Source organism: Rhamphochromis sp. 'chilingali', assembly GCF_963969265.1.
Source record: "Rhamphochromis sp. 'chilingali' genome assembly, chromosome: 12".
Classification (NCBI taxonomy): domain Eukaryota; kingdom Metazoa; phylum Chordata; class Actinopteri; order Cichliformes; family Cichlidae; genus Rhamphochromis; species Rhamphochromis sp. 'chilingali'.
The window spans coordinates 16,292,252-16,346,962 of NC_137939.1; the positions used below are offsets into that span (position 1 = coordinate 16,292,252).

Consider the following 54,711-nt stretch of genomic DNA (forward strand, 5'->3'; position numbering starts at 1 on the left):
GTCTGATAGTTGTTTTTTCAGGAGTGGGTACATAGTGGTGTATTTTGATGCAGGCCTCAGGTGGCAAATATAAAACAGTTATATAATCAGAAAAGCCTCTAATAAATAAAGGCACAATCACACAACCTGATACCAAAACTCCTGTTTATGAAAAATAAAGAGTCACAGAAAAAGATTTCATGACATGTCTGATATCAAACTCACACAACACTCCTTCTATCACTAGAAAAGCAAAACAGTTCTGGAGCTTTCATTTTAACCCCTTTGGCCATATTTATATACAAAACCTCAAAGACGCTCTACTGACTTTGTATCTATTTATTTGATGTCTTTTATCAGTTAATTTGAACTGAATAAAGCTATTTCAAGACATAACAGCACCTCCTGGCTCTGACTCTCCCGAGTGTTTTTGTTTTTTAACCATAAAAAAGAAAAGTTGTGTTGTTTTCACATCATCTGTATGGGTGTATGCAAGTCATTTGGGTGTAATAGTGTTATATGAAAGTTTTTAGGTCTGCAGGGTAAAGGTCAATGGTACCTCACGCCATCAGGGAATTTCGATTCCATGAAAGGGTGTACATGGTCTGCAACAACACTTAGCTAAGTAGTACTTTTCAAAGTAGCATCCACATGGTTTGGCAGAGCCCAAGGTTTTCCAGCAGAGAATTTGCCAAAGTATCACACTGCCTCCGCCAGCTTGCCTTCTTTATCTGGAGCATCCTGATGGTAGGTGTTCCACAGGTAAGTGGATCTGGCCAGCCACATGATGTAAAAGAAAATGTAATTCTTCAGTCCAGAACACCTTCTTCCATTGCTCCGTGGTCTAGTTCTGACGCTCACATTCCCATTGTTGATACTTTCAGCAGTGGACAGGGGTCAGCATGCGCACCCACATACACAACAAACTGCAAGTCACTGTGTTTTCTGACACCTTTCTATCAGAATCAGCATTACCTTTTTTGGCAAGTTGAACTACAGTAGCTTGTCTGTTGGATCAGACCACATGTGCCAAACATGCCTCCTCGCGCGCCAATGGTGATAGATACTGGCTACTGCAGGCTGGAAACACGCCACAAGAACTGCAATTTTGGAGATGCTCTGACCCAGTTGTCAAGCCATCACCATTTGGTCCTTGTTAAATGAGCTCAAATCCTTACACTTGCCCATTTTTCCTGCTTCTAACACATCAACTTTAAGGACAAAATGTTCACTTGCTCCCTAATATATCCCACCCACTAACAGGTGATGGCTTTAATCATAAAAGTCTAGTTGGTGAGTGGTTGGCAACCATTGGTGAAATGTGAGTATGCCAGATGGGCAGTGGTTGCTGCCTGTCTGTAGGTGACTATTCAGTGCTGCATCGAAAACCTTGTTCCGACTGCTTTAGTTGCTAGCAGATTAAGTAGTTGGCAAGCGTCTGCAGATAAGTTGGCATTTTCTGTGCAATCTACAGAAACCACAGCAAAGTGTTACACAAACAAGAATCAAAGAACCTTCAAAATAAAAGTTGTGCCTTAGTGCTGAAACCAGAACATTTCAAAAGCCAGTCTTTTCAGGTTCAATAGTTCTTGAAATCTGTTATGATGTGTAACATTATATTGTTCTTGACTGGATCCTACTTTGAAAACCAAACAAGCTTACACACTGAAACAGGTGGTGTAATGTGTGTAATGATGTGTGCTGTTAGGTCAGGAAAGGAAAGGTCATGCTGCCCATCAAGTGTTACTCTCTTTCTCCACCCTTTTATTTTTTTAAATAAAGAGAACAAGAAGAAATCCTGTTTTTCACATCACCACATTTCTAGAAACATTTCATGGAAACTAACCATCCACCATCATACACCCTCACTTATATTGTGATTGTGCTATGATCGCCTCACATTTAGCTCTTGGCTGCTCTTTGATGTGTGCTAAGTATAATCATTGCATCACTCTCATTCTTATCAACACTTATCCAGACGTTTAGCCTTGCCTCTTTAACTCAAAGGATGATGCAGGGAGGAATAAAATGAGGAGAAGAAAACAAAGATTCTCCTCGTGGGAACTGGTGCGGTAAGTGATACATCCTCCTCTGCACGTATGTGAGGAGAGAGGCAAGAGAAGGACTCCTCTCTTCTTGAAGCTGAGGTCATCCTAAATTAGTTAATTAAAGCAGTTTGTTGCCAAAACATTAGATCATCCCCCAGCTTGTTTTGTCATTAGCTGAACTTGTGTCCCTGCATTAGTCTCCTCTCAGTGGGAAGAACATGAAGGACAGTTTGTGTTTCCAGTGGGAGAGAGCTGCTAGTTGTAACCTTACTAATGTCCAACTTTCAACTCCCCCCGACTTTACGTTATTACAACCTATATTGTTTTGTTCTTGCATATAGTCACACTAGCGGTCATATAGCAATCCCGTCATTTTGATTCCATGTTAGTGTAGGATTAAGCATATTATCCCTTAAAATATATAGAATATAATGATATATTTGGGGATTGTACAGCTGCTTGATTACAGAGCCCTTAGAAAAACATTTCTATTTTCAGGCATGTTCGACATTTCTCATACATATTCCTTTTTTAATATATAGAATAGCATTGAAAAATGCGTATTTCCACAATTTTGCTCATGAATATAATGGAACACAACGGCTGCTGGAAAATCTGCTCTGCCTCTGCCTCAAAATTCGGTTCTGAGCCTGTTTTTTATTCTCGCGAGAGCAATGGGGTTACCAAGGTACCGGGCACGCAGCGTCCTCCAAAAATTGCAAATGCCTCCGGCTAGCCAATGAGGGGAGCTCGGACCGTACCAAAGTGGGAACCGGTTTAGGGGTGCTCCTTAAAGCTTTCTCAAAGAAACTTGGCAATATTAAAGGAACTCGGAATTTCACAACATGAAAGGGACAACAGTGTAAACGCATTATTACAGTGCTATTGGAGAGACTGCAAAGCTTTAAATGTGCCCTTTTACAAAAGCCCAAATGTAACCGTGTGTTCAGAGTTAATTAATGGATTCGTCCGCGCCAACATTGAAAGTTTCGTGAAAGTGAACTCCAATGCCGTTAGCTTGCTGTTGGTTTACTTGTGTTTAAATGCTTTGACACAGCTGTTTGAACGTCGAACTGTATTTGCTTTACTCAGTTGGTTTTGCAGGTGAGTAATCTTTTTGAACTGCTCATTTGTATAGGTTAATGTTACGCACCTGTATGAGGAATACACCTTTGCCACAGTGTATTGGCTAGTGGAGTCGCATCTAAGGAAGATGGACATCTTTTTGCATTGTGTTAAGGGGACCTTGAGATACGAATTAGTTTTACTATTGAAGATATTGACTGTGGATCTGTAGGTTCGCGATTGTAGAGTCTGAAATGGCCCACTGAGCTTGCAGCAGGCCTCAAATGTTGCGGAGAACACCATGCTGGAAAATGTGCTCTTTAACTGGAAACGTGCACAAAAGAAGTGTTGCATAAGAAGAGGAAGTCGTGTAAAAGGATGTGAGTCTGGTTTAAAGGTCATGCAGAGCTTCACTGTGCTCGGGATGTTGATGTATTGAAGCTCAGGTTTTTGCCAGGGGGGAGGAAAACGGTTCCCTTTTGTGTGTCAAAGGAGGAAGTTACGGCCCTAAATGCATTGCTGTTGAATTGGAGGTCCCTTCCTGTATTGACACTAGCAGCCTTCTCTTCAGCTGATTAATTTTTTTTTTTTTTTTAAACCTTTCAATCTATATAGTCTATTTTATCTAATCTATCTATGTCAAACGCATGTCTAGACAAAGTGAGTTGTTTTGTATGTGATGTAAGCTCTGAATCATGTTGGGTAATTTCTCTGTCCACTCCTCCAGGGTCAAAAGGTCAGCTGAGTTATCTTTAAGATACCACAATGGGACCTGATTACAAAATTCTGCGCGTGAGGTAGGCAGGTAAAAGATTGCAGTAATGGGCACGAGGTGAGGTAAATGCCTTGCAACACTTTTCACCTGGGGCGACAGTCACAAACGCACCCTTGTAATTTCCATTCTTAATAATTTCCAGGATAGGAATGTGTGTCTTGCAGCCTAGAAAAGTCACTCACTTGCCACTTTTTTGTTGTTGCTGTGGCTTGTAATTGAGCTAATGTAGATGGGACTGCTTCTTACATCTATACTGGAAAAACATTACTACTATTCAAACATGTTTATAGCAGTGGTGAAGCTCTGGCCTACTGGTATTCGCATTTGACTGCTGAAGAATTTGCAAAGACTTTGTTTCTGAAGAGAGGAAACATCAAATAGTAGCAGGAGTGTGGGTTAGTGTTGTCTGGAAAGAAGCTTATGGGGCTTTTAGACGGAGACCCACCACAGCCCGAGGGTGTATTTTCACTGTTTTTGAAGCAATAGACGAGATCCTGCTCTTCTAATGTGATTGGAAGATGTTGCGTTAACATTGATAACAGCCTTTTGTCTAGTTCAGAAACTTTGCATGCTACTTGGTACCAGCAGTGCCAAAATAGTGGTGGAAATGACAAGGGCTGTTTGGTTTTGTTTTAATTCATTGAAGAGCGTGTCACTGAATAGCACTCGCGAAAACCGTGCTTGTGTACAGTGGGGCAAAAAAGTATTTAGTCAGCCACCGATTGTGCAAGTTCCCCCACCTAAAATGATGACAGAGGTCAGTAATTTGCACCAGAGGTACACTTCAACTGTGAGAGACAGAATGTGAAAAAAAAAATCCATGAATCCACATGGTAGGATTTGTAAAGAATTTATTCGTAAATCAGGGTGGAAAATAAGTATTTGGTCAATAACAAAAATACAACTCAATACTTTGTAACACAACCTTTGTTGGCAATAACAGAGGTCAAACGTTTACTATAGGTCTTTACCAGGTTTGCACACACAGTAGCTGGTATTTTGGCCCATTCCTCCATGCAGATCTTCTCGAGAGCAGTGATGTTTTGGGGCTGTCGCCGAGCAACACGGACTTTCAACTCCCGCCACAGATTTTCTATGGGGTTGAGGTCTGGAGACTGGCTAGGCCACTCCAGGACTTTCAAATGCTTCTTACGGAGCCACTCCTTTGTTGCCCGGGCGGTGTGTTTTGGATCATTGTCATGTTGGAAGACCCAGCCTCGTTTCATCTTCAAAGTTCTCACTGATGGAAGGTGGTTTTGGCTCAAAATCTCACGATACATGGCCCCATTCATTCTGTCCTTAACACGGATCAGTCGTCCTGTCCCTTTGGCAGAAAAACAGCCCCATAGCATGATGTTTCCACCCCCATGCTTCACAGTAGGTATGGTGTTCTTGGGATGCAACTCAGTATTCTTCTTCCTCCAAACACGACGAGTTGAGTTTATACCAAAAAGTTCTACTTTGGTTTCATCTGACCACATGACATTCTCCCAATCCTCTGCTGTATCATCCATGTGCTCTCTGGCAAACTTCAGACGGGCCTGGACATGCACTGGCTTCAGCAGCGGAACACGTCTGGCACTGCGGGATTTGATTCCCTGCCGTTGTAGTGTGTTACTGATGGTGACCTTTGTTACTTTGGTCCCAGCTCTCTGCAGGTCATTCACCAGGTCCCCCCGTGTGGTTCTGGGATCTTTGCTCACCGTTCTCATGATCATTTTGACCCCACGGGATGAGATCTTGCGTGGAGCCCCAGATCGAGGGAGATTATCAGTGGTCTTGTATGTCTTCCATTTTCTGATGATTGCTCCCACAGTTGATTTTTTTCACACCAAGCTGCTTGCCTATTGTAGATTCACTCTTCCCAGTCTGGTGCAGGTCTACAATACTTTTCCTGGTGTCCTTCGAAAGCTCTTTGGTCTTGGCCATGGCGGAGTTTGGAGTGTGACTGTTTGAGGCTGTGGACAGGTGTCTTTTATACAGATGATGAGTTCAAACAGGTGCCATTCATACAGGTAACGAGTGGGGGACAGAAAAGCTTCTTACAGAAGACGTTACAGGTCTGTGAGAGCCAGAGATTTTCCTTGTTTGAGGTGACCAAATACTTATTTTCCACCCTGATTTACAAATAAATTCTTTACAAATCCTACCATGTGGATTCATGGATTTTTTTTTTCACATTCTGTCTCTCACAGTTGAAGTGTACCTCTGGTGCAAATTACTGACCTCTGTCATCATTTTAAGTGGGGGAACTTGCACAATTGGTGGCTGGCTAAATACTTTTTTGCCCCACTGTATAAGGGTGCATGGTTAGACGTAGCAATCCACTGTTTTCTTATGAACCTCCTCTCCCCTCTAAAGACGTGTTGACTCGGTCTTTTAGGTTATCTGATGCATCCTGAAGCAGAAGTGAATATCTAATATTGTAGATGACTGTAGTTATGATTTTGTGCTCGTATAAATAATATAAATGCTCGCTTTGAACTTCAGCAGGTTGTGTTGACCATGTTGACTTGGATAAATGGACTGGGCTGCAGCTATGTGATTGGTTGATTAGGTGTCTATGTTGGCGAACAATTAAACAGGTGTACCTAACAAAGTGGCCAGTTGCGTAGTAGCGTTTAACACGGGACTGTAAATCTTTATAAATCTGCTTTAAATGAGCAAGGTTTTTCTTGTTTAAAAAAAATTCTTTTTGCACAACATATTTCATAATATTTGCCCAAATATAAAAGACATGTTTGATCATCAAAATGTCAGGTGTGAAAAGATAAGACGATGGATATATTTGTCACAGTAAAGTATCAAACTCATGGACTTTAATGTAAGAGGAGGGGATGTATGTCATTCTGAACCAGCAGAAACCCAGAATGATGCTTTGCTGTCCCAGAATCTCTCAGAGCATCTTTTTAAGAACAAAAAAATCTTTCTTGTTGTTTACTTTTCAGTATTTTGGTCCTTCTGGTGGTGCCTCATCTTAATTTTAGCCTTTCTGGGAAGGGGGGGGAGCAATCCTTTTTAGTCAGTGACTGTAATGTCACAGTTTGTGCCCAACATAGCTGCCACACAGACACACACATGCTGGAACATCTCATCTGAAAAGTTACCCCAGATGGCACTCATAATAGTTTGGCTCACCGCTGGAGTCTAGTCGTGTTCCGTTTTCTCTCAGCTTATCCACACTGTTTATGTGGCAGCAAGCCTGTGATTAGCTGCAAAATATCATATTTTCCATTGAAACCTACACACAATCCATCACAACAAATAGCCACCAAAATAATAGTGTGGCTTAAGCTATGTAATGCTCCACTAGCTGTAGACTGTAATATAGCCAACAACAAGGGAAAATGTTTTTCTTTGCAGAGTGCACGCTGGGTTTCCGTGTGTGTATGTGTGTGTTTACATGTAAACACTCATCTTTGAGAGAAACTACAATGAGTTCTGTTTTAGTCGAGTTTAGCCGAGATTAACAAAGGGAGAGTTTGGAGTGGTGTGTTCGTAGGAGGCACAAAGACTCCCACTACGCTTGTTGCAACAGTCGGTATTATTCATCGTGTCACATGGACTGACTCAGAGGCTTGCGTTTTCACACTTGCTGCCTGGAAGCTGTCAGCGTTGCGTTGTTTTGCTGAGTTTGCCAAGTCCTGCTTGTTGTCTCTTTCTCTTCTTCTCCTCTTTTGTGTATTTGTAGCTTCCTGACTTGTCTCTGGCTCTCATCTGTTCCATGGTGCCACCTGTGTTTTGAATTTTATCTTCGTCCTGTCCTGCAGTTTATCTGCACTGACATGGCGATGAGGTCATCTTACACTGACACTGTTATTCAGACTGGGGAGGGTAATCTGCTCCATTTGGCCAGAGTATACAGCGCAGCCACAGCTACAGTTGGGCGTTATGCAACACTGTTCCACGAACTACTTTACGTTGGATGAACCAGATTAGTATCAGATTTATTTACTCACATGTCACTAAATATGATGTTCATTTTGATTGCAAGTAAATGGTAAATGGACTTGTGAAGGGCTTTTTGAGTCTAAGCCCTCAAAGCACTTTTTCATAGCACTTTCTAACGATCACACAGACTCCGTCGTCTGCTGAGTCACAGCCATCCAAATGTGCTGGCGATTAGAGGTCAAGCATCTTTTCTTGTGCCCATATATACAGTACTGTGCAAAAGTCTTGACCCACCCATTATTTCCTGATATTTTTGTTAAGAAAATGGGAAATGGGTGCAGAGTGTGCACTGGCTGAAATGCAGCCCCAGACAATAATAATAATAATAATAATAATATAATGGATTGGATTTATATAGCGCTTTTCAAGGCACCCAAAGCGCTTTACAATGCCACTATTCATTCACTCTCGCATTCACACACTTGTGGAGGCAAGCTACGGTTGTAGCCACAGCTGCCCTGGGGCAGACTGACAGAAGTGAGGCTGCCATATCGTGCCATCGGCCCCTCTGGCCATCACCAGTAGGCGGTAGGGTAAAGTGTCTTGCCCAAGGACACAACGACCAGGGTGGAGAGCCCGGGGATCGACCTGGGCTCTCTGTTAAAATGGTTGACAGAGCCTCAACCATTTTTCACTAATGGCTGTAGACACTGTTGTACATCTCTCATCTGCAATTAATGACAGTTTGAACCAAATATTTCATTATATTTCATTTGGATTGATCACCCAGAGTCCAGTCCTGGTCCTCAGAATGACCTCGTTTCTTGTTTTTTACGCACATGGCTTTCGGATACCGTTCACACTGTGTAACCATCTTTTCATAGATTCAACTAAAGAAATTTGAAATTTAGCTTCTTTGCTAAATTCTCTGTTGTGTAGACACAACACTGGTTTACCCCTTTAGTTATGTGTGTTTTTATGCTTGAATGACTCACGGGTCTGTGTTAAGTGGGTTAGCAAAGAAAGCATTCCTCTGAAAATGATCAGGTACAAAGTGTGGACTGAAAATGAGTGAAAAGAACAGCCAATGTTTAAACTTTGAAAGCCTTTCAGAAAAGCCTGGTTAACTATTGCTCAAGACCACTTTAAAAATGACAAAGTCCTCCTTGGAAGCAAAATAAATCAAATGAGGGGTGACTTAAAGTGTTTGCACAATACTGTACATTGAAATGAGTTTACTGAACTCATTCCTTGGCCATTAAAAGAAACCTATTCTGCTTGTTTTCAACTCCCGGACAGTTAAAAAATAATCCTTACTTATCAGTTCCTCTTTCAGAAACGAGCTCTGCTCCCTTTGAGGCAACTTTTTTTTTTCTGATTGGCTGTCCATTACAGTAGACTTGAAATGTAGCTATGCAGGACTGCTGTGTTCACAGGTGGGACTGCCTAAAGCAAAGGTGTCCAACTCCAGGCCTCAAGAGCCGGTGTCCTGCAGGTTATAGATATCATCCTGGGTCAACACACCTGAATCAAATGATTCAGGCCTCTGGAAAATTTCAAGACATGTTGATGAGGTAATTTAGCCATTTAATCAGCTGTGTTGGGTCAAGGACGCGTCTAAAACCTTCAGGACACCGGCCCTCGAGACCTGGAGTTGGACACCCCTAGCCCTAAAGCAAAACATGAGGAGCAGTCTGAAGTCTGAGCTTTTTATGCTTGCAGAGATTACATGCACTCACTGATCTTGATGAGCTTTTAGACATTGATCATGTTTTAATATTTTATATTAAATATATTTTATATATTCAGTAGGGGTGGGGAAAAAAATCGATATTGTGTAGTATCGTGATATTTTGTTTGTTGATAATGTATCGATACAGGGACAGCAGAAATCGATATTTTGTTACAAAAAAAGTTTTTGTGGACTGGAACTCTGACTTCAGAGCATGTTGATCCTTTTTCTGAGCAAGAATCCTGACATTCCTTCACTGTCCAAATGTGTTTAACTTTTTTTATGGCAGCAATAAACATGACAGTTTACTTATTTTAATTTAAGACATGTTTTATTTTAATTAAGTTTAAAACTTTTTTATTTAATGTAAAATTATATTTTGTTTTAATTTACTTTCAAATGCTTCAGTTGCTGAAGGGGCTGCATAGTTTTCACAAATTGCATAGTTCAGAATAGCTATAATTGTACCAGATGGTTGCATTCAGTTAAGTTGGCCTAGACTGTAATACAAACAATAAAACTGACTGAAATGAGAGAAAGAGAAAGACTTTGATATTAGATAAAATGAATATTGATAAAGTTTACCTTTATGTACAGAATCTGAATATCGCAAAATATTTTAAAAAAAATATTGCAATAATATCGTATTGTGCATTAAGTATTGTGATAATATCGTATCGTGGGATGTATGGTGATTCCCACCTCTAGTATTTAGTATATCTACGGAACAATTATAGGTCTACTTTAAGAAAGTCCTTCATTGCAATATTTTAATGTCATGAGATAAAAGCAGGAACTCGTAAGTGAAGGTTAATGTGAGGTTGTTGAATTTTTTATGGTCTAGTGGATATATTAACTTATTCAACAACCTTCATAAAGTGTTAATAGGGGAATATTTAAGATTCATTTCAGTGTACTGCAGCTGGCTATGGTGGTGAGGATCGGCTGAAGGCTTTAAGGACACTTGAGCCTAAAGCAAGTGGAGAATTGCTTTATGTGTCTCTACGATGGGCTTACTGGGCTGCAGTGACTCCCAGCTGCACTCACCAGAGGAGGAGCTGGTTATAATGCTTCATTATATAAGAAAATACTTGCAGAGATTGTTTAGTGTCTCCTTTCAGTTGCAGATTGATCATTCTTTTTTGTCTTTTCCAATTATTATTTTTGAATAGCTGAGCAAAGCAGATTTTCTGCCCCCAGTGTCTGAGAAGTGTTATTTAGAACCAAAGGCTCTAAAAACTGATCAAAAAAAACATTTTTACATGTTTATTTTTTTTTCGTGTTCATGCTGTTTTTTTGTTTGTTTTTTTACAGAGAGAATTCTTTGAATTTCCCAGTCAGGTTAAGCCCTCTCTGGTCCAAATATCCCAGATGGTAGGAGTCATGCGGCCGTACTTACAGTTTAGTCAAGTCTCCTCCTAAGAAATGAGGTCAGTGTGACTTCTGGTCCAGGCAATCTGTGCCTCTGTATCTCCTGACTTCTCGAGGTCAGCAGCTCGGGGCTCTCATGTTGGTGTAGTGACTAAGAGATGCTGTATAGCACAGAGAGGAACTTGACCTATTAAAAGGAAAACCCATGATTTTTTTTTAAATTTATTTTTTAATTGTTTTTAGTTTTATTTTCAGTGGAGTTGCTAGCTGAGCGAGCCTCCACAAGAGGAAAACAAGTTTCTGAAAGTGTTACTCGAGCATTTATTTACTAAAAAAGGTATTTTGTTCCCAGTATCTACAGTTAATGGTGTTTTTGTTTGGCGCTATTATATACAAGCAGCCTCCACACACGCGTGCACACGCACACACACAGAACCACATTTTGAGACTCAAAAAGGCCTTCAAACTTGTGAGGACCGGTGAGTGTGTCCTCACAAGTGACTCTTGGTTCTCACAAGTATAGTAGAATGCAGATTTCAGTCCTCACAAAGATAGCTAGACAGGAACACACACGCGCACACACACAGGGCCATTAATCATAGTTGGATCAGATACTGGGATCTAGACAGTTAACACTGAAGTAGTTGCAACGACAGAAGTAGAAATATCTGGTTTGGTGAGTCTGTGCTTAGCTTTGACGTGTCACTGACTGCTTGCTCATCAGTTCTTGGATTCTACACACATGACTGTGCCTGTTGGTGGGTGAGTGAGTGAGTGAGTGAGTGAGTGAGTGGATGGATGGATGGATGGATAGATAGTGTTCGCGCTTCTGTATTTTGTTTTATTTTGCGAGGATCTTCCATGTGCTCCACCCTGCTGACACAACTGACTGATGTCTGGATGCCACCCATCCTTTTCTTTATTCTCAGAGGTCTACGTTTCATCACTGCATGTGTGGGACACTGCCTCTTGCTTGTCATCGGTGCCTCTGGCTGTTTTGAGGTCATTATTTGGAAACGGGCTAATAGTTAACCATTATTTACCCTGCCCCCTCTACACAGGGGCTACTGACCTACTAACTAAATAAACAGCTTTTAACATGTCGCTATGCTATAGATCTCTGCTGCTGTGTCATGTTAGTATCACTTTTGCAATGCTGTCTTCATGTAGATGCAAATTGTTTGTAGTGTTGTACAGAGTCCATTTCATGAGGAAGGACCGATCGTGATTATCAGTTAGTTTTTGAGTTGGAAAGAAATGCATACGTGAGACGATAAATGGCAAAGAATTCAATGAGAAGTTGATATTTGAAGGGAAGTTTAAGAAAGTGTCAGATTTGACTGTTTATTCTATAAATGCAGTTTTATTCACTGGTGACTACTGAAAGTAAAGTTACTTAACATGGTGCTTTAAAATAAGTACATGCAGGTTGTCGGGTTATTTATGTCATATTGTTAGATTTGTGGTTATATTGTTAGGGGTAGCTTACCATAGTGGGAAAACATAGTTATTATCAGCATACGTGAGTAAGACGGGTAAATGAGCTATATTCTGGGAAACTGTTATCCACATGTTGTTTGAACAAAGCACACGGTCTTTTAAGGGCAATTTTGTTTCTGACTTCAAAACAAGTCAGAAAATGACTTTCCAACTCTGTAGGAGGGGCTCTCCTAAGAGCAAATAAATGCAGGTTTACTCCTGAGCTGCCTTTCCCAGCTCGCTGAAACAGTGTGCGGATTGATGTAAGCTTAAGTAAACGGTGTTCTTAATGAGCACAGATGTAATCTGGTACACAGTCATTAGTGTTCTTCCAACTAATTCCATAATGGACCTGTAGCATCCAGTTACTGTTGTTAAACAAGGCGTGATGCACCATTAGCAAAGTTATGTGCAGGGTTGTAGTGAGTAGCCTTGCTTTGAGGCACAGCATTGGTACGTGTTGTGTTGCTGGGTTTTTAGAGCTTGAGTGGTTGCAGGTCAAGTAAAAATGTAATTAACCAGCAAAGAATTCATAGCGGCATCATTCTTCTTTATGCTGCCATTTTTTTCTCTCTCTCTCGCTCTCTCTCTCTTTAAGAATTTGGGATCATAGCTTGACTCTGACATCACAGGATTTGCACTGAGGAGTTTGGATGTTAAAGGCCACTTGTTGGGTGAAAAGTGTAGTTTTAGTTTTGTAACACTCATATTGTTGCCGGAGCTTCAACCTTTTTTTTTCAGGTGTTCAGATATAAAAATTAGCTGCATTTATTTGTTTTGTTTACAATTTGTTTAAATAATTTGCTTAGGGATTATTAAAGGATTCTGATTTAGATTTTATATCGCACCAATATAGCTATTGAGGAGTATTTATGCCTGGGAAATGGTTGAATGTACAATTGTTTAAATAAATAACCAAACGATGGAAAAAGTATTCATGAGATGAACCTTTGAGGGAAGTGTAGAATCCAGTGTATACCTATTTCAACCAGTGACCAATCATATGTTTCCTTACTGTGTGTTTTGTATATGCTGGGGGTGAGGGAGGCAATCAGAAGAAAGTTCACTTGAGTACCTTTTAACACAATTCATGTGTCACAGTCACGGTCAAGTCCTGGAATTTAAAATGTGGATGTGCACGTGAACAGAACAGGACTGCTTTAAAATCTGCCTCCTGTGAATTCTCCTACTTAAACGGCATTACTGAATCTCTGGAGTACCTTTTTAATAGAGTAGAGTAGAAGTGGGCAGTATGAATAAAATCCTCTTCCTGGGTTAGTGGGGACGTACAATTTCATTTACAGCAGTGCCTGCAAAAATCTAATAAAACCTGAAATGTTCAATGAGTAACTGCCTCAGTAAGAACTGTGTGGTGAAGAGTCCTTGAGTATCATGTTGCTCTGTGTTGGTCAACACTTTAGGTGCATCCACACAGAAAGCAGTTTGCTCTTTGTGCAGCACTTTGTTGTGTATGGGGATGTCCATTTACCGCCCTGTCATATGTCAATCAATGGTAACCTTCGCTCTTTGGTAATTGCTTCAGTTTAACTTGGGACCTGCCCACTTAAATAACTGCTGGAAACATGAAGTTTAAAGTTGTCCAGTGTCACTGAAATTCTGTGGTCTCTGAATGCAAATGCCCTTCACTGTGCGAACTAGCAGGAGTATCTATAGAGAAACTTGGACCACAGGAACGTAACTTCTTGTGCTTTTCATCCAAGCTCTTACAGCAGTGCTTTTGAGAAGTTTTCTGTGAGTTATGTGAACACTCCTACTCTGTTACCTCAGTTTGATTCCTGCAGGATGACAGACACTGGGCCTGCTTGGACATGCCAGCATGTAACGGAAAGAGTAATGTGACATGTTAGCCCAGCAAGTCCCTGCATTTGTGAAGTGTATCTGGGTGTGTGCATCAAGTGACAGAGATTATAGTTGTGGTATGAGAGAAAGTGGGTGGAGCTGTAACTTTATCCCCCCTCACACTCTTTCGGTGGTCTCGGAATCAAAAAGTGTGTGTGTGTGTGTGTGTGTGTGTGTGTGTGTGTGTGTGTGTGTGGGGGGGGGACTTCCAGTGGGTTGTCAATATTGACTCAACATTGTATGAGAGCCTGTGTCTGCATCTGTGTATCATAGATCAGAGTATTTGCCAAATGAGAAGGCACCACACATTCACACTAATACATTTAATCCACCTGCCTCCTCTGAGTCTCAGAGCACAGTCATGTGTGTTAATGGAAGACGTTCAGGGAACGCTCTCTGACTGCTTTAGATACTTAGAGCACCATGTCTCTGTCTCAGTCATGAATTTAAATATATGAGAAAATTCCGCATTTGCAAAGAAGTATGATCCTGTCTTGGTGCTTCAGCATCCTTTTTACACGATATAGTCCTGTCCTTATAGGATCCTAATATAATTTCATAATAAAATCTGGTATTTAGTTTTACATCGTTGTTTAGGTTCAGAGTTACAGAGGTATCGTTCTGAAATATGTCAGCTCTAGATTTTATGGCTGGCTTGTAACTCCACTAAACCTTCTAAATGATCTTTTCTGTAAATGCTGGGATATTTGACCTGTCTCCCCAATGTGATGCTCAGTTGTGGGCAAAAGACCTGCAACTGACAAATAAAGGCTATCTCATCATCATCTCTCATCTCATCATTGATCATTATATTTGTTTGTTTGGGGGTTTTTTTTGGGCTTGAGATGGCTAATGATGTCAGTCTGAAGTAGCCAATTGCTGACTCTACCCTAAAATAGTAAACTTTTGTTGTTGTTTTTGCTCAGCTGATCTGCAGTTTTATGGTGTGGCAATCATAAAAATAAATGTAATGATTTAGCTTAACTTCCCAAATAAATGCACAGAAGTTATTAGCTAATGCTAGCAAGCTGGGTTAGCAATCTTGCTAGCATCAGTTAGTCAAATAAACTATACAGGTGCATTACAGAGAACTGGATAACTGCTTATATATAAAGTAATAATTCTCTTAAGCTGGGTATTTTAAAATGGGATCCCTCTGAGATTGACTCACCTTTTAAAGCCAAACTCAAGTGACCATGAAAGAAATTGCAGTTTTTGTCACATCTCTGGTTTCTTTTTTTTTCTGCCTGGAGGGTGTTCACAATTGCTTCTTGTTCACTAGCACTGCCTCTACTCTACTCTACTCTACTGGGTTTCGGTCATTTTTCCATTACATTTGAGAACCAACATAATGCGCGTGGGGTGTCGTTATATATACCTGCTGCTAAACCAATAGTAAACACCTCATTATTGGACCATGGTGTCAGTTTGTGTTTAGCCATTTCACTTGTTGTGGGTTTCAAAAATGGCGGGTTTGATTCTTGTGAAGGAGTTGCTGTCATGACTCATCCATTGATGTCACTCCCCCCTTCATCTCGACCTGCTTACGTCAAGTAGGTACTAAAAAGTACCTGGTACCTGTCCTACCACCTAATTGAAAACCCTAATGGTCTGGTCAAGCCGAGAAGGTAGTAGTGGGGAAAAGAGGCTAATATGTCATACTGGTCAGAGATCATGTAGCTCTACATGCGTCCTATCTAACCTACTCCCGTTGTGTTAATGCAGAGCCGTCGACAGCGTTTCCTCTGCAGCATGGAGTGAAAGTCCCCTCCTACTGCTGCTGCCTCAGAAGAATGACTGACCGCTGTGTTCATGTGTGTCGGACTCAGACCTGTGACTGTGAGCACCTGAATCTGTGTATGTGTTTGTTGGTCTGGTGCAGCCTGCCCTGACTGCTCCTTTAAACAAGCGCTGCTGTGTGTTCAGACTGTAATGAGCAAGAGCAGCTCAGCCACAGTGTGGAAGATGTTAACAAAAAAAAAATATTGAATGTAGAAGACAAGTAAGTTTTGCTTTTTTGTGTTCTTTAAATATAGTACACAGAGCTTTATATATAGTATTCCAGGAATCCTGTCGAGGTATTCCAGTAGTAAGGCTTCTCCTGAACTGCTGTTTTACTGCCTTCAGTGACAGGATATCCTCAGCCACACCTCTTTGATAATAATATTTGCTTTCTTGAATTCGCCCACTGTCTGTTAAGCCACTCCCCTTCCCGACTTTCTCACTTACTAGCATACATCGTTATCTCTGGATCTGTTGGAGAGGAAAAGGGTAATATTTCACTTGAAGAAAGCCACGAGTGTTTTTATTTGGACGTTGTCACAGATGGTAAATTAAATGGAACCCACCTGGAAAATTGTAGTCCTCTCAACTCTACCATTAAAATGGTTTGGAGGTTGACACCAAACAAAGCCCTTATGATTAGGGATGCCACGTTTCCATTTGGGATTAGATGCACATGTTGGCTTTGGGTACCGATACTGAACACTGACCTAGCACCTAATCATTTTTTTATTTTTTTTTATTAGTAAGTCAACATCAGGGTGGACTTTGCTTCAACTTTGCAAATAAATCCAGTAATATAAATGTACTAAATCTGTATTTAACATTTAGGAAAATGTCAAATCAAATTAGGCCTGAGATGGGCAATATTTATCTAAGGCACAAATCTAATTTAAGCTCTGCGTGAGAGTCATTACTCTGCTGCATGAAACTGTTATTTACAGTTTAGTTTCTCCTTTTCCGGACCCTCGCCCCCACCCGCCCTCCACCCGTCTGTAGAGCTGCAAAAAACGGCAGGAAGTGAAATAACAATAATTGAGTTGATGACAACACTTAAGTGTTACACAAACAAATGCCCTGCTAGTTTCTACCTTTATATAATGTCTCTCTGAATAAAGATAACAAGTGAAAGTAGATAAGAGATGGAGGCCAAGGCGTCTTCTTGCTGGAACTTTCCAGTCAAACCAACTTGGTGTGACCACAGTTGACCAACTTTACATTTAAGTAAAGGGAGACTGTGTCGCAGGCATTTTTGGGAGTACATTAGCTCTCCTGCTAGCTGCTGCTGTCCCATCAGCTGTTGTCACTCATATCTGCTGCAGCTTTTTAAGTCAAGATCAGAATTCTGTACAGTCCACATGTTAGATGAGTGCATCTCTGCTCCGGAGGGACTGGCCGTTTATCTCTACAGTGTTAAGATGAGATGATAAAATAGAATCCACAGAGTTAAGTTTAGATTTATTTATTTGCTCTGAAAAGTCTTCATGGGGACGAGAGGGTCAAGAGGTAAAAACTAGTAATTCAGTGTTTGCAAAGTAATCTGCTTGGAGTGCAACACATACAGTTTACATACTGCTTCCACTAGATGCTGATTACCGAAGTGTTTCAATGACCTACAATGTTTCTTTACCATTTTTTTTCCCCCCTGAGACTGATAATTCTGCTAAAGCTGTTAAAGAAACTGCTTTATTCTTCTCGGATTTTTCCCTTATAGTAACTGGCGATACCTCAGCATCCGGATGCGATACACAAAGCCCCATTACCTTTTCTGGTATTAACGGTGCCACGGTTCTGGGTAACTGACGGGACAATTTCAAAGAGTTAAAGTGTCAGGAAGGTTTGTGTCACTGCTTGGAAAAACTCAGGCTTCCTGTTCACATAGTGTTGGGTTTTTTTCCTCCTCCGGTCTTTTCCTGAGGTGGAGTCTTCCCTTGGATGTGGGAGGAGACGGGGGAGAGTCTTATAGCTTGAAGAGCAGAGACTCCCTCCAGGTTAGTGTTCATTTGGCTCATACACAAGTACTGGCTCACTGGCAACTTGCAGCAGCTGAGAACAGCTTTGCACGCTCGGAGCTGCTGCCTGCTTCCTTCAGCCTGACACGTTCAGTATTTCTTTTTGGGTTTCCTAGAGCCGGCTAACAGCTTAAAGAACGTAAGTAAACTTTGCTTTTTCTCCTGTTTGAGCACAGTCAGCAGTGTGTACACGTGGGGGTTGTTTATCTAAACGGAGGGGAGGGCTTGTTCCTCTGGCAGGTATCCACAGGACAGGTCACGCTTCAAAGTTGTCAGTTTATGGAACGATTTGGTTTTCTTTTCCCTGTTTTATTAAAATGACATTCAGTTCTGGATGAAATCCTGCATTATCACAGCGGGTGCTATTGTCTGTTTCTCTGTCGCTGCCGGTACTTCCTTGTCCTTGAGTTGGGTGCCAAACCTAAAAATACTGGTCTTGATTATAACTTTTGGCAGCTCTGCTCCAGGACTAATTTCATTCTCTCAGCTGTAAGGGGCTGCGAAGCTTCACGTGTACTGGCAGAGCCAACAATATACCCTCCCTAAAACTGAATTTAAATTCTTGTTGTAGAGCAACGTGTTGTGCTTACTGTTGTCACTCCAGAGGTGCTTCATTTTATCTCCCACATAATATCTCTCTTTAAACAAGTTGACTTTTCCCCACTCTTTTTTTCATGAATGATTTTTAGGCTTTCAGCACCAGTGTGAGAGCTAATCAAGGATTACACAAAGGGTTAAAGGCAGAAGAATGTGTCCTGTGTGAGTGTGTCTGTACATGTATGAGTAAAACACTCCTTGTATCCAAGCCAACTCTGAGGCCTAGCCACTGAGGCGACTCCAGTGACCGCTCTCCCTCCTGTGTGTGTGTGTGTGTGTGTGTGTGTGTGTGTGTGTGTGTGTGTGTGTGTGTCTCTCTTTATGGCAGCAGATGACTGTGCTTAACACAGCTGCATACTAAAAGGACATAACTACCATGTAATTGCATTAGTAGGTATATTTACTTTAATGCTTTAATACCCCAAGGTGTGAGTGTGCGTTGTCTAATAGATTAGCTCCAGCTGACTGAGGTGGGAGTAGTTGCCCCCAGCCACTGATGCAAACTCCGATCAGATGGGGGGTGGGTATATCATAGTGGATTCTGTAATCAGCAAAAAATCTTTGCTGGATCAGAGTTATTTTATCCTCTGGAGATGCAGCAATGGCAGAATGTCTTCAGGCATTGTAAAGTCAATGAGTGGTAGTCCTGCATGTTAGTACCCAGAATAGGAGGGAAAAGAATTGTCCAAGTTCTTACAGTTTGTTATATTTCTGGGGGGAAAATTATAATAAAAATGACAGTGCTGAATCTTTTTTCTGCATCATAAATTTAAGCCTTCACAGGCATATAAAGGTTGGCAGTGGGCACTTGTATAGGCTATGTTGTAGACCAGGGGTCCCCAATCCCGGTCCACGAGGGCCAGTGTCCCTGCAGGTTTTAGATGTGTCCTTGATCCATCACAGCTGATTCAAATGGATAAATGACCTCCTCACATGTCTTGAAGTTCTCCAGAGGCCTGGAGGCCTGGTAATGAACTAATCATGGGTGTGTTGACCCAGGGTGAGATCTAAAACCTACTGGGACACCGGCCCTCGTGGACTGGGGACCCCTGTTGTACACCCTACATACATTCTGTACAGAAGTCTGAAGTGGCTGTGGTGAGACTCATTGCACGTGTAAAGGAAATCAAGGGTCATTATAAATTCTGATGCTCTACCTCAAGCGGTTACAGTGTGCTTAAACTATATAAATCTCACAGATATTTAACATTTCGTGACGATTGGAGGGTGGCGCTCTGAGATTACAATTGAGCCGTGTAACTCTAATGAGCTCTAAAGTGAAAATAGAAGCACAGCACACAAGTAATTTACATACCACTGAAGGGTGTGAGCCTCATGGGACCCTCCTGAGGGGGGGTCATAGGTATAGTTTACCCCCCACTCAAGAGAGTCACACCAATAAGTGTGAAGTGCCTCTTGACAATATGTAGTTTAGGATCACAGTTGTTAACAAAATATGCATTTTCTATCAGTGGTTGAAAGGGTGAAAAATGGCTAATGATATGCAAATATCATGCAGTCTAATTTATATACCTACGTACCTTTTGCACTCGAGCTCAGGAATAGTTCTTAGTTTTAAAACCTAAACTTCATGGGTATCAGACCTTTAGCAAAAATACACTAGAACTCGGGCAGCAATTTTAATTACACTCTAATGAACTAATTGTGGTCAGAACTAGCTAAATCAATAAATCCATAAACTCAACAGTCTTGTTTGCACTGCTGCCTGCTAACGTCCGCCACCTCTGTTCAAATCAAATCAAATCACTTTTATTGTCACATCACATGTGCAGGTACATTGGTACAGCACATGTGAGTGAAATTCTTGTGTGCGAGCTTCACAAGCAACAGAGTTGTGCAAAATACAATAATGTAAACAAGCAAAATACAAGAATGGCTACATCTGAAACTAATAAATATATGTACAATATATAATAGTATATGCATTTCTGGATGTGTATACTAAATATTTTTCTGTGTGTGTGTGTGTGTGTGTGTGTGTGTGTGTGTGTGTGTGTGTGTGTACACATATTTTACAAATTAAATAGAGTAAACAATAAATAAAATATATAAAATATACAGAGTTGAGACATGTTCACCATATTACAGTGCAAATTCGGGTTAAGAGTTGAATTAGCTAAATTGTTATAATGCCTTAACTAACTTGGTTGTGTTGTTAACCTGACTCACTATAAGAATCTGTTTATGTTAATGTTGTGTCTGTATGCACTGTTTATGTAGTCTTCTATGTCTGGCACATCTTAACTTGATGTCAGCTTAAAAGGAAGTTGGAGTAAAAGGCAGATGTTTCATTTATATACCCGTTAGATGTTCTTATCATCTTCTTTGCATACACTTTACACACTGTTCTTACTACTTACTGCACTCAAATGATCCCTATATCTATTTTTTCCCTTTATTTTACAAATGTGGACACATCACAGATGTTCTGTATTTGTCTTCACAGCTTGGCTTAGTTTTCCCAAGGGAGGACTCAGCCACCTGCTCTCCTGTGATTACCTACTCAGTCAAAACTCTCTTCCTGACGTGAACACACAGGCACACAGACACAAGAGTTCATTGGTTTGACCTCCATTTTCCCCCCTCTGGTGTAATTGTACATGGATGTGTGCGTTTCCTGGGGCCACAGACACAGACAGATATGGGCAGAGGTGGAGGAGGGGGTTTAAGGGGAGACGGACGGACGGATTGACAGAAGCGGGGAGATCCAGGGGAAAAAAGACGAGCTGGATGCTATAATAACTGTCGGTTTATGGTTCAGTGGTTGTTTTTGCAGTCGACTCGACTTCTGTCCGTATAAAAACAGTTGCATAACCTTGTCCAGACACTTCAGTCATGCATGTCAGTCCATCCAGCCAGGAGCAGTTCTTCAGTTGGAAACAAGCAACGTGGCTGAAGCTGATAGCCGCTCAACAGAATAACAGCAAGGTCTGACGCTGTCACGACCAACTGTCTGTCTTCATTATCATTCTTTGGAGCTTCCTAAATCAGCCCTAAGGGGAGTGGTTGATAACTTTTTGAACCCTTCTTTTAAGCTCTCTATTGATTTTTAAAAACTGAGGCTGAGTGTCCCAGTGGGATAATGGGCAGGGGCTTGTGTTGCATTAGTTTCTGTCCAAGCTTGGTCTGATTCTCATCAGGTTATCGTTCATCTGGAAGCCACAGGGAGGACACCAGCTGAACCCTGCACTGAGATGAGAGATTTGTTAATACGATCCATCTTGCTTACTGTCCTGTTTCTTGACCTTTTGTTGAACTGGGTTTTGGTACAGATAAATTCAGGTCTGGTCCAAATAGATAAACTATAACTCTGTAGACCTTCCTTTGGCTTAACTTGCAAACAGGTTTGCACAGCAGGTGAATGATTTAGTTATAACTAAATCAGGGATAAGTGCGCTCAGTCATCTACAGAGCTAGGAGCAGAAAAAAAACTGCCTGAGCAGTCTGAAGCATGTGACTTTTGGCTCACTAGATCACTTACCCACTCACTGACTTCATTATTTGTTTCTATGAGCATGGAGCATTGTTTGTTTTGCTTTTTTCTTTTTTCCCCCTTCCTGAACACTTTGGATTGTAGTGCAGCATTTCCATGTGGGCTTCCTTGCAGTTGACAGTCGGGTGTTCACAGGCTTCAGGAGCAAATCGGGAAACTCCAAGTGTCCAGAAATAGATGAGCTAAGTTCACCGCGAAACAGGGTCAACCTGCGGGAATTGCCCACAGCCGAGGACGTTTGTTTGGTTTTCTCTTTCCCACTCACGTTCTGTTGTGAAATAAATCCCGGCTTCCTGCTCATCCCTCCAGTGGGTGAAGCAGCTGAGTAGTCACTGTTGATGAACTCACCACCTCTTTCCTTCCATGCTGGGGTAAAGCTGACAGGCTCAAAAACTGAAGGATTTGAATGGTATCGCATGGAGCTGCACTCTGGCTTTGAGTCAGCATCAGGAACTGTTTAAGACTCAGTATGATTCATTCTTATTGTGAGGCTCACCCTGGATAGGAGGTTGACACTATCTCTCTTAGTTGGGCTTTCTCTTGTTTTCTCTGCTATTATATATTTTCTAATCTTGCCTATTCTCACCTTTTCCTTTTTCCTCCTCCCCCACCCTCCTACTGCAACCCGTTTCCTCACGAGCTGCTACTTATTCAGTAACTTGCTAGAAAATATTGGCGAAGCAAATTGCTCCCATTCATGGGCTCTCTCTGTAATTACACTTAAGCCGGCGGCACGGTCAAGTCAGCTGTGGTAAAATGCCAGTCACTGTTTCCTTTCAGCTGCTTTACAACATTTGTGCGCGCAGACATTTTGGGCTTCTCTCTTTGATTTCAAACATTCTGTTATTCACCCCCCACAGTCACTCACACGCCATGAAACGCAGTCTCTCTCTCTCTCATGCAGACATCATAAACCATGTTGTTGGCCACTTATATGGTGGTTAGAAAACTGAACGTAAAAACAGTCCGATTCATAACAACTCAGCGGTTTGCATAGTTTTGTGATGATAATCACAATGCGCAAGTTTCCATTGAGGAATAGGAATATCATTCCTCGGCCCTTTGCCTTTTTGGAGACATCATCAACTGCAGTTACAGAACATGAACGGAAACCAAGAGGCAGAAAAGTTAAGAGAAACGAGACTGAGCGCTGCTGCAACGCTCAACTCGTGGACCGGTGGGGACGAGAGGCTTAATGGTGCCGTTTGCACACACATTAGTCCCATTAGCAGAGCGGCTTTTAGCCATCTGACCCCTTTCACTGGAGAAGATGAATGACAATAGCTGCTGTTTTTAAAGTAGTGACTATCCAGGCTCACAGTATTTGCATGTGGACGACTCTTCTCATTGGCAGGCTCAAAGGAAGGAGGGTAACTGGGTTAACATTTACATAGTTAAAGCAAATCTAATCTCCATGAAGAGGGAATTCATTTAGCAGCTTGACGATAATTGTTGTCAGTTGTTGGAACTCGTTCTCCTTCACTAACAATATCAATGCACAAACTGTTGAGCGCAGAATGATAACAAAAAGACTGAATAAAGGGTGGATCAGGGGATTAGAGTTATCAGCAGAGGTGGGTTTATGCTGGTGTGACAGGGATCTCCTGCCCCCTTTGTGTCTGTGGGATTTGTTCACACCAGTAATTGTGTATAAGTGTATGTTAGTCATTAGGAGTGATAGAAATCAATAACCACGCTTTAAAAAGACAAAATGTGTAGACTTTGGATCACAAGCTGTTTGGCTGGACATTTTGGGACACAGTGAAATAGAACAAATACTCCAGCAAAGGTTGGCAGTTCTTACAGAAATTAGTGTTTTTAAAGACATGAAAAGACTCTAAATCTGGAGCAAAGGAGGTGTGTTTTTTCCTCCTCTTGGCAGAGGGCTGTGTAAGTGTAATGACAAGGCCACAGCATACTAAAACCGAGGTGGCTGAGGTTTCTGTGACCTAACGTTTGTCTTCACCGTTTCTGTTAAAGCATTTTCTCTAAGATGAGTTTCTTTGAGTAGATTCAGGGACAAGAAATTCTATAATTACCTGAAACCTTTTAACCTTTTAGCTGTTAAACTACTAGTTAGTTTGTCGTGAGGATGATGAATGTAGGAAAACAACAATGTGAAAGAAAGAGATCCACATGCAGCAGCAGATCAGTGATGTTTTACATATGTTTTATGGCGAATTCCTCAACTTACACAGTCAGATGAAAGTGCTAATCAGCACAGTGACGGGGAGTGTGTGAGTGGCTCCAGGTGGGTTGTGGTCTTCAGTGTATTTACTGTTGTGCGCTGCAGGCATTTACATTAGCGGGTGGAGCGCCACCATGGTGTCACATAACTGGACGTGTTGTGCGTTAAAGCTTAACCGTGTTAAGTTGCATTGAGCGCTATGATAAGGATGAACATGTGGAAAAAATACAGTAGAGCTGCTTCCCTGCAGTGGTTTGAGCTTTTTTAGGACACCAAGACAAGTCTGTGCTGACGTCATCTCGTGACTTTGTCCGCTAATCCACCTCTCCTTTCTTTTCCTATTTCAAGCTCACTTCAAGCTTTCTCTGTATTGTGTTTTTCATGAAAGACTCTTTATTTTATTATTATTTTTTGTTCCATCCCCTGAATGCATATATTCCCAAAGGCTTTGTGCAGAAGCTTCAGGTCGTCTCACTCATGCTTGGGAATCTTTTTTTTTTTTTTTCTTTCTGTTTTTATTTTTGTGCTGCAAAAGTATTTAGTTTGAGTAGTTTGAGGTAGGCTATTTTAAACTCTTCTTTGGTCTGTTACAAGATGAAAGCTAAGCGTGTGTGTGCGTTTTTCTTTTTAAGTGTAAGCTGTCAGTTTTTCTCTCTCGTCTGCTGCTGGTCTGCTGTTTGTGGATGTGAGCGTGAAGAGGGAGTCAGACGGGGCGAGATGTTGGGGGGAAAAACAGGGTCACATGTTGAGGGAGACAGGGAAGGAAGACGGCTATAAAAAGATTAATTAAAAATGTGTGGATAGACGTGCTGGAGAAGAGGTGGAGGTGGGGGAGGGGACGCACCGTGCTGTCTATCTGGATGTGATGTAACCCTGGAGTGTAAGGCTGTAAATGATAACATGCAGCAGGGAAGAGGTGTGGAGGAGGGGGAGAGTGGGGTTGTTTTTTTTTTTTTTTTGTTTTTCTGTGGAATTGAAGGGGGAAATAAATGAACAGCATGTGTGTTAGCAGTGTTTTAAAGCCCTGAAACTGAGAGAAATAATCCACAAGTTAATTGTGCTCCGGCAGAGGAAAAACTTTGTCCCAGTTCTTTGTTTAAACTTTGTTCTTACACTATTTTTCTTTTCTTTCTTTCTTTTTTTTTTAAAAGCTGAATCAGGTTTGGTTTCGGTGATCTTCATCTACTTTGTCTTCATTAGGCTAAAATGCAAACACACAAACAGCCACACAAAGAGCTCAGCAGCAGGAACAGTTGTGCAGGCTTTCAGTGGTTTTTTTTTTGTTTTTTTTCTCACATGTTTTCATAGCACCCCACTGAGCTTGATGCAAGTCAATGTAAAAATTGCATCTGCGGTGCCCCTCTTTTCCCCCGCCGTCCCCTTTCTCTCCCCCCTTTCTCCCTTTCAAAGAATTTTCATTTGAATGAAAGCCCTGCCTCAGTTTTGTTGTGCTTGAAAGGCAGGGGGAGGGGCCCAATTGGTCAGGATCTCCTTTGAGCCTAGCCAATGCGAGCACACCTCTCGCCTCCCAGCCCGCCCCTTGTACCCCTCCGAGTCTCCCGGCGACATGCGATTGGCTGGCTGGGAGGAGCCAGACTCTGTATTAAAGCCTGTCCCGTCTGCTCCACTTCAGTGTTAAAGAGAGTCCCCGTCTGTCAGCCAGAGAAGTGTGCGTGCATGTGTGAAAAAGAGAGAGTATGTGTGGATGCGTTATGGTATTAAGCGGTGGAAAGAAAGTGGAGGTTTATCTGACTTGGACTTGTTTCTTTCTAACCCTCTCCAGGACTACAGGGCGCTCCTGCTGAGTTGCTGGCCGGCTTTTTGGATCTGATCACAACTGGACAGGCGGGCTGGGGCTAAACAGAGGATTGTAAAGAGGATCAGAGAGACTGTGGTGTTGTCTGAGTAACTGGCGACTGATCTACAAGACTTGCCTTTTGGATTTAAAGAAACAAAAAAAAAAGAAAAAGACTGACCCTGACCCACAGTCTCTCACTGTTCTGGATCACAGCTGAGTTAATAGAGGTGGTCTGCACAAGGCTGGTGTGGAGGATCTGACCCCAACTGACCCTGTCTCGCAAGTAGCCTTTCACTGAGCCCGGACTGGGAAAAGGGACAAATAAAAGTGCAAGAGAGGTGTCGTGGAGGACAGACGAAAGGCAGAGGAGCAGCACAGCGACCGGTAAGGAAGTTAAATGGGGTTCTGAGAGCACGGGTGTGAGAGGGGGAGGAGTGGGGAGAAAAAGAGTACAAAAGAGCCCTTTTTTTTGTTTCCCTTAAGCTTAGAGAGGATGTGTGGGAGCTCTAAAAGGATGTTCACTGACCATTAAAGCCAGGTGTTTGCCTGCCTCTCCTCCTGTCAGCTAGTGTCTGACCATGAAGCTGTAAAACTGTTTTCACATACAAGTGAATTATTTTATGTTCCAATTACTTGTAACTCATGGAAAATCTCTATTTTCTCTGTCCAGCTCGTGCAGAATGCCAGTGGAGACCCTGCGGCCCTCAGATGGCCGTCTGGCCGGGGTCCCCTTTACCTCTGCCATGCCTTTCAGGATACTCAATAAGGGTCCGGATTATTTCCGCCGACAGGCTGAGCCCGGGGCCCGCAAACTGAGCGCCGTGGAGCGCCTGGAGGCCGACAAGGCCAAGTATGTTAAAAGCCAGCAGGTGGCACTCACCCGCCAGGCCCCCATCCAGCCTCCAATCATCCGCAAGCCCCTCGTCCCTTCGGGGATGATGATCAACACCCCTCCAGCCCGGAAAGTTAACCGATCGCCGGCTGAGGGGGAGAACACTGCAGGCAGGCAGGGAGCAGGAGACAGGAGACGACCTGCTCTAAACTTGGATATTCTAAATAACCTAATCAATGACGTATGTGATGGACCATCACATTGTTCCCAGTCCTCTTCCTCCACCTCCCCTTCCTCGTCATCTCCGTCATCGGGAGCTAAGAGCATCAGTAGCAGTCTTTCAGGAGAGCAGGAGAGGAGCAGCCGACTCTCCAACAACCTCAAACCTTTGAATCACGCCCTCGCCAACTCATCGTCCACCTCCTCCTGCACCTCCTCTCCACTCAACAATCATCTTCGGACGGCGGCAGCAGAAGTGACTCGACGTCCACCCCCTGTGCCAGCTCGCGCACCCCGCTTTGGCGTTCCAGTTCCCTACAGCTCCCCTAACTCGGTGACAGTACGCAGGGTGGACGTTCGGCCTCATGCTGAGATACGGAAGCCCCAGAGAGCTCAGCTGCAGCCACAGCTCAGGCCCAGACAGACACCCCAGGGCCAAGTCGCACACCCCCAAGTCCCACCCCCGTCACCCCCTCCCCCCTCCCAGAATCAACCGCAACCCCTCCCTCAGTCATCCCAAGCCATCCCCGCTCCTTCAGCCTACCTGCCACCCAGTCCAATGCTAGTCCGAGCAGGCATGATCCCTCCAGCCTCACCCGCTTTCACCCGCATCTCAAACGCCAGCTCCAAAGGGTCTGCCCGCAAGCACCCATCACTGCACCGCTCCAAGTCGGACCTGAGCGACCGCTACTCCCGTGCCACAGCCGACCTGGAGCGTTTCTTTAACTACTGCGGGTTAGACCCCGAGGAGGTGGAGGGAATGGGCGGGGTGGAGCGCTTCACGAGGGCCAACTCAGACATTGTGTCAGTCTCCAAGCTCCGAAGCGTTAGCACGCCCAGCTCGGAGTGTGGGGACGACCGGGTCAGGGAGGACGAGGACGACGAAGACGACGGTCCGTCAAGGGCCAACGAGCGGGTCCCGTATGGCATCTCTGTCATCGAGAGGAACGCTCGAGTCATCAAGTGGCTGTATGGCATCCGACAGGCGAGAGATTCTAACAACGCCGTCTCTAACGTATAGACCGTCAGGGACTCGGACTCCTGTTTGTTCATCTTTTGCTGCCTTACGTTACAGATACGGATAATCCTGCAGTTGATGTGTTTCCTGTAAAGACTTTCTTTTTTGTTCTCGGAATTTCACATCGGATGTTTAGAACTGGGCTGCAAGTCAGTACTTGCAGCGGAAGATGCACCCCCCCCCCCCCCCCCCCCCCCCCCTTTTGTAGGTCTTGTATAACAATATTGGTATTGAAAGCAATAATAGTCAGAATGGTGAGGATGAAGGCAGAGGATGATTGCGATAGGGTCTCCTTATGTAAAGGTACTCTCTGTGTGTGTGTGTGCGTGTGTGTGTCTGTGTGTGTGTCTGTGTGTGTGCGTGTGTGTGTTTTGGCACAAAGGCAGACTGTCACTGAGCAAGCCAGGAAGAAAACCACGTTGATACTGTGAAACTTTTTCACACAAAAAGCTTCTACGATCATATTCCTGTTTTTTGTTTTTTTGTTTTCAAAAACCTTTTAGGCTGTTGGACTGTTATTATACACGTTTGTGTCAGCATGCAAGTGAATCATTTGTATACATTATATTTTAGGGTATGTCATCAAGCACACGTCTTCCTTGCACAGAAGTTCGCTGCACTGACTCACGTTCAGGTCAATTACAGTTAGTGCTGTCTGTATATCGGAGTGCAACGTCTTCTAATTGTGCGCATCCGCAACACTTTCTCACATCGTGGCTCACGCTGTGCTGGTGCAGCCCGAGAAATCAGTTTGCTGTGTATGTCCCTGCACGTATGAGAGCAAGTCATATGATGAAGGATGAGCTCACATGTAGACGGTTGAAGTAAGTGTAACATGACAAAGATATTTAGCCTCCAGGGTGGGAAAAAATTGGAGGGAAAAACGAAAAGATGGATGAAAGGAAGACTGAAAAGAGAATACTCATGGATCAAAAGAAAAGCTACCTTTGCTGTATGAATATGTCTGCGGCTCTGAAAGTGTCTCAGGAAGATGGCATACTAACAAAATGGACCAATATTTATTTGGAAAATGTAATTTAATGTATTTTTTAATATTGGATGACTTTGTGTACAGAATTCAATCTCTGTTCTTAAGTGCAATCTGATGGTGTTTACTAGAATCACAGTATATGTAGGATGACAGTTAAATCCAGGAAGGAGACAAATGCAAAGTGTGAATGTTGCACCTGTCTCTCTGTGGGGAGCACAGAAAGTGAGACTGTTGTGTATTTATTCAACTTCCTGTTTGTCTGGGAACAAGAGGTCTGTCTCCTCCCTCACCCTGTGTGAGTTCTCTCGAGTTCTCCTCTGCATCTACTGCCTTCGTAAGTTATCCAGCAGTGTGAGTGGCGGTCACGTTTCCTCAGACGAGAGGGCCGGAGAACACATGCAGTATGCTGTTGAGTCCATCACTCAATGCCCAAAGAATCTTCAAGAGATGAGAGATGGAAAATGCTTTACCATGGTGTATTCTGAGCAGTTAATAAAAAAAAAACCAAAATGTTCAATTACGTTACTCTTTGTGGTTTTTCTTTATTTCTCTCTAAATATTAAGGCAGATGGTGGTGCTTCCAGCGTATGGCTCCAAACAGTCACTCCTCTGATTTATTTGGTGTTTATGATAGGCTGCTGCCGAGTCCAGCTCAGTTCATTTGAAGCAGGTCTGCTTTAAATTATATTTCAACATGAATAATTGACACATGGCAATCTGACATCAGCACAAAATTGCTGAGCAAGTTGTAATCAGTAACATCAGGTTAGGAGCTACTGTTATGTTTTTACTCAAAAGTACTGAAACGGATATTTAGTGAGACGGAACAAACTGCAGTGTAGATAAAGTCTGACTTTCCTTCACTGTGCCATTTGTGACACCTTTTTCAGAGATCTGGACCTTTTAGGTCTTTAAACTGCTTTATTTAAGGGGAGGCAGTGTGAAAGGGGCCCATTTCTAGCAGCAGCTTTGCAATCAAAAGCTGAAAGTCCATCTAACTCCAGAATCTCTGCTTTTGGGGTTTGGAAGGTGACCGAAAAGCTTAGTGCTTTATGGATCAAAGGACACGTGCAGAGAAGTGGCTCATGCTGGAGTAGCCTGAAACACTCCTCAGTGATTCTGTTATTGTTTGATTCCACTGCAACTGACTTGAAATAAACATGCATGTGGTGCAAGATGTATGTTCTCGAGAGTTGTGCGCTTTAAAGACTAAGAACTCAGTTGTGGACTTGTTAGGGTATTTGTAATTGATAGATTTATTTTATCACATAAGTGTTTGATCCTAAAGCTGCAGAGAGAGTTTCCAGAACATATTAAATATACTCAACAATTCAGGCAAGATGCAGTGTCAAAGCCCTGAAGTGTAAGAATATTTTGTACTAATGATGAATAAACTTGCTTTAATATGTTTTGTAAGGAATAACATTTAGTTTCAACTCAACCATCCTGGGTTTTTGAACAGTCTGGGATCCAGTTCACTGTAAACTATAATTTCATCACCCCTCCAGACCAACTCTTCAGATCAAACACCACTTCAGATGAGTAGTTCTGGTTTCTTATGTCTGTGTTATGGCATTTTCAAACAGCTGGACTGAGGTTCTTGTTTCATGCCTGAAACCAGTCCTTTCAAACCCTGGTATGGTCTCATTCATTATGTCTGCCAAAACATAGCTTTGATTGACATTCTCTTGACTGGTTTTTAGTGTGTGGGTGGCTAGAGAGTTGAAGTGTGATGAAGTGGGGAACTTTGTTGCAAATGATAAATATTGCTGCCTGGAACCTGGGTTTGGGCATCACGACAGCAGCCTGCTTCATTTCCCAAGCAGCTCTGATGAACAGCAAGCAACACTGAGCTGGAAGGAGAGAAGTAGAAAATCTAACTGACCAATGGATCGCAAAAGTCAAGGGCTCAGAGATGGAAGAGCACCACAGAGAAGCCTGTGAATGGAGCTAAATAACAAGAAAGAAAATTGGGGTAAAGACTTGTGCGAGAATTGAATGGACTTCTGAGCATACGGTAACTTGGTCAAAACAGCTGGGTATTCCTTTAAATCGCAGTAAGTTAACTTACAATGGAAATGTTACTACCGAGGAATCGGGTAACGTTTCCAGCAACTAGTCATGTGTGTCATTATAGTGTAGAAGAAAGGTGAGCACCAACCAAATATGAAATGCAATCATAAAAACCTTTATTTTTTGCTGAATGACCAGAAGTGTTTTTGCAGAACTTTGGGAACCATATCATTGGATATAATGTCAACACTTGTTTGACATCTGCTTGAAATTCTGTTATTATTTGAGTCTTCATTTTGTAAGTATTTGGTTGTATCAGATGTTCTGTGATCTTATTTTCTGAAATAAGAGTGGGGCAAGTCTTAACTTAAACCGACTTTGACCTTTGAACAACAAATTCTGATCGGTTTATCTTGAATCCAGGTGATCATTCATGCTAAATTAGAGAAAACTAGCCCGAGGCTAACTTAGTCTACATTTGGTCAGCACATTGTTAGTTTTCAACAACCAGCTCTTTAAAATGAAAAACAAACCCATTGACCAATTGCTGTTGATACTGTATGACAGGCTTAGTTGACACCATCAGAATGTAATTATTTCAGTTGAACAGACATCTGAAATAAAAAATAAGATAGCCGATAGCCTTAATTAATGATGTGCCTAATGTTACAGAATGCCTATAAACACTGAAGTAATGCCACATTGTTACAAATGCTTCTTCCATCCCAATAATGTTAGTTATTTTAGCTAGTTATGCTAGCTTGGTTATGGTTTGCCCAGCTACTTTGTTGCTACTTACTTACAATATTAGCTAATAGTACTTTCAGTGATATAATATTAGCAAAATACAACTTGGTTTGTAGATGCCACAGGTCCAGTACGTACATCATATTCTGAAGAGGTGACATTCCATGTGCCAATTGCCAGTGTTGGTAGCCGGGGTTCGGTCTGCCAGGGCCTCCACTCCTGGTCGCCGCCCGGCTCACAATGCTGGTGGTGGGCCTGCAGGAGGATGAGCCCATGTCCCGTATTTGGGGACATGGGCTCATCCTCCCCGGGCCTGGCTCCAAGGCAGGGCCCAGTAACCCTATCCAGGGTGAACTGCTCCCCTGGTGTTCTGCTCATAGGGGGTCTTCTGAGTCGCTCTTTGTCTGGTCCCTCACCCAGGACCCCTCCACATCGAAAGGAGCCAGTCGAGGTGGTTTGGGCATCTGACAAGATGCCTCGTGGGCAACTCCTTGGCGAGGTGTACCGAGCATGTCCCACCGAGAGGAGGCCCTGGAGCAGACACAGGACATGCTGGAGAGATTATATCTCACTGCTGGCCTGGGAACGCCTTGATGATCCCCTGGACAAGCTGGAGGAGGAGGCTGGGAGAGCGAGATCTGGGCTTCTCTGCTTAAGCTGCTGCCCCTGCGACCTGGCCCCTGATAACCAGAAGATGGATGGATGGATCTTCTGAAGAGTAGGGACAGGATTACTGGGAGGTGGATGTTACTGGATTGCATTTGTCATCCAAATTCAGTGCTAATTTTAGCCAAATTTTGATCAAATCAACAGAGAGTAATGTGATTGAGCATGCTTTTCTGCCCTCTACATTCACAAGGATATTAGCAGTTGGTCGGTTTGTCAAGCTAGTGCTGCTAATTTCTCTATGTGGTGCCATTATAGCATTGTGAAAGAAGAACTAAGTCATTTCTGTAACTTTAATCTGTTCTTCTGCTAAATTGACTTTTAGGTCACACATGAGTGCCACTCTAAGTCTGTTTTACTTTATTTTTCAAAATTAGTTGTCACTGTGTTTGCACTTTTTTATGAGAAGAGATAGATAAAAGATCTGAAAAGTTAACTACACTGATTAATTTTCTTTAATAAAAAGGACAACAGGGCAGCAGCCCTGGGTTTTTGACAAATATAGAGAAAGAAAGACAGAGGTCACAGGTTGACTTCAGCTGCCAGGAAGTATTCCAAGCTGATCATCTTGCATCACATCTTCTGGGCCTTACATAACAAGCCCCTCAGTCTGGCACAACAATTCCCTTGTTTTCATTCCATAATAGAGTAGTTACGTAACCAAGAGCGGACACCTCTGACCTGTTCCTCTGGGTGAGGTAGGGTTTGGTGGTATGGGCTGATGTAAAGAGTCCAAAAAGGCTAAGCACTTCAGCTTTGGGAGAGCAACACATGTCTCGAGAGGATAAGATGTCTCCCCCTGCTGTGGTCTCCCCACAGACAAATGAAAACACACGAAGAACCATCTCTGTGTCATCCTCATACTACCTCTCTCCCCACTCTGGCTGACCATATGTCCATATTTACTGAGAGATCAGCTGGGCTTTGGCACTATGTCAGAATACACAAGCACACGCACAGAGTTTGTATTTGTGTGAGTGCGTTAGCATGTTTGATGACTTTTGTGGCGCTTACACACAGATGATGTTTTCAATCCTTTTGGGATCCATGTTTTCATTGCACGCATACTTAAGGCCAAATGAATGCACAACTGTGCTGGACTTGTGTGACTGCGCGTGTGAGTACGTGTGTGACGTGAGGAGTATTGCAGTGAGGATTGTATATCGCTTGATCCCTGTAGTACCGCTAATGTATGTCAGAGCTTGATATAGTCGTTCTGAATGGCCCTGGGAGTGATAAGCTGATTAAAACGCTGGGGCAGATGGGATCTCTGTGTTTTTGACTATATTTGTGTGTGTGTGTGTGTCTTTCAGTGGGACCTACTGTACATCCCGTGGGAAAGCAAAACTGGGCTGTCTGTGTTAGCTTTACATGTTGTTGCAGAGTGCTGCGCTGCTTCCCTTATCTCTCGACACCCATCTCCCAATTTTCCATGCTCCGTATAAAGACTCTGAGCATTTATCTGTTCATCTAAATCATACCAGCCTCTGGATGCTTCCTAATCACATGGAGCATTATGCTTTGTTTACATTCCTCTATACATATGGACACGAAGCAGCTTTTGTCATTCAGCTGGCCTCAGACAGACCTGATACTTAGTTCCTGCTGTGGTTTGACTATTTGGCATATTAAACTGTGAATATGCTGGAAAAGTGCATTGAAAAACAGTCCAAAATATTTGAATATCCACTAGAACCGATATTCAAATCTTATTTATTCCGAGCAAAGAATTCACTGCAGGTTGTCTTCAAGACATGAGACTGTGGTGACAGATTTTTTTCCCTCTGAAAATGGAGCTGTTCAGCACTCCTGTGTAGCGTAAGAGAGTCTAAACAGCAACTAACACCAATGCGGTGACCAGAGCGATCACTGACAGTCAATTCAGCAACTTCAAGTAATCACAGATCAAATAACTGCTGGTGAGGCGAATCATAACAACAGTCATCTCAATTCAATGTATACTGTAAGGTAAAGACCCTACTATAATAGACTGCAACAATCACATGACCCACTGAGCAAACACTTGGTAACAGTGGGAAGGAAAAACTCTCAGGGAGCAGCAGTGATCTACTGCAACTCGTTATTCATCATTTTTAATTTTTTTTAGCTTTTATCCAATAGAGACAGTAAAGCAGGAAGAGAGAGAGGGGAGAAGGCATGCAGCAAAGGGCTCCAGACTCAAACTCAGGCCTACTCCTCTCTGCTCATATGGCTCATCCCACTGAGCTAAACCAGGATTCGGTTGTCCATCTTTTATACTGTCTATGGTGCTATGTACAGTAGTCAGCGTTGATTACAGTCCAGGATTGGGTGGCTATTTATATCAGTCACAAAGAAAAGTCCTTTTCTTCAGATTGGGAGTCCTTTGTTGGCTCCATGGAGCAAATAAATAATCACAAGGTGACATTTTTTATGTTGTGCTCACAAATAATTAGAATGAATTAAAATTTTAATTAAAATAAAAGATTAGCAATCTTTTTTTCAGCGTAAATTTACACTTATATGTAATGTGTTATCCTAGATAGAAAAACCTTAGTAAGGGGCAACATCATAATGTTCGACGTGGCAACAATGTTATAGAGCAGGGGTAGGCAACTCTAGGCCTCCAGTGCTGATGTCCTGCAGGTTTTAGATGCGTCCTTGGTCCAACACAGCTGATTCAAATTGTTAAATGACCTCCTCAACACATCTTGAAGTTATCCAGAGGCCTGGTAATGAACTAATCATTTGATTCAGGTGTGTTGAGCCAGGGTGAGATCCAAAACCTGCAGGACACCGGCCCTTGAGGCCTGGAGTCGCCTACCCCTGTTATAGTCTACCTTACAATATAAACCACCTTGAGGCAACTGCTGTTGTGATTTGGCGCCATATAAATGAGATTTAATTGAATGCTGAATTTCAACTGACAAGAATTCGTCATTTTACTTTTAATTACCTGCTGATTTGTAATCTTGCTGACTGGGCTGCATCAAACTTTTTCAAATGTAATTACCAAGTTTAATGATTCAGTATTTAAATTTAGCAACATCAGTATCAGCGTGTTTAGTCATAGTTACTGTGATAGTCACAATGTTGCTCATATGAGGCTGCTTGTGTTTCACAAAGCATGTTTAATGTAATGTATAAATAGCACATTTCTAGTCTCACTGACTGCGCAAAGCACTTTAGACTACGTCGCATTTTTACCATACAACCATCCATTTTTGTCTGCATCACATCCATGGCCACTGTAGAATCATCAATAAGCCTTACATGCATGTTTTTGAGCAGAAGCTGGAGTATCATGAAGAAACCTAAACAGGCACAGGGAGAACATGGAAACACTCCACACAGAGAGGCCCCAGCAAGGGTTTGAGCTAGGAACCTTCTTGCTGCGAAGCAATGGTGCTGACCACTGCCACCCAAGCTTACAGCATCTAGTATTCACAGGCTGTCTCCCAGCCAACTACTAACCAGACCTGCCCATGCGTAGCTTATGAGATCAGCTGTGCTCAGGGTGGTATGGCCATAAGCCATAAGTATTTGAACAGCATTAGTGCTAGCAAAAACAGCGGCAGGTGTTATTTTGAATGAAATGGTTTAAAAAATGTTTTATGAACTAGAATGATGAAGGATTTGGTAGTGATTGAGAGCTTCACTGGGGAATTATGGTATAAATGAAAACTTTGTAAATATAATGTGTCTAGACACCACAATTGCTTGTTACATGGTTGCAGTGCCATTGTGTGTTTGCTACCACCGCCTGTTTGATTTTAACATAACTACAGACATAACTACAGCTATTTCAAGAAAAAGATGTAGTAATAGTTAGGTTGGCAACAGGTCATTAACACGACTGGGTCTAAGAAGAGCATCTAGACAGGCAGAGTTTCTTACAAGTAAAGATGGACAGAGGCTCAGAAAGCTGAACACAATGTCTACAAAGTGTGGTAAAATTTCAGAATAATGATCCTTAACATAAAATTGTGTCGACATTGAATATTTAATTATCTATTGTACATGACATCATCAAGAGTTTATGAGAATCTGGAGAATCTGTACTCAAATGATAAGGCTCAAAATCAATACTGAACTTTGGACCTTGAGGTGGCACTGCATTAAAAATAGAAATCACCACATGTTCACTTTCAGAAATCTGCCTGTGAACACAGTTCAGTGTGGCATCCACAAATGCAGTTTAAAGCTCCACCATGCAAAGAAGAATCCATATGTGAACATAGTCCAGAAACACTGCAGTCTTATTTAAAATGGACAAAAGTAAAGTATAAAACTGCTCTGTGATCAGACAAGAGAACATTTTAATGCTTTTCTGATAACATGTGTGCTGTGTCCACCAGCAGGCTAAACAGGAGTTTGTTATCAGGATTCAGTGCAATGTTTTCTGAAGGTATGGGAGGGCTTCTGAAATTAGCAGCTTAAACATCTCAAACATCAATGCTAAAAGCAACATATGCTTCCATCCAGACTATCTAAGAAATGTTTCATCAAGACAATGTTATGACAGTATCTATGTCTGTCTGTATATAATGATGTTCTTAGTTGACCTTTCACCAACTGAGAACATTTGGTGCATTATGAAATGAAAATGATCACAAAGAAGACCAGCAACCAGTCCCTTCAGTTCCCAAATGTTTATGGACTGCTGCTAAAAGACGAGTGGATGCTACATTTTGGTAAACATGGTCCTGTCCCAACTTTCTGGAAACATGTTGCTGCCATCACATTTCAAGTGAACGAATATTTTTCTTAAAATGGTAGACTAAGAAACTTAAAAAGAAGGTGACTGGACATCTTTATGTTTGCTCTAGACGCTACTCCTCTCTTCCAAACGCCTGCTTTAGTTGAACTTTTCATGAACTCCAGTTGCCTTTTTAAGCTCCTACGTCTACCATGACCTGGATGACTAAGAATCTACATAAAAATGGTGCATTTTAGGCAAACACAAGTCCAGCACAGTCATGTATTCATTTTGGCTTTAGGCTTTGGACTTTCAGTTTAAACATTTGATTTGTTTTCTGTGTTATACTCTGTATAAAATACGCCATCCATCCATTCGGGTCAAGGGGGCAGCAGCCTAAGAAGAGAAGCCAAGACCTCCCTCTCCCCAGCCACCTTCTCTAGCTTATCTGGGGGAACACCAAGGTGTTCCCACGCCAGCCAAGAGATATAATCTCTCCAGCATGTCCTGGGTCTTCCCCGGAGCCTCCTCCCGGTGGGACATGACTGGAACACCTCACCCAGCAGGTGGCCAGGACACATCCTTGTCAGATGCCCAAACCACCTAAATTGCCTCCTTTCGATGTGGAGGAGCAGCGGCTCTAGTCTGAGCCCCTCCCGGATGGATGAACTTCTCACCCTATCTCTAAGAGAGAGGCCAGCCACCCTTCGGAGGAAGTCAATTTCTGCCACTTGTATCTGCAATGTCCTTCTTTCGGTCACTACACACAGCTCATGACCATAGGGTTAGGGTAGGGATGTAGATCGACCGGTAAATTGAGAGCTTCGCTTTTACACTTAGCTCTCTCTTCACCACAACAGACCGGTGTTGTGTCTACATCACTGTAGCCACAGCACCAATCTGTCTGTCGATCTCCCGCTCCCTTCTCCTGTCATTTGTGAACAAGACCCCGAGATACTTAAACTTCCACTTGGGGCAGGAACTCATCCCTGACCCAGAGTGGGCACTCCACCCTTTTCATGGCCTCGGATTTGGAGGTGCCAAGTCTCATTCCCACCACTTCACACTTGGCTGCCAACCATTCCAATGTGAGCAGGAGGCCATCACACGATGAAGCCAACAGAACCACATAATCAGCGAAAAGCAGAGACGAGATTCTGAGACCATCCAAGTGAAAGCCTTCCGCTACTTGGCTATGCATAGAAATTATGAACAGAATTGGTGACAAAGGGTAGCCCTGGTGGAGCCCATCACCCACCAGGAACGAGTCCGACGTATTGCCGGCTATGCGAACCAAGGATCGAATGGTCTGTAGCAATGGGCCAAACACCCCACACTCCCGGAGCAACCCCCACAGGGCATTCAGAAGGACACGGTCAAATATGCATTTATGAAATTTTCAAATGATTACAGTCTGCTTTTATTTATAATTTACACAGTGTTCCAGTGTTTTTGAGACTTTTGGGGGTTGTAGGTGTCATGTCATCTTTTGTAACTCTAACCGTAACCCTGGTCAAACCATAAAATGTAAATAAATAGAATTTTTATCACAATTTGGGTTGACAGTTATTTCTGGCCACCCTGAAATCACATATGATCACTAAAGATATTTTCTAAAACAGTAAAGAATGAGTGCCCTTCACCTAATGCCATCAGTAAGTCAAAGTTTTCATTTTTCCGACTAGAGATGAATTGGTGCTGCTGTGGTCATTTTCACTATCAGGTTTAAAGTACACATTTTTACCACATAGTTTAGCCCATTTTAACCATGAATAACTACAGTAATAGGTTAAAAATATAACCACTTTACTACTAAGGTGAGGTAAGAATCACCCATAGTGATGTTACAGTGTGTCTGCATTGTGCAAGATAGGATTCCAAGTGTTTACTGACAGGCACAATTTTACTCCCATGTTTTCCCACTAGAAACAGAAGACGTGGGAGGCTGATCTAGAAAGCATGGTGTGATTAAGAGTGTGTTTAGGATGCGTGTGATTAAATGAGGTGGATTGTGGATATTTCATAATACTGACGCACTCACAGACCACAGCAAAGATCAGCAGTTTATAACACACACAAGACACACTCAGACGGGACAGCACAGAGTTGCAGAGCAGCAAAGCCACATCTGAAATACACACTCATGTCTGTACAAAGGGAAGATGCCAGTAATTAAGCTTGCTTATCAGGTGTTGTGTAAAAGCCTACATAAGTGATTATAAATAAATTGGTCTTAGTCTCACAGTTGTCGCGTTTTGAATTTAGTGTGATGGTATCTTTACCCTTATGTTCTTTACATTGATTCAAGAAGTGCAGTTGTGAAAAGGAAAGTAAATTATGGGACATAATTAAAAATAATCTAGTCTAGTCTAGTAGGTTCTAATATTATTTATAGTGTTGTCAGCGTTAATCTCGTTAAAAGGACTTTAACGCCATAACCACATTATCGCAGCAAATCTCCGTTAGTGAGTTATCGTGGATTGCACCGTGTGTGGGTCTGGACGGCGCTAATGTGTTAATGAGCTAACCACGCTAATGCGTTGACGCCGTGCAGGTCTGAGATTTGATTGGCCCATTGGACCAGCATGATTCTTTTCTTTTCATTCTGTTGTAGATTTGCTGCTCTTTGGGAACATTGACCTGTTAAATGACCCAGTTTCAACCACACTTCAGATGCCTCACATTTGTATACAGAGGCATTCCGGTCCTGCAGTTGGAATCATCACCTCTCCACCACCGTGCTTGACAGCTGGTATGAGATGTTTCATGTTTTTAAGTTCATTCGCATGAACCTTAATATTTAACATGCTAACTGGTAGAGTCTGATATGTAGCTCCTGGGTTTTTTGCAGTTTCTGTGAGTATCACACAGTCTAAGGTGAATTTGCTGGGAGGTCTACTCCACTTGTCGATAATCTTTCTCATTGTAGAAGGATGGCCTTCAAGTTGTTTGGAAATGGGTTTCCCAGATTGACTGGCAGAAACAATTGCTTCTTTCTCACATATTTGCTGATATATTTCCTCCTGATACCTGAATGCTCCAGACTAGCAAACTGCCAAAACCTCTTGTTTTATAGAGATGCTCACACTTGCTGATAATCAGTTAGTCAAGTCCATTTGATTCACATTGCCTAGTAGCTATATGGTTCTGCATTGCGCTGCCATAAAAACCTAATAGTTATGTGAACTTTGTTGATCTACACGTGTTCCTCTACAGGGCCAGCAATGTTGTAGTAACAATGTATATAGTTTTTACCACCACTGTTCCACAAGCATACCTGCCAAGTATAAACGTCATGTGATATATATTTACAGGCATGTCAGAATTAGATTGTTTCAAATACTCAAATGGTTGTCTGGACGGTCTGTCGTTATAAGTAAACAAGGATTATGTGGCTGGAGCCTTAGGAGTCTTGGCTGGACATGTCGGAGACAGATGTGGAAAGTTTGAAAACAGTCTGAAACACCTTGCCAGAGTTAAAGGAAACAAAGGACAATCTGAAAAGTACCTAATTTTTCCAATGGAGCTGTAAAGGTAGTGAGGGAACCAAATAGAAAAGGTCAAATTTGAAGTATTGAACATGAAAAGTACCCATATAAATGCCTCGATTGTTTCATTACAGTTTCAAAAAAAATGTCTTGACGCCCGTATTTTCTCTTTTTTCCTCTGTTATCTGTTTAATCTTTCTCTTTCTGTCAATGTTATTCCTTGCCCTGGCATTTTTATGACTCATGCCTCTTGGATTTTATGTGCTGACATTCCGACAAGAATTTGGACTGACCTGAGGTCTCAGACTCAGCCAAGTAATCTGTGAACAAATCTGCTGAGCTTTAAGACAACAACATGCAAACACCAAACAGACGTGGATTTGGATCCTTTGCAGTCATTTTGCTCTCATGTAAATTATCTTTCGTACAGCAGCCAGTGCCTTAGAGGGAGGACACAGTTAACAAATAACTGTACTCCTAAAAGAACATTCAAAGAAAAGAGCAAAGTACAACCAAGGAAACTTTGATTTGAATATACGTCATTGCAAAGCTTAAAAGCACTGTGACAATTTTTTTTTTTTTAAATAATTGGACAGAATTTTTTCCTGCAGCCAAAACAAAAATCTCTCTTCCTTTTCCCCTCAGCAGTAATCAGCGGATGCATGGAGTGTACCCGCCTCTGAAAAACTGCCAGACGCACACAAATGTGCCTGGCAAGTGTGTGTGAGGCAAAGAGAAAGTAGGCTGATCTCCAGAGGCTTAATGTTTACCTAACCTCTGACTGAATGAAAAATCCCAGTTTTTGACACAACTGCATTATAGTTAATTTTCCAACTTGCTGTTACTTCAACTGTTCAGGTCTTCCGCTGTGGGTGGCAAATTAAACAATTAATAGTAACAATTAAGAAAATATGTTTGCTGGCTACCCTCTTTCCAGTTCAGGGTCACAGGAGAGCTGAAAACTGTCCCAGGTGTCATAGTGCGAGAAGCAGGGTACATCCTGGTCACTTGACCCTGCAGGGCTAACACGAAGAAACAGACAACCACTCATTCTCACATGCACAACAAAGGCCAATTTAGAATTAATTGTGGGATTGAGGGAGGAAGACAGAGCACCTGCAGAGAACCCATTTATTAATGGATGAACATGCAAATCCAAAACAGAGAGGCTTGTTGCAGGGCCAGATGTGTACGTGGAAACTATTCTGTGATGACATTCTGAGATATTAATAGACCATATATATATACATATAAATACAAAATATGAGTAACTGTATTCCGTTACAGTTACCGTTTAAAAAGGTGGTATTCAGAATACAGTTACTTTGTTGAAATAAATGGATTACATGGCAGTTTTTCCCTGTTTTAAATGTTTGGCTATGCCCTCTTTTGGTAATTCCGGTGGAAACCCAAATAAAACACCCATTAAGAGGCTCTACTGAGGGGTGAAATTTCCAGGGGCGTTAGAGGGGTTATGACCCCCCCCCCCCCCAAAATAATCACTCCCAACCAATATAACCCCCCCAATAATATTATGAATTATCGTGCATAAATAGGCTGTTGATTTTCTTTACTCATTTCAGGTATTATCAGCAAAATAGTTGCATGTTTAATCATCTGGGAATTTACCCAGATTCATTTATTTATTTAGACCGAGATCTTGACCCCCCAATGTTCAGCACAAAGTTACGCCGATGGCTCTAATGCCTGCATCTCAAACTCATGGCCCATGTCACCCCTACTTGTGGCCCGCATAATGACATGAAGAAATATTTTTGAAAATTATTATTCAAAAAATTATTTAATATGAAGGCAATAGGCAGGGTGTTTCAGCCATAGCCTTAAAGAATGTAGCCTCATGGGCAGTGTAGTCCGTGCTGCAGCAAGAATGGACTGCCATACTCGTTATGTGTCTGTGAGCACGAGGAGAAAAAGGATAGTCGAAAAGTACTGACCAGAAGCGGGAGATGGAAGCATGTAAATATAATAATAACATTCATGTAGTTGTAAAGAGCATGATAATATAATAAGTAATCCAAAGTATTCAGAATACGTTACTCTCATTGAGTAACGTAACGGAATATGTTACAAAATACATCTTGGGGGATGTATTCTGTAATCTGTAGTGGAATACATTTTAAAAGTAACCTTCCCAACACTGTGCGTGTATGTATATATATATATATATATATATATATATATATATATATATATATATATATATATATATATATATATATATATATATATATACATACAGTGTTGGGGAGTAACGGAATACATGTACCGCCGTTACGTATTCAAAATACAAAATATGAGTAACTGTATTCCGTTACAGTTACCGTTTAAAAAGGTGGTATTCAGAATACAGTTACTTTGTTGAAATAAATGGATTACACTGCGGTACTTTCCTGTTTCATTTTGTCGCGGGTCAGGACTGTTTGGGTTTTGTTTGACAGCTACGTTCTGTTGTTCCAGGCGGCAGCGTTATGGTTGCCATGGTTACAGGGTGACGCTCTCTCTCTCTGCGACTGTGTGTTTCCTGGGTGAGAGAGCGCCTTTTCGTTGTTGTTGTTGTGCTAAGCTAATAGGCAGAATGCTACAAGCATAGCTCTAAAGAATGTAGCATCATGGGCAGTGTAGTCCGTGCTGCAGGGAGAATGGACTGCCATACACGTTATGGGTCTGTGAGCGCGAGGAGGGAGAAAAAGGAGAGTGGAAAGGTACGAGCTGTCATCGAGGAAAAACGGGAGCTGGAAGCATGTAAATATAATAATAACCACTGCAGCCAAGAAGAGTGCCTGACGAGCCCAGTTGTAAGTAAGCTATTAAGACTCGACTGTACACCGTGTTCGTGTTTTCCTCCGAAACAATAAGTTCCGTTGGAGCAGCCTTTCAACGCCTCTCTCTGTCTCTCGCAAGAAAAGTTGACCCACACAACAAAGTAAAGCTATTTTTCGGCTACGAGCCGACAGGGACCCCGCCGTATTAGTCAGAGGTCCCTTTACTACAGTTCGGAGTCGCGAACCTTCAGTAATAGTAATAAATCACACAGCAATAGTACATTCACGTTGTTGTAAAAAGCATGATAATATATTAAGTAATCCAAAGTATTCAGAATACGTTACTGTCATTGAGTAACGTAACGGAATACGTTACAGAATACATTTTGGGGCATGCATTCTGTATTCTGTAATGGAATACATTTTAAAAGTAACCTTCCCAACACTGTACATATATATATATATATATATATATATATATATATATATATATATATATATATATATACATACATACATACATACATACATACTTACATACATATATATATATATATATATATATATATATATTAGGGGTGCAACGATATTCGTATCTATACTGAACCGTTCGATACAGTGCTTTCGGTTCGGTACGCATATGTATCGAACAATACAAAATTTGTAATTTACTTTATCAACTTTCCTTCTGACGATGCTGTCTGTGTTGAGCGCTCAGTGAATCTGCGTTCGACTACTCTGCCTAGGGTCGACAGTGCTGCCTAGGCGGAGTAGTCAAACGCAGATTCACTGAGCGCTCAAACAGACACCATCGTCAGAAGGAAGAGCGCAGGGCAAGCTAGCGAGACAGAAGTTAAGCTCTCCTTACAACATGGACCTCCCCCACTCTCATTCAGATCTGGCGTTTAGAATTATTTTGGTTTTCATGTGACGTATGACCCTGAAGGTAAGCGAGTCATGGACTAAAGTAAAACAGTATGTTGGATGTGCCACGCAATGCTCAATTACATGGGTGGGAGCTAGTGTGTTAGCGCAGTTAGCTCGTTAACGTGTTGGCCGTCTAGCCCCATGCACGGGGCGATCGGCGGTAGCTCATTAATGGAGATTTGCCGTGTTGTGGCGTTAAGGTCATTTCAACGAGATTAACCTGAAAGCACTAGTGGGAACACAACGAATATGACTGCACATTTACGCCGACATCATCCTAGTGCAAAGACAAGTGGAAGCAGAAAAAAAACAAGCAAGCATGCTGCTAACTTTAGCCGAGTCATTTAGACAGCTGTTTAATATGCTGCTGAGAATATAGCCCAGAAGAAGCGGATAGTATAGCTTTTATTTTGGAAAGAGACATTTCTCTGTAATAAACTCTCTTTACCAAAGATGAGTGATTCCTCAATCAGATACAGGGCTCGCAATATCGCTAGCCCGACATCCTGGGGCTAGCGATTTTTTTCAGTCGGGGTACCAAAATCTATCTCTGCCCTGCCCGTCGGGCTATTGTAGGAAGGAAAAATATATGTCAATGCTTTTGCATTCTTTCGGAAATGTAGCTGGGTTATTATGTCATTGGCATCGGTGAGCCACTGTCAATATGTGACATATTGAAATCGCGTTTGAATTTGCGCTTGCTTTTTTGCTTTCACTTTGCAATCGCGCGAACTGTGTATAGAGAGCGACAGCACTGATCTGTGAGTGATGATAATTTGCGCACCAATTCCTCTGACATCGTCTTATTAATCGTTAGCTTACTATGCAAACATGACAAGTGAAATCTCCCGCAGCTTAAACATGTGAGAGGTTGATCGCGCAGAGAATCGCTGAGCTTATGTGAGTGCGTATGTAAAAGCAGCAGGATTTATATTTGACTACGATGACCTGGATGACTGAGAACCTTCACAGACAGATATATATTTCAGTTCTGCTGAGCCAAATAAGACAGGTCAGGGTGAAGAAGTGACAGCCAAAGAAAAGCTTACCACAAAACGGAGAAGTTATGACAAATCAGACTATAAGGCAAAAAGAAAGTGCAGCTTTATGGTTTCATGGACAAAAGAATTTCTGTGGCTGCAATATGACGAGCTAAATAACCAGGGCTGCACATAAGTGGTCCGCAGGTGCGCATTCGCTGTCAAAATAAAAAACACGCACAAGGGTTAGGGTTAAATTTAAAAACTGTACTTTTGAGTTAAAATATATATTTATAATTTTAATAAATGACAAATTAAAAATGCATGAACATTTTTTTGTATCGAAAAAATATCGAACCGTGACACCAAAGTATCGAACCGAACCGAACCGTGAATTTTGTGTATCGTTGCACCCCTAATATATATATATATATATATGCTTTTACACACTCACTCACATAAGCTCAGCGATTCTCTGCGCGATCAACCTCTCACATGTTTAAGCTTGCTGCGGGAGATTTCACTTGTTAGCTTACTATGCAAACATGACGATTAATAAGACGATGTCAGAGGAATTGGTGCACAAATTATCATCACTCACAGATCAGTGCTGTCGCTCTCTATACACAGTTCGCACGATTGCAAAGTGAAAGCAAAAAAACAAGCGCAAATTCAAACGCGACTTCAATATGTCACATATTGACAGTGGCTCACCGATGCCAATGACATAATTACCCAGCTACATTTCCGAAAGAATGCAAAAGCATTGACATATATTTTTCCTACAATAGCCCGACGGGCAGGGCAGAGATAGATTTTGGTAGCCGGACTGAAAAAATCGCTAGCTCCGGGACGTCGGGCTAGCGATATTGCGAGCCCTGTATCTGATTGAGGAATCACTCATCTTTGGAAAAGAGAGTTTATTACAGAGAAATGGCTCTTTCCAAAATAAAAGCTATACTATCCGCTTCTTCCGGGCTATATTCTCAGCAGCATAAGGAGAATCATGTGCTAACAGCTGTCTAAATGACTCGGCTAAAGTTAGTAGCATGCTTGCTTTTTTTTGTCTGCTTCCACTTGTCTTTGCACTAGGATGATGTCGGCGTAAATGTGCAGTCATATTCGTTGTGTTCCCACTAGTGCTTTCAGGTTAATCTCGTTGAAATGACCTTAACGCCACAACACGGCAAATCTCCGTTAACGAGCTACCGCCGATCGCTCCGTGCATGGGGCTAGACGGCCAACACGTTAACGAGCTAACTGCGCTAACACACTAGTTCCCACCAATGTAATTGAGCATTGCATGGCACATCCAACATACTGTTTTACTTTAGTCCATGACTCGCTTACCTTCAGGGTCATACGTCACATGAAAACCAAAATAATTCCAAACGCCAGAACTGAATGAGGGTGGGGGAGGTGCCCTGCGCTCTTCCTTCTGACTATGCTGTCTGTGTTGAGCGCTCAGTGGATCTGCGCTGGACAGTGCAGCCTAGGCGGAGTAGTCGAACACAGATTCACTGAGCGCTCAACACAGACAGCATCGTCAGAAGGAAAATTGATAAAATAAATTACAAATGTTGTATTGTTCGATACATATGCGTACCGAACCGAAAGCACTGTATCGAACGGTTCAATATCGATACGAATATCATTGCACCCCTAATATATATATATATATATATATATATATATATATATATATATATATATATATATATATATACATATATATATATATATAATGATTCATTAATGACCTCCTTTTAGTACTGGTTGGATTCTGTCACCAAACTTCTATGTTCAGTTTTCTGCATTTTGTTTTGGACAATGCCTAATCTGAACTAAAATAACATGAGACGATGATTCCTGTTACACACACACACACACACACACACACACACACACACACACACACACACACACACACACACACACACTCTCTCTCTCTCTCTCTCTCTCTCTCTCTCTCTCTCTCTCTCTCACACACACACACTCTCTCTCTCACACACACAAACACACACACACACACACACACACACACACACACACACACACACACACGCGCACACACACACACACACACACATGCGCACACACACACACACACACACACACACACACACACACACACACACACACACACACACACACACGCTTTTCTTTCCAAGCTCCTTAGACTTCGGTGACCTGGATAACTGAGAACCTTCACAGACAGGAGAATTAACCAACTGTTTTCCACTGAACCATCCAAAGTCTACTCCCAGTGGCAGAGCAACAATCTGAAAACACCCCTACCATGGCTGGAAACAGAGCAATACTGAAAGAGCATATGGAAGAAGGACACAACTCATAACAACAATGGTCAGCGGCTACTGGAGCTACTTGCAGACCATAGAAACCTCCCTGAAAATCCATGAAAGAGTCTCAAGTATGAAGAGTTGGACAGCACTAAGTCCTGACATGATTCATGCCTACTGGCTAAAGAAGCTCCATCAGTGCCTGGAGCTTCCCTATGAACCATAGGGACTACAGAATGGAGAAATTGTCAGTCACCTCCTCTACATGGATGACGTTGAGCTGGAGTGAACAAGACATTGACTTACTCATCCACACCACAAGGATCTACAGCAGTGATATTCAAATGTCAAGCAGACTGTATAAGTGTAGTCAGATAGTAACTAAGAGAGGGAAAGCAATCAGAACTGAGGGGATTGCACTACCATTGCAGCCATTGGGGATAGCTACAAGTACCTTGGGATCCCACAGGAAAATGGGAACAATGAAGAGGCTGCTAGGAAAGCCACAAGCACCAAATACCTGCAGAGAGTAATGCATGTCCTGAGGAGTCAGGTGAAGAGTAAGAACAAGATCCAGGCAGTCAACACCTCGCCAGACTACCAGATACCCTGCTGGGATACTACACTGGCCAATAAGGAAATAGAAGCCACTGACATCAAACTAGATAGCTCCTTGCCATGCATGGAGCGTTTCACTCCAAGCTCAGCACCCTAATAGAAAGGAAGGAGGCTGGGGACTACTAAGAGTCAGAACCACTATCCGGGATGAAACAAAAAAGATCCATGAGTACACCAGGAAGATGGCCATGACTGATCATGTGCTTATAGTGAAAACCTCAGGTAGCAGCAACCAGAGGAAGAGGAGCAAGAAAAGAATTCATCATGGAAGGGGAGGCCCCTCTACGGCATGTATCACCGGCAGATAGAAAAAGTGACTGATATCAAAAAATCCTATCAATGGATGGAGAAAACTGGAGTACAGAGGAACTAATCATGGCAGCACAGGAACACGCTCTAAGAACAAGAGCGATAGAGCACAGCCAGTGCAGGCTGTGCAAAAATGCCTCTCAGACAATCCAGCACATAACAGCTGGGTGCAGATGCTAGCAGCCAGGGCATATATGGAATGCCATAAACATCTGTGACTAGTATGACCTGGAAATCCCAAGGTCAAAATGCGATGATCACCTAGGTTAATTGAGAATGACCAAGCTAAGATCCTCTAGGTTATGTTTTTAGAATTTTCTAAACTGCCTCGTTTAGTTCATTCTTGCTATCACCCAGCCCTGGGTGTCTCCATCCATGCCTGCCACACAGCTGTATGTGACATGATGTAGCTATACCAAGTGAAAACAACATCAGGAAGAAGGATCATGAAAAGCTCACAAAAATCTCAAGTCCATTAATCCAGCCTTAATAAAAGTTTTGTTTTCATGTGTCCGCACTTGGATACTCCTCCTCACGCCAGACAGTCTGCTTCTGCCAGATTGTGACAGCAGCGGAGGTTGATCAATCTTGAAAGCTGGTGCTACTAATTCCTGCAGGTGTTCCATCTTTTCTGGATTACGTACAACCCCCTCTGTCGGCATAAAAGCAGTGTTGGAACACACTGTTGTACCATACCCTCATGAGCATCACTTGAACAGTATTGCACTGCAGAAAGTAGTGTGTTGTTACAAAAATGGCGAGAAAATGGCAATTAACAATGGAAAAGAGTAAGACCATCCTAACATTTAAAAATGTATTTCTTTCCTACAGGGAAATTGCAAAAAAAGTCAAGGTGTCAATGAGTACAGTTTCCTTCACCATCAAAAGCCACTCAAGAACTGGGGAAAACACTGAAAGGACGAGGTCTGTGCTTCTGCAGACGCAAAGGCACAACTGAATCAGAGGACAAGTTTCTGAGAGTTAACAGCTTGTGTGATAGGTGGCTCACAGGACGACACCTTTAAGCACAGCTTAATAGTGGTCATAGTAAGCAAGTTTCTGTTTCAACTGTGAAGAGAAGGCTTCGAGCTGCAGGTTTGACGGGACAAGTTGCAGCAAGAAAGCCATTACTAAGACGCTAGAATAAGACAAAGAGCCTTGCCTTGGCCACACCACCATTGGACTACAGAAGACTGAAGGTTTTATGGACTGATGAATTAAAATTGTAAATCTTTGATCCATCATGTAGGATCTTTGTAGGTGTAAGTGAAATCTCGAGTAGGTGAAAGGGTGGTTCCACAGTGTGTGGCATCAACTGTCAAACATGGAGGAAGTGTGATGGTCTGGGGTGGTTTTACTGGATCCAGGGTCAGTAACTTGTACAGAGTGAGAGGCACCCTGAACCAAAAAGGCTACCACAGCATTCTGCAGCGCCATGGAGTACCCTCTGATATGCGCCTAGTTGGTCAGGGGTTCATCCTACAGCAAGATAATGACCCAAAACATAAGTCCAAGCTATGTTAGAGCTACCTGAGGAAAAAAGAACAAGACTGTAAGCTTGAAAACATGGAGTGGCAGCACAGTCTCCAGACTTAAACCCCATCTAACTTGTTTGGGATGAAATGGACAGAAGCAAAGCAACCTACAAGTGCCACATGTTCATGGGAACTTCTGCAAACAGATATGGGAAGAACTTTCTGAAGAATATTTGATTTCTATTGTAGAAAGAATAAAACTCCAATTGCTTAGTTGTGATATGCTTTCATTTCATAATGCAATTAGACATTAAATTTCATAATATTCAATAAAGTATTTTAGATTACTTTATACCAAAATAATTTATATTCATAACTTATATTTCACATATTAAAACACTAATGTTCTTCATAATATTTAACATGTATTTAAATATAATCCAACATTTGCATGAATGCCAAGTACTAGATTGCACTGTACAAGATGATCAGCGTTCTTCACTTCGAGGTCAGAGGTTTTTAATATTGTGGTTATATGCATGGGATTTACTCAGAATGCTATCTTCAGGAGGCACCGAACTCCTCTATGAGTCTTCACAGACTCTATAATGTCGTGGAACATCAGTATTGCTGCTCATGTTTATTATGTAAGTTTTTTGCAAGGTCTTCAATAGTCTTGGCATTTAGGGACTTCCTCATCAGTGATAAAGGAGTGTTGTTGTGAGTCAGAAAATGAGTAAAAATGTGTAAAAATATGGCGAGTGGGGTTCCTGACTAAGCATCAGTTTGTGACGAGTTGGAAGTGATAATGCGTTACTTGAGCAGGGTTGTTTTTTGAGATATCTGTGCCAGTGCTTGACAGGTGTGCCTCCAGAGACTCCTTGTGTGCTACTAGAATCATTATGGTGATTGGTTATGGGGCCTTCATGGCCACAGGAAATGTATATCTGCATGCCAGCTGTCTTTGACCGTTGGATCACAGCTGGTATTCAGCAATACAGTAAATCGCCCATGTGCAGCTGTCATTTGAACTCAACTATGGGAAAGCATTTAATAAAGAGGATCGCCAGCCAAGTCTTCTTTGCCAAGTGTGTTTATGCCAGCTATGATGTTGTGGATTAGAAAATCCTACTTAAGGATGTTGCGTCTGTATTAAAATGCAAAAACTTTATATGTGATGTGGATAAAAAAACACTTGTGCTGATAAAACCAGCTTGATGGCTTCATCTCAACTTTAAGCAATGTCCCCCGCAGGGGAGCTTTTCCCAGTGGGTAAAAATATTCAAGTTGATCTGGGTGCCGTTTCCCTGCCGAGACATTAAAGTGTCTGGAAACCTCTCAAGGATCAAACTGCGATTTCACAAATTGACCAGAATTTGTAATCCAGCGAGCTTGAATTGTTCCCTCTATCTGAGAACAGCTGGGACCAAAAAAGCCAGACAGGAAGAGCCTGGAGCATAGACGCACACGGCGACAGAAACACACTCAGGGTGTTCAAACCATGTAAATAATGCACACACACACATACAAACAGTGACAGCTTTTTATTTCACTTCTTTCAGCTGTGTTTTCATCCTTTGAGAAGACAAAGCAAAAACCCTCTTCTAGTTACACATGAACAAGCTAACCCACTTTTGACTATGTTTGAGTTTATGTCTGTAAAACCACCTGCATGAGGCTGCACAACTTATACTAGGCTGCACAATGAAGCTAAATCTCTTTTGTTTCACTTAAGCGTGCAGAACATCGGACAAACACATTAGCTTTTTCTCCTGTAGTCTAATTTCATGTGTCTTACATCAAACGCATATACCCAATGCACCTGGACACTAAACCCTTTTATTACACATGTATAAAAATATCTCTGATGGTGCAGAAACACACAACAAAATGCTTTGATGATGATGGAGCATTTGAAGCAGAGAATGAAGGATTTTGTGGTGAATGAAACACAGTACGAGCAGCAGCATCCTATCATGTACGGTTTCACATCCAAGCTGTGCGTGGTGACCTAGAGCTGCAGTAACACACACTGCAGTGGCTCCAGATATTCAGGATTCAGTTTCATCAAATGTCAGTTCACCAGCATTACAAACTGATTAAAAAGGAGCAGTCATAGCAGTTTGTCACACAGGTTTTATTCTATTTTAATGCTTCTTTTCTCCTTCCAAGTCAGCATTACACAGCCAAAAGACTGCTGCTAAATTATCACAGAGCTGTGGAAGACAGTAAAATAACTGGAGCGATTTAATGTGACGTAACCCGGTGAACCAGCATGATATGTAGGTTACTGTTGAATGTTGTTTCTCGTCTCGTCGGCTCATCTAACTGAGGAAGAGTCTGCCTGTGAACCCAGATTAATATTTCACTATTGTTGTACAATGGATTTGTGTGTGTGTGTTTGAGAATGAGTACTCATCTCATGTGTGTATGCGTGCATTTAGATCTGTATGTGCAGGGGCTTAACTCTATGTGCGTGCGTGTATGCTTGCAGTTTCATCAGAGCAAGGTGGCTGCATCTAAAATACTGTGTGCTTCAGTGAATTTCTTCAGTGCACTTGTGTGGGTGTGTGCTCAAGTGTGGATGCAATGTATGTTTGCTATCATCAGTTTCTCAGGCCAAAGGTTATCATTATGTCCTTTCTGGTTAATAACCACTGCAGTACATGTCCCTTCACTAGACCTAGGCACTGCATATTCTACAGGCCACATGAGCCCTGTTTGTTTCCCCTGAGCGACCTGCGTGAGATGTAAATAAATATAAACCTTACAGTTTGCCCCAGTTCAGTGACCAAACAATCTTTGATAAACTGTCCATCAGAGAATGGCTTACTACACAGTACAAGTTTGTTGCTTTGATTTAATACAGCTTCGAATACATCTTCCCCGTAAATGTTGGAACACACGTTTAGGAGAGATGTTTGTTTGCTAGCCACAAACGATTTTTACCTCACATGACAAAAATAAAAACTGATGTAGAATGTAGAGTTTTTAACAAGACATTAACTTCTAAGTATTTATTTACTGAAGTCAGACTTAATGTCATGTGCTTGGTTTTAGAGCAGATTTCTACCTTTAAGGATTAAAACTGGAATTGCTATTACATGTCTAAACATGCAGGAAAAAACACGAACTGGATTGATGCAAAGCTGCAAAAGCAACAAGGACCGAGCTTTACACAACTGGAGGTGTGGGTGTTGGGGGGGTAGTCAAGACCAGCTTTGTGACTTCCCACAACATTGCAAAAAAACCCAAACAGTTCTTTGAAGGGCTGTTTATCTAAGAGTGTTTGGTGGACCCTGTAGCACTAATATGCCCTAAGAAAAACAAGCACTGGAGTATGTGCCCGTCTCTTACTAGTTAAGTTTAGGTACTTTGACCTACTTGGTTTGGTTTAGGAATCCATGCTTTTAGTTAGGATGCACCCGGTTACAACAATAACTGTGCCACAATGAACAATTTGGTTAATTCTCTAAGGTCTAAGTCATTATTGTCTTGACCTATGCTATCAGAATATATAATATTTGTTTTGTTTTTTTAAAATTGTTCTCCCAAGTGCTGCAATCAGGGGATAAAGAAAGTAATAGAAAACTGACACACATTAAAAAGTATTCATATGTGTCAACAGAGTATTATTTTCTTGTCTCCAAAACAAGCAGGTCTCATGCCCTAATTATACTCTGATTGCAGACACAGACAGGGACAGCTGGAGACCCGACAGCTGAGTAGTCATTCATGTTGTACTTCTTTGAAGTCCACTGGTGCATTGTGATGTAAATTATCTGTGAATAAATCCTCATGGTCACAAACAAAAGGCAGGCATGCGGACATCCACACAGACCTCTGCACACTCTCTGATGATGAAATTTACATCAGTCAGACCAACCAATGAGAGCCTCTGTGTAAAAATCTGGCATAATCACACATAACCCTTACTTTTACATCACTGAGGATAGAAACCGACAGTCAAACACAATCAGGCTAGCAAACGTTGACTTTAACTGTGAGTGTTTAATACTTGCAGGATCATCTAGTAAAATAATTCATGATAATAAAATTTGCAGCTCCCAAGTCTGTTAATATTTAGCTAACACACTTAAAGAATGGTCACTAGTTTGGCCACTAGCAGCCATCTAGAACCAACTGTCTGTCAGGGTCCCTGTCACAATGGCCTCAGGCTGATAGCTAAACTGGACTCAAACGCAGATAAACACAACAGAGACGGCTCGTATATTTACATTTATTAGGTCAGCAGGTGAATTTGTGGCAAAGTGTTGCTAATGGTGTGGCCATGGGTCAGTGGGGTGAACGGGGAATTGGCAGGTAGCGACGGGGATGGAGCGGGTGCGTGGGTAGTCGGGGTGAACTTGGCTTTGAGGGAGAGGCGGTGAGGATCCAGGTGAGTAGTGGCAAAGGCTGGCTGACCTGAGTTCCGCTGTGTCCGAGGTGGTGAGTGGTGGCTGGAGGGCAGGCAGGTGAGGTCCTTTGTATTGTTCTGGAATGCGAGGATAATCCAAGGAGAGTAAATTACAAACCAAGTAGCAAGAGCATGAAAAAACCTTAGAGCCGATACCAA

At 42.1% G+C, this 54,711-nt stretch overlaps 1 protein-coding gene across 6 annotated transcripts; it reads left to right on the forward strand.

The window, feature by feature from the left end:
- The first annotated feature begins 2,994 nt into the window (after positions 1-2,994).
- LOC308407994 (protein FAM110A) lies at positions 2,995-28,344 on the forward strand. 6 transcript variants are annotated; one of them, XM_080900027.1, is made up of 4 exons: positions 3,021-3,131; positions 15,926-16,057; positions 26,077-26,475; positions 26,762-28,344. In XM_080900027.1, exon 4 carries the CDS (start codon positions 26,772-26,774, stop codon positions 28,161-28,163), a length of 1,392 nt encoding a protein of 463 aa, XP_080756153.1. In that variant the 5' UTR covers positions 3,021-3,131; positions 15,926-16,057; positions 26,077-26,475; positions 26,762-26,771; the 3' UTR covers positions 28,164-28,344. The 6 variants fall into 6 exon arrangements, with proteins under 6 accessions (XP_080756152.1, XP_080756153.1, XP_080756154.1 ...); XM_080900028.1 differs by having other exon boundaries at positions 15,926-16,039; XM_080900026.1 differs by lacking the exon at positions 15,926-16,057 and having other exon boundaries at positions 2,995-3,131.
- The last annotated feature ends 26,367 nt before the right edge of the window (positions 28,345-54,711 follow it).

Bases quoted from the DNA above. Each gene is read 5' to 3' on its own strand.
- LOC308407994 (XM_080900026.1), top strand. From the start codon at position 26,772: ATGCCAGTGGAGACCCTGCGGCCCTCAGATGGCCGTCTGGCCGGGGTC.